The sequence below is a fragment of the Lithobates pipiens genome, unplaced genomic scaffold (genome assembly GCF_037356315.1).
Source record: "Lithobates pipiens isolate NorthernLeopardFrog02 unplaced genomic scaffold, aLitPip1_a1.2 Scaffold_16, whole genome shotgun sequence".
Taxonomy (NCBI): Eukaryota; Metazoa; Chordata; class Amphibia; order Anura; family Ranidae; genus Lithobates; species Lithobates pipiens.
This window is the reverse complement of record NW_027507748.1, coordinates 56148197-56200652: the sequence shown is the minus strand read 5'-3', so window position 1 is coordinate 56200652 and position 52456 is coordinate 56148197. Positions and strand designations below refer to the sequence as shown.

Genomic DNA, 52456 nt, shown 5'->3' with positions numbered 1-52456 from the left:
TAGAAAACTATTTGAATGTGAATTTCTTCCGAAATTTTGTTTAGTTATTTCGGATTCATTTAAATTCGTTACTTTTGTAATTCGGATACATCCGAATAATATAAAATGTCCAAATTTTCAATTCGTAACAAAACAAACCACACATATCTAAATGTGTGTGTGCATGACCAATCTATTATATGGACAGTGGGACAACATATACAGTATAGCAATGTTAGCAAGCAGTTAATTTTAAAGATGGTGTTATTTTATTGGTCCTAAAAATTAAGTAAATGTGTGCTGGGGTATTGATAAAACATGAAAATTCAAACCTATAACTAATTCTGTGTAATTTGTCTGGGGGAAAAAATGGCCAGTACAGCAGGTAACTAACAGGTGAGTCCTAAACACTTGCACACTATCAAATATATGCTTTCAACCTGGCCAGATCAAGCTACCATCCAGTATCTCTAGGGAAGCAAATGGCATCTATGAATGAGTTTTCTTGTGCCCATTGGCCTAAATAGGAGCACTAGCACAACCACGAACCAGGTATTGTAGCTGAATATTGCACCCAAGGACTAGACGATACTAGCTTAGGTGCAAACTGGAACTGACTTTATTGTAAATTCATACAGAATATATACCATGCAAGATCAGGTAAGAGCTTGATCACATTATCCTAGACAAAAAGCACATCTAAGAAACGTCAAACAAACATACACACTATGCTAATTAACAACAAGCCTTGATTAGTCAGAGGGTACCCAGACAAACCAGCAACAAGCCCACAGCCTTGGATACACACAGTATATACACCTTATCATTAACATCCCACAATGGTTCAATAAGGAGGTAAGGTAGATACAAGATTAATCCCATCATGTAGGAACCACTGGGAGGATTAGCCCACAGACAAACAATAGGGGACTCAGTTAACCTAAATTAAAAATGTGAATTCACACCTATGAGGTACACAATGAGGCAAAGACACTTAACATCTTAAACAGATTATAGCAGGAGACCCAAGCATAAGGTTGTATTGAACTGTTTATATTAATATCTCTGAGTTTAGGTTTAGGCTAGTTGCTAGAGATTACTGTACAGCAATACAGCTCACTGATTGGTTGCTAGAGGTTACTGCACATTATAACTGCTCACCGTTTGGTTCCTAGAGTTTACTGCTATCCTTACTGCTCAATGATTGGTTGCAAGAGGTTAATGCACATCATTACTGATTGGTTGATAAAAGTTATAGCACATCATCTCCTCACTGCCTGCACACTATGGACTGAAGAGGCGAGGGACCCATCAATAGACAGAAAACTCCTAGGAATCCTGGGATCAGTGGCAATACTGGGGGGGGGGGTGAGTGATGGACAATTCTGGGGGGTTGGTGGGATCACTCGTAGTGGTGGGGGGATGTAATTAGTTAGGAGGCAGTACACCATGGCAAATTCTGAATCATGGAGCGCAAAGCTGGAAATCTTTAGCAAGTATATAGTGGGGGATTCTACCAATGTTAGGGGGAATTTGCACTGACTACCATGTAACAGGGGATTTTACGCCACCCACTAATAGAAAAGAGTGATTTCTACACTGACACCAATGTAATTAGAGCATTTACACCAACCACCAGTGTAAGGGGGAATATACACTGACCTCCATGTAAGAGGGGAATTTGCACTGACAACCATTGTCGTGGAGATTTGTACTGACCACCAATGTAAGGTGATACTTCTACACCGACCACCAATGTAAAGGAGGATTTACACTGACCACCAGCGTAAGGGCAATTCTGCACTTACCACCAATGGGAAATGTACACTGATCACCAATGTTATGAAGAATTTACACTGTCAACCAATGTAATGGGGGATTTTACAGCTAATAAAGGGGGATTTACACGCACTACCAATTTAAAAGGGGCTTCAACATGGACCACCAATGTAAGGGAGGATTTGAAACTGAGCACAAATGCAAGTTTGGATTTTTTTTTAACAATTTCCAATGTAAAGAGGTGTTTCTACACTGGCCACCAATGTAATGGATATTTACATTGACCACCAATGTGATGGGGATTTACACTGACCACTAATGTAATGGGAGCATTCACAGTAACTACCACTGTAAAGAGGGATTTAAACTGACCACCAATGTAAGGGGTACCTTCACACTGGTCACCAGTGGGAATGAAAGGATTGTACGCCAAGCCCCAATGTAATGAGAAGATTTAGGCCGCGTACACATGCGCGGACTGTTGGCCCAACTTTGTCCGCTGAACAGTGTTTGGGCGGACAGTCCGCTCGTGTGTGGGGCTTCAGCGGACAGTTTCAGCGGACAGTTGGACGGACAAGGTCTTACGGAAATTCCGAAAAACTGTCCGCTGAAACAAGGTTTCAGCGGACTGTTCGCTCGTGTGTAGGCTTGTTCGGCCAACTAAGTCTCGCGCATGCTCAGAAAGGATTTTCATGCCGAAAGCTATAATGCAGTGTATAGGACGTCGTATTTTTCGTCCCGTCGTACGTGCCGTTCACGTCATCGCGCACGGTTTCAGCAAACTGTTCGTCCGTCGTGTGTGGCCATGTCCGTCCATGCTAAGTTTGAGCGGACTGTTTGCCGAAACTGTTGGACGGACAAAGTTGGGCGAACAGTCCGCGCGTGTGTACGCGGCCTTACACTTACCACCAATGTACCTGAGACATTTAGCCTGCATTCACATTTGTGTGTGTCAGGAATACATGCAAAATCACTTTCCTGACACCACAGAAACTTGCTGCCCTTTAGCAGATACACAGAAGTGCCTCAGCTAAGATGTGCTTATTCACATGCACCAAAATTCAGGGAGTTGTTGCACCATGTTGTTTTGAAGAAGTGTTCCACCTCCAATTTGCTTACCTTTGCATAACAGGCTGATGTTGGGCTTAATGACAATAGTTGTAGGCAGTACTTTCAAGCATGCTCCTTTACCTCCCCAGTGGGCAGCATTCACCAGAAGTGATGGTAGATATGACCTCAGGGGGACATAATATACATATGAATGCCACCTCTATTTACTTGTAAACAGTCACGGACTGCGGCATTGATATATTAATGCCTCCACTATTTACATATCAATGTAGGTTATTTACATGTAAACAAAGGGCCTGCAGGTGAGTCATCTGTACGTGGCAAAAGGGCAGATCTGGGCAGCAGCAACAGAACTTTTTTTTTTTAAACTTTATTTCTTTATTAAGATATTTATTTTGTTTACAAAATACATCAAAATTAAACATCCCCTCAGCCCCCCCCCCCCCCCCATCACCTTATCAGATAAGAATATAACAAAAAAAAAAAGAATCATTCATATCTTGGGTGGCCTAAGAGGGGATTGGTATCATGGGGGCCATCCTAGCTGATGTTCCATGTAATCTAGATTCCTACTCTATCACACTTCCCTCTCATCCCCATTCTCACACACTTCCACCCTCTTCATTTGCCCTCTTACTTTAATTCCTATTGGGTCACTTTTTCATCGTTAAAATATTTTTCCACACTATTATTATTCACATATCAATCCCTCTGGCTTCCCACCAAGGTTTCCACATCTTGTCATTTCTATAACCCTTTCATGACTAAGCCTATTTTTGGCATTTGGTGTTTACAAGTTAAAATCCATATTTTTCCTAGAAAATTACTTGGAACCCCCAAACATTATATATATATTTTTTTAGCAGAGACTCTAGAGAATAAAACGGCGATTGTTGCAATATTTTATGTCACGCGGTATTTGCGCAGCGGTGTTTTAAACGCAACTTTTTGGGAAAAGGGACACTTGCATGAATTAAAAAAAAAAAAAAAACAGTAAAATTAGCCAAATTTTTTTGCATAATGTGAAAGATAATGTTACGCCAAGTAAATAGATACCAAACATGTCACACTTTAATTGCACGCACTTGTGGATTGACGACAAAGTACGGTACCTAAAAATCTCAATAGGCGATGCTTTAAATTTTTTTTACGGTTACCAGGTTAGCGTTACAAGAGGAGGTGTGCTAGTGCTAGAATTATTGCTCTCGCTCTGACGATCGCGGCGATACCTCACATGTGTGATTTGAACACCGTTTACATACGCGGGCGCGACTTCCGCATGCGTTTTCTTTGCTTCACGAGCTTGCGGGGACGGCGGGAGCTTTAAAAAAAAAAATTATTTTTTATTTTATTTATTTTAAAATGACTAAATTGTTTTAAAAAAAAAAAATGTTGTCACTTTTATTGCTATCACAAGGAATGTAAACATCCCTTGTGACAGTAATAGGTGGTGACAGGTACTCTTTATGGAGGGATCGGGGGTCTAAAATAGCCTCCACCCCTCCTTTACACTTCAATGTATTCAGATCGCCGAAAACGGCGATTCTGAATACCGTATATTTTTTTAAAACCGGCGCCATTGGCAGCCGAGTAAACGGGAAGTGACGTCATGACGTCGCTTCCGTGTTTACTATAAGGAGACTGGAACGAAGCCGATTACGGCTTCGTTCCAGTTCCTCCCCAGCAGCCGGAGGCAGCGGACATGCAATCGGTGCTCCCGATCGAGCGGGAGTACCGGTAACAGGACGTCCCCTCCCGCTCCTCTGGCATAACAGCCGAGCGGCTCTTAGCCGCATCGGTTGTTATGGCTGGATAGCCAATCACCCGCTGAATAAAACGGTACCGGGATGATGCCTGCAGGTGCGGGCATCATCCCGGTATACCCCCCGGAAGCCGAGTACGCACATCTGCATACGCTCGGCGGGAAGGGGTTAAATTCCCTTGTTTTATATATAACGCTTTCTCTTTAAGAATTACCAAATTCATGCTATTTATCCATTCTCTACCGGACGGAGGCGACACAGACAACCATCCTAGGGCAATCAGTTTCCTTGCCTGAAATAGGCATCTCAGAACCGCCGTCTGGCTGCTTCCTGGGTTTCCAACTCCCTCAACTAATCCCAGGAGACAATACTTCGCCTCCAACCTGGTGGAGGTTCCAAACACCCGATCAATGGTTCCTGTCACCTTCCGTCCAGTAGCGGATCAACTTCGGGCATCTCCAAAACATGTGAATTATGTCTCCCTCCATGTCCCCGCACCAGGAGCAGCTTGCGTCCGGCCGTCGGCCAAATTGAAAAAGTTTACGAGGAGTATAATAAGTTCTGTATAATAAGATGAGATGTGACATCCTATGGGAGGGAGAGAGTGATACCAACGGAGCCAGTTCAAGAATTCTATTCCATTGTATTTCGGAGATATCTCCCACATCTTTTTCCCACTTCCTCTTGTACATAGGGATCTCTATCCCTCCCATTCTCCCCTTTGTTTATATGTGGGTATATTTTCGAAATTAAACCTTTCCCTGTCTCTGCATTAATTATTTTTTGAAGAACTGGGATTTCTCTCCATTCTAAGGTCCACCCTCTAAAATGCTCCTCCAGTGCGTGCCTGACCTGCAAATACTTATAGAAGGATTTATTTGGTAGAGCAAAATAATCTCTCAGATCCTGAAAGGTTTTCAGGGCACCATCTTGGTATAGCTCAGCGATAAATTTTATTCCACATCTCTCCTATTCTCTTACTGTCCCCATCTTCTGCAGTTCTCCCAATTTTCTATTCTTCCATAAGGGAGTATGCTCATTAAATCCTCTGTATTTTAATATGGCCTTCGCTGTTTCCCACACTCTCGTCATTAACCACTTGCAGACCGGACCAATTTGCTGGTCAAAGACCAGACCCCTTTTTGCGATTCGGCACTGCGTCGCTTTAACTGACAATTGCGCGGTCGTGCGACGTGGCTCCCAAACAAAATTGACGTCCTTTTTTTCCCACAGATAAAGCTTTCTTTTGGTGGTATTTGATCACCCCTGCGGTTTTTATTTTTTGCGCTATAACCAAAAATAGAGCGACAATTTTGAAAAAAACACATTATTTTTTACTTTTTGTTATAATAAATATCCCCCAAAAATATATAAAAAAACATTTTTTCCCTCAGTTTAGGCCGATACGTATTCTTCTACATATTTTTGGTAAAAAAATCGCAATAAGCGATTATTGATTGGTTTGCGCAATAGTTATAGCGTTTACAAAATAGGGATAGTTTTATAGCATTTTTATTAATCATTTTTTATTATTATTTTTTTTTACTAGTAATGGCGGCGATCAGCGATTTTTATTTTGACTGCGACATTGTGGGGGACCCATCGGACATTTTTGACACATTTTTGGGACCATTGTCATTTATACAGTAATCACTGCTATATAAATGCAGTGATTCCTGTGTAAATGACACTGGCAGTGAAAGGGTTAACCAGTGGGTGGCAGTGTAGGGGTTAAGTGTTCCTAGGGGGGTGTTACTAACTGTGGTCCCGCGACCGGACTCACGGGGGTCCCGACCAGCGCGGGAGCGCGCCGGCGGCGGCGGTGCGCTCCCGATGGCAGGGCGGCATTGAATATTGGACGTACCTCTACACCAATATGCCTGCCCGTGCCGTTCTGTCGACGTACATCGTCGTGCGCTGGTCGGGAAGTGGTTAAACTCAAAGTAGGGAGTCCTAATGGAAAGGATCCTGCCTCCAGAGCTTCCACTATTGAGCCATGTGGTGTGTTTTGTAGGAGCATTTTTCTCCCTGCCTCTCCCCCTTCTAAATTACACCCCCCCCCCATATACTGGAGTTGTGACGCGAGGAAGTAGCTAAAGGGGTGTGAGAGTGCTACTCCTCCTTCCTGTTTTTGTAAATGCAAAGTACTCAATCGAATTCTTGCCGACCCACTCTTCCAAATAGGTTCCCTGAACACCATGTCTATCTTTTGAAACCACATTTTATATAACCAAATTGGGGAATTATGCAATACATAGAGAAGCTGCGGCATCCATATAATTTTAATTAAATTACAGCGACCTGCCACAGATAATGACAGGCGTTTCCACACTTTTGTCTTCCTCCTAAATTTATTCAGTAACGGGATTATATTATCTGCTGCGTACTTTTGTGGGTCTCTGGATACGTTTATTCCTACGTATTTAAATCTACTTACTACTTGGATCTGGGTCACCTCCTCAGGCAAGGGGCTTCCCAGAAGATCTACTGGAAGAAGGCTAGATTTTTCCCATTTGATTGTGAAAAAAAAAAAAAAGATTTTTCCCAATTTATCTTAAGTCCGGAAATTTGGCCAAATTTGTTAATAATGTCCATAGCTTTCTGAAGGGAATCCTGTGTATCGCCAAGGAATAACACAAGGTCATCCGCGTATAATGCTACTTTTTCTTCCAAGTCTCCCCTTCTAAAACCCTTCACCTGAGCAGAAGACCGCAGGGCAATGGCCAGAGGTTCAATTGCAATGCCAAAGAGGAGGGGTGACAATGGCAACAGAACTGTACACTGAGATAGAACGGGACTAAAACTTCAAGGGATAAGGGAATTTAAACTGGAATAGTTGGTAAGAATGAGGCAGCTGCTTTGGGCCCCACAATAATGATGCCCTGCTTTAAAAATGTTCCTGGGAGCAGGCTACATCAACTAAGTGAATGAGGACTGAATTTTGGTATGTTTTGAGAGGAAGGCCATTGTGGTCTAAGAGAAAGAAACCTGGGTCTTTAGGATGGACCTGGAGCAAATTTAGGGTGGACTAAAATAGGTAGGCATAATGGGAGATCCCATATTTATTAACCAGTTGCAGACCGCCCACCATAGATATACTGTGCTAGGGTGGCCACTCTGCACCAGATCACGTACCTAGTACATGATCTGTGCTCCTAGGTTGGGGGCGCACATGCACCCTCTGACCCGGTGTTGCTGTGATTCGTTCCAGCACTGATCAGTTTTCATTGGCCTGCACCTGCTGATCGGTTGAGGAACCACAGATCAGCATGTGTCTGTGTTCATAAAACACAGACATAGGAAATGATGCGTCTCTCCTGGAGCCCTTTTTGATTCCAGCATGAGAGAAGATAACATTGCACGGTGAGTAAAAGCAGCACACAGTTACACAAGCACTTAGACAGGCACATTTAACCCCCTGATCGACCCCCCCCTCCTAGCATTAGCATCAATCCCAGATAGCATCAGTTTGCCCGCCACCAATTTCCTAATAAAGTTTACCCCCTGATCGTCCCCCAGTTAACCTTTTCACTGACCTGCCACAGTATCATTAGTATAGTGTACAGATCATTTTCCTGATCATTGTATTAGTGTCACGGGTGACGTCAGATAGCGTCAGCGTCAATCCCAGATTTCTGGCCACCTTGCTTTCAGTTTCTCTCCAGCAAGCGTGCCAGATATGGGGTCAAAATGTATAAGCTCTGTGAGAGGGCAACAGCTATTCATGTAGTTTTCAGGTTTGTGAGGGAAAAGATAGTCACATGGAGCCCGCGACTGCCCAGACTACATAGGAAACAGGAGCAAGATTGGGACTTGGTGTCACCCTTTTTCCATAAGGGGTACCACTTGTACATGGACAATTTTTATACAGGCGTGCCACTTTTTAGACACCTTTCTGAATTTGGATCTGGCACGTGGCACCGTGCAATCTAATCGCCAGTGCTTCCCCCAATTGCTTGTAAATACTTGACTTAGAGGGGGGAGAGAGGCTACTTGAGAAATAATGAATTGCTTGCAGTAAAGTGGAAGGACAAACGGGATGTTTTTGTCCTGTCTTCCATTCACGCAGCTACGACAGTCCAAATTGCAACGGCTACTGGTGTTGTTGTGAAGCCCCGCTCTGTCTACGACTACAACCTTAACATGGGAGGGGTGGACTTGTACTATACAAAATGTCAGGAAAACGTGGATCCTTCCTAAGATTTCGGGAAGAGATCATCACAGACCTTTTGTATCCAGAAGGTTCTGTGGCCCAATTTCCCAATCCAGATGCAGTGAGCCGGCTGCATGATAGGCTATTTCTATATTTCCTCCCTGGTACCCCTACACAAAGGGCACCCCAAAAAAGATTTTGTGTCTGTAGTAGACGTGAGACACCTGTCATTTTTGTCTCTGCTGTCCTGGCCAACCTGGTCTCTGCCTCAAGGACTGTTTCTGTCGCTACCACACACTAGTGGAGTATTTAGTATAGGGTACAGAACGGCAGAGTCTAGGGCAGTGTTTCTCCACTCCAATCCTCAAGGTGCACCAACAGGTCATGCTTTTAGGATTTTCGTTATTTTGCACAGGTGATTTGATCAGTTTCACTGCCTTAGTAATTACCACAGCCATTTCATCTGACGGAAATCCTGAAAACATGACCTATTGGGGCCCCTTGAGGACTGGAGTTGAGAAACACTGGTCTAGGGTACATATTCACTAAGGGTTTCAAAATATGTTAGATAGTCAGGAAACTGGCTATAGCATTTTGAGAGACCCTATCCTGGAAAGTTTTTAAAGTTTTTTTACAGTAACAGGAAAGTTAAAAAAAAGTATTAAAAAAACATAAAAAAATTAAAAAATAAGCCAAAAATAGTTGTCGTTTTATTGAGTTAAAGTGGTTGTAAAGGCAGAAGTTTTTTTTTATCGTGATGCTTTAAGATAAAAAGCCTTCTGCTTGCAGCAGCCCCCCTCACTCATACTTACCTGAGCCCTTCAGGATGCAGCGATGTTGCACAAGAGACTCGGCTGTACAGGACTCTCTCTCCTCATTGGCTGAGACACACAGCGGCGCCATTGGCTCCCACTGCTGTCAATCAAACTCAGTGAGCCAATGAGAAGAGAGGGGGTGGGACCTATCTGCATCTCCACGTCTGAATGAATTCACGGAGCTGAGGGAGGGGGGTCTATACTTAGTCAGGGGAGTCTATACTGAGGGAGAAGGGGTCTGTATTTAGTGGGGGGGAAGTCTGTACTGGGGGAGGGGAGTCTATACTTGGTGGAGGGGGGTCTTTACTGAGGGGGTATATACTTAGTGGAGAGGGGGGTCCGTACTGAGGGAGGGGGTCTTTAGTTAGTGAGGGGGTCTGTACTGAGGGAGGGGGTCTATAGTTAGTGAGGGGGACAATCCCTCCGTGTGTAGCCTCCGGCATACTTTTTTGACCCGAAAATACGGCGGACTTAGAAAGTAGTTTTGCACTCAAATCTTCCCGCCGGACTGGAATTTCGGCGGACAATCTGGCCGTGTGTGTGCCAGTCCGCCGTACTTTTGAAATGAACGGACTTTTCCCGCTCGGAGAAAAGTCTGCTCATTTCGAGCAGGTCTCCAGGTAGGCGGGGCCCGTGAAGGAGACGTTGCTGGCCCCTCCACCTGGTATGGACTTAAAGGGGAACCCCAACGCCGAAAAAAATCGGCATGGGGGTCCCCCCCAGGTCCACATCAGACCCTTGTCCGAGCACGCTACCTGGCCGGCCAGGAAAGGGGGGATGGAGTGGGCGGAGGATCCGACAAGGCAACATCTGAAGAGAATAAGAGAAGAATAGAAGAACAGAAGAACAGAAGGCGGCGGCGGCGACAGAAGACCGGGCCACCGCCTGTAAAAGAGCTATAAGAAGGCGCGGTGGCCCGGCAGAAGAACCGAAGAGGGGGAGAAGACCCCCGAAGTCGGAAGAAGGGTGGCGGCGAGGAAGAAAGCGAGAAGACCCCCCAAAGACGGAAGACCCCCGGAGCTGTTCAATAAACTATTTTTACCCTGTGTTGTGTTTCTTTTGTACTTTTTTCACAGGTGAATGGGTAGGGGTACATTGTACCCCATACTCATTCAAATAGGGTGGGGGGCCGGTATCCGGGGGCCCCCTTATTAAAGGGGGCTCCCGGATTCCGATAAGCCCCTCGCTCGCAGACCCCGACAACCAACGGCCAGGGTTGTTGGGAAGAGGCCCTTGTCCTCATCAACATGGGGACAAGGTGCTTTGGGGTGGGGGGGCCTGGTACGGCTCAGAAGGGGGGGCTCATCGTTCCCCCCTTTCCTGGCCGGCCGGGTAGCGTGCTCGGACAAGGGTCTGATGTGGACCTGGGGGGGCCCCACGCCGATTTCTTTCGGCATTGGGGTTCCCCTTTAAGTCCATACCAGGTGGCGGGCCAGCGACGTCTCCTTTGCGGCACCACCTACCTGGAGACGCTCTCAAAATGAGCGGACTTTCCTCCGCGTGTGTGGGCGAGTCCGTTCATTTCAAAAGTAGGGCGGATAGTACGGCGGACTTAGTACGCCGTATTAGTCCACTGAAAAAGTGCCGTGTGTGCGCAAGTAGCCCGTTCGGAAAGTCAGACGGACAGTCTGGCGGGAAGTCCGCCAGACTAAGTCTGTCGGATAGTTGGCTACGTGTGTACGTGGCATTACACACACACAAATACCTGTATAGGACCCTTTTAAAAGTAGCAGTACAGTACTTCTCACGGCTGGGTATTGCACCATAGAGAGAGGCAGAGAGCACAGCACACACTCCCCTTGCCTTTGGTTTCACTTTGCTGAGAGTATTAAAGAGAAAGTAAACCCTGATGGGTTTTACTTCCTCTTTTGCTCCCTGTATAGCCTGCAAATGAAAAGCATAATGGGCTAGTATGCATCGCATACTAGCCCATTATGTGCCACTTACCTGCAAAAGAATCCAGCGATGTCCCCTGTGTAAGCAGCGACCATCTTCTGGCCCCTGCTCCTTCCGGGCCACGGACTCCAGCTCTGTGATTCACCAGAGTTGCGTGACATCACTCCCGCGCATGTGCACGGGAGCCTGCAATTAACGGCACAGGCTAGGGAAGAAACGTCACTTCGTTTAGTTTCTTCCCCGCACATGCGCCGTTGGAATTTTCGGCGGACTACACAGCGCACGTTTAGGAGATATTTCCACTACCTATAGGTAAGCCTTATTCTAGGCTTACCTATAGGTAGAAGTCCAAAAAGTGGGTTTACAAGCACTTTAAACAGTTGGATGAGCTCCATCACTGTTGAAGTAGTTTGGCTGGTAACAGGTAATTTTTGTCCATCATTGATGTACGCTGATGAGGTGGCACTGATGGGGGCAGTGATGGGCACTGATGGGTTACACTGATAGGCAGCTCTTCTAGGTGGCACTGATTGGCACCACTGGTGGGCATTGATAGGTGGCATAAATTAGACATAATTGCCTTTTCCTTTTCGGGACCGATGCCCCTTTAAGATGAGCCGGTGATGGGCTTTTTTTTCTCCTCCGTTGTCAGCGTGAGGAGAAAAAAAAAAACGATCACCGAACTTTTGTTGTGATCATGTGATCGGCTGTCATTGGCTGACAGCTGATCACATGGTAAGGGGCCGGGACCAGCCCCTTACTCGGATTGGTGATCACCGAGTCTCATTGACTCATTGTAGGGCACACGCAGGGAGCGCGCACAGGGGAATTCAGATCCGCGCTGTAGCCGTCAGTCTGTGCTTAAGGTTAAGAAAGAAAAGAGGGAGAAAGTGCACTGAACTGCATCAAAAACGCACTGGACCACATTAAAAACATGTCAAAAACGCGCAAACAGAAAAGTATCTGGAACGCATCCGGACTGCATTTCTATGGTGTGAACTGGCCCTACACAATGCTGGTGTTGTCCCCCCGGGAGTCATATAGGATTCTGAAGCCCATCAATGTGAACACCAAGGCTTGTACCCACTTGCAGCAGGCACTGCCACTCTGCTGAAAAGTTATCCATTCTCAGGTCACTTTTTAGAGTCATTGGACATCCAATGAGGAGGTGGTAACACCAGGGCCGTCTTTAATATTGATTGGACCCCGGGCCAAAATTTTCTTGGGGCCCCCCCCCCATGCAATTTCACTCTCCACCTGCTCGGAGACATACAATAAATAGAAGCAAGACTTAATATCAGTTTACTGTATCAGATCAGGCAGCAATTGTGATTGTTTGCCAGCTGTTACAGCATATCATTACTGCTTACTGACTGGTTGCTAGAGGTTACAGCACACATTACGGCTCACTGATTAGTTGCTAGAGGTTACAGCAAATTATTTCTGCTTGTTAGTTGCTAGAGAATACTGTACAGTAATACTGCTCACTGATTGGTTGCTAGAGGTTACAGCACATCATCTTCTCATTGCAGGGAAGCATGATATACATATGAATGCCGCCTTTATTTACATATCAATGCCGCTGGCCACATCTATTTGCTTAGTAATGCCGCCTCTATTTACATATGAATGCCAGTTATTTACATGTAAACACAGGATCTGCAGGCGAGTCATCTGTACACAACAGGGCAGAGCTGGGCAGCATTAGTAGCAGCACTTCACACTGAAATATCGGGACACAGAACAGGACTAAAACTTCAAGGGACAAGGGAATTTAAACTGGGATAGTTGGCAAGTATGAGGCAGCTGCTTTGGGCCCAACAACAATGACAGGGCCCAGGGCAGCTGCCCCTTTTGCCCTGTCTTAAAGACGGCTCTGGGTAACACACCTCTTCACTGCGTGTTTTAAACCCCCCAAATGCTGATCCCTGCAGACAATAGTATGGTTCGCTTTGAACTCCAGCTCATTTCCATAGATATTCCATGTGCTCTCATCTTATTTTCTACACATGCAATACATAAAGAGAGGGATGGAAATAAGGTGGAGTTCAAAGTAAATTTCTTCAATTAAAGTACAGCTAAGGGCAAACCGTTTAGTTTTGGATAGGGTGGAGAGGAATTAGACCCCCTGTCAGGTTTTTTTTTTTTGCTGTCTGAGCCCCCTTTGGGGAGATTCCCTCTCTATATTTGTCCTTTTTACTATTCATTTCAAATGTTGGGTTGTGACCAAAACAGGAATAGAGAGGAAATCTTCCAATGGGGACACTAGTTCTGGTAACACTCAGGGATTTCCTTACTTTGGAGAGGTTTTCTCTCACTTCCTGTTTTGGATATGGAACAGGAAGTGAAGGGAAGTCTCCTCAATGGGACACAGATGGGGGAAACAAACTGACGAGGTTTAAAGTGGTGTTGCACAGAAAAAAAATCATTAAAATTCCTAAAAAAAAAAAAAAAAAAAATTTAGCATTTTTTTATTAAACTCACCTCTAAATGCCTGTTGCTAGGGGGTCCCTTGTAGTCTGCCTCCTTCAGTGCCTTGGCTGGTGACATCGCTTCCCCTCTGCACAGGAAGGGCTCAGCTCTGCCTCCTCCCTCCTGTCATCTGGGACACATGACAGGTCCCAGATGACTGTGCGGCCAATCGCAGCGAGCGGCCTCGCTCACGCATGCGCAGTGGGTGTTCTGGCAGATAGTGTCCTGCCATCATATAGCGTCCGACCCGCAGTATGGGGCAGAAGAAGCTTCGGAAAATTTCCGAAGCCGAACGGCGCCTGCGCCTTTAGTGGAGGTGGTAGCCCCACCATCCAAGCGGACATAGGGTTGTGAAAATTAGATTTTTTTGCTATAAAATTACATAGAACCCCCAAGCATTATATATGTCTTTTTAGCAAAGACCCCAGAGAATACAATGGCGGCCGTTGCAACTTTTTATCTCGCACGGTATTTGCGCATCAATTTTTCGAACACTTTTTTTTCAGAAAAAAAACAGTTTCATGCTTTAAAAAAAATAAAACAGTAAAGTTAGCCCAATTATTTTGCAAAATGTGAAAGATGAAGATACGCCAAGTAAATATATACCCAATGTGTCACGCTTCAAAATTGCATCTGCTCGTGGAATGGCGTCAAACTGTGGTACTTAAAAATCCCCATAGGAGACGCTTTAACATTTTTTACTGGTTACATGTTTTAAGTTACAGAGGAGTTCTAGGGCTAGAATTATTGCTCTCGTGCTACGTTTGCGGCGATACCTCACATGTGTGGTTTGAACACCGTTTTCATATGTTGGCGGGACTTACGTATGCGTTCGCTTCTGCATACGAGCTCACGGGGACAGGGGCGCTTAAAAAATTTTTTATTATTATTATTGTTAATTTTACTTTCTAGTTTGACACTTAAAAAAAATATATAAAATGTGGTCACTTTTATTCCTATTACAAGGAATGTAAACATCCCTTGCAATAGGAATATGGCATGATCGGACCTATTTACAGTGAGATATGGGGTCAATAAGAGCCCACATCTCACCTCTAGGCTGGGAAGCCTAAAATAAAAAAAAATTTAAAAAACGATCACGGCTTCCCAGCCGAGGCAGCACCATTTTTTTTTAATGCAGAGGCCGTGCGTGACGTCATAGCATCGCGCACGGCCTCCAAACGATCATAGAGACTCCGGCGACCATGTGGTCCGCCGGAAATCTCTATGATCACCATCCGGGGCTGACGGATCCGGTGTCCGACTCATCGATGGAAGCAGAAGGAAGGTCAGTACTGGAGGGGGATCTATACTGAGGGAGGGGGCCTATACTTAGTCAGGGGGGTCTATACTGAGGAAGAAGGGGGTCTGTATTTAGTGGGGGGGGAGTCTGTACTGAGGGAGGGGAGTCTATACTTGGTGGAGGGGGGTCTTTACTGAGGGGGTATATACTTAGTGGAGAAGGGGGTCTGTACTGAGGAAGGGGGGTCTATAGTTAGTGGGGGGGTCTGTTCTGAGGGAGGGGGCCTATAGTTAGTGGAGGGGGGTCCGTACTGAGGATGGGGGCTTATAAAGGGGGCAGGACTGAGGGAGGGGGTCTATAGTTAGTAGGGGGGTCCGTACTGAGTGAGGGAAGTCTATACTGAGGGAGGGGAGTCTATACTGATGACTGATTACAATGTAATAATAGAAATACATTTCAAGCATCATATTGGGATGATATAAGTGCTAAAACCAGCCATTCACCCGACAAATGAATCGCCGCCAAAATCCCGCGGAAAACCCTTGTCCCTGAATAGCAGTTTGGAAATGTGGTCACCCTACATGCAGTGCTCTCAAACTAGAAAAACAGGACACCGGAACACTCTGGACAGTGGTACACTCGAAAAACTGGACACTGGTGGGCACACAGCAACAAACAACACACTGCAGTAGTGGCACAGTTCAGCACGCGTGACCACATGGGGGTTCCTTGCAGCAGGGATTTAGTGGTGCTAAACAAATGCAGTGGACAGTAATTTAGTAGCTTAAGGCAATTTTACATAGTTCAGACAGCAGCAAGTCAAAGATTTTTCAGTTCTTCTAAAAATCTGAAATCTGATTGATAGTTCTGGATAACTAATCAGAATGATTTTACTAGGGGTATATGTAATGACAACTCTAGTTTAACATTTACTATGTTGTCACTAATTATGAATTAAGCAAACATCTACATTCTGCAGGGTGGCCATGACTGTGCAATCTCTTATACTAAAGCTTTACTAGAAAATCTGCAACATCATTACTCATAGACAAAACTGCTGTCTGCTAAAAAGCAGCAAGACAAGTTTACATACAATATGCAACTCAATGCGGATGGTGTTAGAGTCGAGTCGGGGTGGACGGGTAGTTTGGCAGCGGGTTTTCTCGGGCAAATGACTGGTTTTAGCACTTCAATCACCCGACACCATGCTTGATATGGTGTCAAGATGATTGAATGACATTATTTCTGTAGTACATTGTAATATACAGTAGTTCAACTTACCATAATGCAGAATCATTGGGAGCCCTGAGCTTGTCACTTGCCACCATCCTCTGCCACCAGATGCAGCTTGCCATTTGCCACCAGATGTAGCATGTCACTTGCTACCTTCTCCTGCCACCACATGTAGCATGCCACTTGCCACTGTCACCTGCCACCAGATGCAGCATGCCACTTGCAACTATCGCATGCCACCAGATGCAGCGTGTCACTTTCCACTATTGCCTTCCACCAGATGCAGCATGCCACTTGCCACCCGTAGCCTGCCACCAGATGCAGTGTGCCACTTGCCACCCGTGGCCTACCACCAGATGCAGTGTGCCACTTGCCACCCATAGCTTGTCACCAGGTGCAGTGTACCACTTACCACCCATAGCCGGCACCAGATGCTCAAATAGAGGCCTGGCTGTGTGTGAGAGGCCAGGTGCATGCACCTCCTTCCAGCTTCCCCTCCAATCCCTGCTTAAGGAGCCTTCTATCTGCCCTTGTTTGCAGCAGTGGCAGAGCAGGCCAGCTTCGCGCTGCCTTTTCTTAACACGGTCCGACGCACCGGAGGTGAACGCCCCTCCCACCGCTAGCTTCCTCACAGAGACTTGATGTCCCCCTTTGGCCACCAAAAGGCTCCAGGCAGCCACCATGACACCACCCGATTTGCCTCCTCCCAGTGGCAGTGCGGCACGGTCGCGGGCCCCTAATGTAACCTTAAAAACAAAAATGTTATATATTACACCTTGAAAGCCCTTAGATGTGGAAGCTGCATTCGTTTTCATCTTTCAGCCTTATTTCCTTATTACCCTGGTAATCCTGAAAATAACACAATTCCTGGTATAGGGTGACATCCAGGTCTGGATTTATCACTAGGGCAGCATGGCTCCTACTTAGCCAACCTGGCCACTTAAAATATATGCTATCCGCTGCTCAAATGTACCTCTAGGCAAAACCTTTTTTTTCCATTTTGCATAGAGTTATAACCCCTGTCAGATCTGTTTTCCAACATCTCTGTCCCATTGCAGAGATTTCCCTTCACTCCCTGTCCCATAGCCAAACAGGAAGTAAGAAGCATTCCTTGCAAATTAAGGGAGTTCTTTGGGGACCACAGGGTCTGCAGACCTAGTGTCCCCATTGGAAGATTTCTCCTCTATTACTTTTCTGGGGGTAACCCAAAATTTGGGGGTTTCTTTTACTTTCACTTTCAATGATAATGGTAAACACGCCTCGCCTCTGAAACATGTTGTCCTAGCAGCTGCATGAAGCATACGAGAGGAGTCAGCCATATCACTGTGCATCCCCTCCCCCAGCCACGAGTGACGTCACACAGCGCTGGCTGGTCCGCGCGAGTTTCCTGAGCGGTGTGTGATACTAGGCAGTAGGCGGCTTGTGCTTGCTGTTACCCTTTACCACGCAGCAAGTCTCAGTGAGCCAATTGATCCTTACAGGCCAGGAGAGGAGGTCACTATGGAGTTGTCAATGCTGTTTAACATCGGATGTCAGTGAGTGCCACCCTCGTTTTTTACACATTGAACTTTACAATTAAACGATAACACACTAGAGCTGGCGTGTGCTCTCTCAGGTTCTATATATTTTCATATGTCCGATGGAGCCTACATACAGTCGGAATTTCCAACAAAAAGCTCACATCGAACATTTGTTGTTGGAAACTCCGATCGTGCGTACGAGGCATAAGAATTGGTAAGCCTGCAGGTTACCTGACTGAGTTAACCTCTTTATTCCCTGCTAGGCAGAACACTTTATTTATTTTGACCCAAGCTCAAGCCATCCTAGGAAAGAGTGTGCTCAAGTTTAACTTATCTACTTAAAGGAGAACACACCTTACATTCTTCCTCCTTCTTTTATTGTTAAAGGGACTCTTGCTTTGACTCAATACTCTTTAAGTGAATCTTTTCCTATCCAACTGTTTCATCACCTATTAAAGAGAACTCTGCAAATCACATTACTGCCAATAAGGATTATTCTAGTTCTTCACATGTAAAAGGTAAACTAAACCACAGGGGATGACTGTGGACTGAACTGCGTTCTCCCACAGGAGGTGTGTGTTGAATAAAATATATATATATATTTTTTTAAAACAGTGTGAATAAATTGTCATGCACAAAAAACAAAAAAAAACAACAATGTCATATAAAAAACTAAAATCAGACATAGCCCAAAGTGGCTAAAGGAGTCTGGGGGGGAAAAGTATCCTCCAAACATCTTAAAAGGACTGCAATCTTCACCATGTGCCAAATTAAGGGCCCCTAGATAGCCGGCAGAAGATCCCAATACATAGTTTAGTTGTGGGTAGTAGATTTGTCAAACTTCCTAGAGCTTAGACTTTTCTGAATGAGGGCCTACAATTGAGCTAGCCTTGTGTTTCTATTTACTCCTCTTTTGCTCACTTAAGGGAACATTTCAGTCTTTAGTCCTGCAGGATGGGTGGGTGTATCTTTAAAGGGGTACTGTACTGCGTTGTTTCTCTGCTGGACTACCTCACTTGTCTTTAGCTGTTTCTTTGCCTGCCATTCTGTTCACTGATCTTAATACAACCCAATCATTTATTTTATACATGTTTGTATTTTTCCTTGTATGACAGCCAGGAAGCTTCCTGGCCAAGATATTTTGGTGATGTCAGGAGTGGTGTTCCACTCAGAGCCCAGTGATGAACAGAGGACCTAAATTTAGTCCATGTTTCACTCACAGAAAGTCGCTCACCCAGTTCTCTTCTTCTGCTTTACTCCTGCTTCCTCCTCACTCGCCCGGCATGCCCCGCATGCCCCGCATGGGGATGTCTGGGTCTTTCCCAGAGTCAGCAGTTACATGCTGACTCCGCTGCACTCCAGGTGTCCGGCCTGAACCTCCTGAAGCACTCGACTTCTTTCTTTGCTCTCCTGGGCCCCAGGCCCTCTGTCCACGTTCAGGCCCCCAAGCCCTTCCCCCCTTAGAAGGATGTGACCCCCATTTATATAGGAGACCTCCTTTCAACCACACAAGTTAATGATTGGTCAGGACTCCCACATAAACTTCCTGCCACTCAGGTTTCAGCCCATCCTCTCCTGCTGGTACAATTCACCGTCAGTCAGAGGAGGTATCTCTGAGCCCAAGTGTAGGTGGCCACACCGCCTACTATTCCAAGCCCCCGTACACACGGTCGGACATTCCAACAACAAAATCCATCAAATTTTTCCAGACGGATTTTGTCCGAAACTGGTGTTGCATACACACGGCCAGACAAAGTTGTCAGAAAATCCGATCCTTCGGAACGTGATGACATTCGTTCGCTACGATGGGACTACGTTGCGGTTAGTAGCCAACTTTGGTCTCGTTATTTGACCTGAGCATGCGTGGCACTGTCCGATTGGAATTCTCTTGTCGGAAAAATTGAGGTCCTGCTCTCAAATTTTTTCCATCGGAAATTCCGACAGAAAATGTCCGATAGGGCCCACACACGATCGGATTTTCCGACAATATGATCCAAACGGACCTTTTCCGTCGGAATTTCCGACCGTGTGTACGGGGGCTTACACTTCCACCCCGGAATCAAAACATCCAGGCCTGGTAAATAGACCGCAGGCCTCGCTAAATTAACCTATACTAGATCCTACACCACCAATTCTACAATATCATACCTACCCTTAAGTATATATATATATATATTTTTTTTTTAACTTTAACCTTTTTGTTATGCACAGATCTATTATGGGTTTGTTTTTTTCACCATTTATGTAATGCACATTGTTTATAAATGTTTAATATGAATTAATATTTTTTTTTTTTACAAATATAACCTTGTGTTGATCACTACAAAGATATTGGTTTTGCACACCTTCTAGATTACCCATAGTTAGAAGGGCAAATAATGTTTTCCTTTGGTCCATTTATTTCAGAAAATGTATTTTATAATCAAAAGAAAAAATATTTCTGTACTTTGCAACAGTATACTATTTCAGCACTAGATGGCAGAAACTGTGTTGCCATAAAGCAGCATGTATGTAGTGCTTGGTTTCATTGGCAGACTATGATCCTCCTTATCTATATGCCTGGGGTGGAGCCTTCATTATAAATGCCAGTTGCAGTTGACACTGTGCTATTCATTTGCTTTATCCTTCACAGTAACAGGCAGCATGTCTAGTGTGCGGGTGGCATTGGTCACAGGAGGCAATAAAGGAATAGGCCTGGCTATAGTCAGAGCACTGTGTAAGCAGTTCAAGGGAGATGTCTATCTGACAGCCAGGAACACTCAGCTGGGAGAAGAAGCTGTTCAGGCTTTGAAGAAGGAAGGATTGTCCCCACTATTCCACCAGCTGGACATCAATGATCTGAACAGCATCCGATCCCTGCGGGACTTCCTGAAGGAAAAGTATGGGGGGCTGGATGTGCTGATCAATAATGCTGGCATTGCATTCAAAGGTGAGTTCTGAAATTTGGAGAATGGAATAGGTGTGTTGTGAGTTTCTGATTCTTCTAGATAACATTTATTTAAACTGCAGAGAGTCATTAAGTTAAAGAATTGATTGCCTGGGTTCATAAATTTCACAATCCTCTGCAGATCAGACATTACATTGCACATTGTAAGGAGAATCGAAAATGTTCTGCCTAAATTATGAGATTTGCCCAATACCTTATTTAATTGGCGTATGTCTAAACATGTCTAGACATGTGGTATTGTCCACAGGGTCAACTTTCAATGCACTTGTAGAGAACAAAAATTTAATAAGTTCCACTCCACATGGGAAGGTTGGTTCCGCCATTCCAATGTCCGTGTATCAATTTGATGAAAAAATGGTTTATGAATGGGCTTTTGAAAATGGCACCTTCTGTACCTTGGTCACTCAGTTTGTTGCTTTTATTTCTTTTCCAGGTAATGTATATCCTTAGTGCCCTTACTACTGTATAGAAGTCAATACAAGTCGCCTGAAGTCGCCCCAAAAATAGTACAGGAATCTTTTTCTAAGTCGGAGCGACTTGAGTCGCTCCTATTAGAACGGTTCCATACAACAGAACGGAGCGCGACTTGTCAGGCAGCTAAGTCGCCTGACAAGTCGCGGTAGTGTGAACGGTCACTTAACTACCATGTCAAGTTTCTATGACAATACGTACATGTACTTTCTTTAAACTTACATAACTTCATCATACCTTTTACAGCCTTTCCCTCCCTTTAGTAATCTGGGTAACAATTTGCATAAACTGTAATACCTCAAACATAACGATTATGTCTAAGGATTTTGCAATTATTGTTTAACAACCCTACAAAACACCAGTTCAGGATACTGTATATCTTTACAGATATATACCCGATAATGTACTTTTGTATGATATGATACCAATAACAACACTTACTCAATTAAAAAAAATAATGAATTTGCAGAACTAAACTATACCCAATAGATAATAGTGCATTCAATCACGTTCAATACCATCAAAAGACACTAATGTGTCAAATTTGCTGATTACCAAGAATTTACTGTATGAAGTTACATTCCACAGTCAATGTGCAAAGTGCAGTAGTAAATACAAGGTAGTCCATGCCAAGCAGTTTACAGTTAAATAGCCACTCCTTCGAGATCTGTGCAATCGTGATTTCCTCAAACACCTTTTTTTTACTTCAGATCTTCTTATAATGTGACAACCTTATGCCGCGTACACACGATCAGAATTCTGGCCAGAAAAAGACAGATGAGAGCTTTTCATCGGAAAATGCGACCGTGTGTATGCTCCATCGGAATTTAGCTGTCCAAATTTCCGCCAGCCAAAAATTTGATAGTATTTTCTTAATTTTCCCGATGGAAAAACTTTCTATCGGAAATTCCGATCTTGTGTATGTAATTCCAATACTCCAAAAATCAAGCATGCTCAGATTCAACTACGAGACAGAAGCTATTGGCTACTGGCTATTGAACTTCCTTTTTCTACTTCGGTCGTATGTGTTGTACGTCACCACGTTATAAACGATCGTAATTTGGTGTGATCGTGTGTAGGCAAGACAGCTTGAGCGGAGTTCTGGCGGGAAAACCATCAGAGCTTTTTCCGACGAGAATTCCGATCGTGTGTACGCGGCATTAGTGTACTACCTCCACTTCTCCCCTTAGTGGACAGACTATCACCTTGGGTGGTTGTTCTATCTTACTTATATACGTTGTATATTTTCTGTGTTGTGTTGAACTGCATTAAAGTTTACCTTTGGAACATGTTACATGTTACACCCATTTTTAGGGAGGAACATGTAACAGGGGAAATGCACATTAGAAGTTATCTTTATTTTTGTATGTATAAGGTACCAGCATGCAACACAGTAACTTCACAGATGACATTTCTTTTAAGACATCTCGCAGTCTCCACCAAAGTCAAACAAGCACACAGATATACTACAGAACCAGTTTTGTCAGATGCCATTAATGATACATACAGGGTCTCACAAAAGTCAATACACCCCTCACATTTTTGTAAATATTTTATTATATCTTTTCAAGTGACAACTGAAGAAATTACACTTTGCTACAATGTAAAGTAGTGAGTGTACAGCTTGTATAACAGTGTAAATTTGCTGTCCCCTCAAAATAACTCAACACACAGCCATTAATATCTAAATTGCTGGCAACAAAAGTGAGTACACCCCTAAGTGAAAATGTCCAAATTGGGCCCAAAGTATCAATATTTTGTGCAACCACCATCATTTTCCAGCACTGCCTTAACCCTCCTGGGCATGGAGTTCACCAGAGCTTCACAGGTTGCCATGGGAGTCCTCTTCCACTCCTCCTTGATGACATCACAGAGCTCATACGTCTATTTCCCAAAGACAACTTCTGGATATGACGCTGAACATGTGCACTCAACTTCTTTGGTCGACCATGGCGAAGCCTGTTTTGAGTGGAACCTAACATGTTAAACCGCTGTACGGTTTTGGCCACTGTGCTGCAGCTCAGTTTCAGGGTCCTGGCAATCTTCTTATAGTCAGGCCATCTTTGTGTAGAGCAATAATTTTTTTTTTCAGATCCTCAGAGAGTTCTTTGCCATGAGGTGCCATGTTGAACTTCCAGTGACCAGTATGAGAGAGTGAGAGCGATAACACCAAATTTAACACACCTGCTCCCCATTCACACCTGAGACCTTGTAACACTAACGAGTCACATGACACCGGGGAGGGAAAATGGCTAATTGGGCCCAATTCGGACATTTTCACTTGGGGCGTACTCACTTCTGCCACAAGCGCTTTGGACATTAATGGCTCTGTGTTGAGTTATTTTGAGGGGGCAGCAAATTTACACTGTTATACTAGATGTACACTCACTACTTTACATTGTAGACAAGTGTAATTTCTTCAGTGTTGTCACATGAAAAGGTATAATAAAATATTTACAGAAATGTGAGGGGTGTACTCACTTCTGTGAGATATATATATATATATATATATATATATATATATATATATATATATATATATACACACACACACACACACAGGTATATACAGGTATACTGTAGTTCACTTAACTAGCAAAAGTTGGGTAAATGGATAGTGTGCAACAGTGTTGTGGGACAAGGTCATCCAGTGCCCAGGGAAAAGATGCTAAACTACATCCCCCTCATCCCTGCAATAAACCATTGCGTCCAGGGCAGCTTCCCCTCCTGCCCACCCTTTGTCCCAGCCCTGGTGTGTAAAGACATAGCAAAGTGTATAGATGTGGAGTGGACATATAGGTAGCCAACTATAAAGGAGAAAATAAGACTGAACCCAAAAGTGTCACACGGATGTTATAATGGTAAACATTTCTTATAAGTGCTTAGTACTGCTAGCTCTATTTTCTAAAACACTTCTCATTCTCAAATTTCCAGCTGCAGACACAACCCCGTTTGGCACACAAGCTGAAGTGACTCTGAAAACCAACTTCTTTGCCACAAGAGATGTTTGCCAAGAGCTATTGCCACTTATTAAACCAAATGGTAAGTTGGGGTTTATCATATATGCTGTCTCTTCAGGTTGTAGAGATGTGTAGATATGTTATCTAGCAAAGCAGTATGCAGACTCCAGGTTATGTGCAAGGTAGCCCACATATAATGTTGTTACTTCCACACCTCCCAATCTTATGCAATATATGCTGTGACACATTTTATTCTCATGTAATTATACATTTTGGGGTAGGTTTATGACAATTAGAGCTGAGAAGGCTACTAGGATGAGTAACAAAACTTTATATAACAGGTTCAATAGCAATACCACGATTATTATGCAGAATTTTTTATATTGCCAACAATTTGTGAAGTGCTTTACAAAAGAAAGGGCAACAGCGCAATTACAATACAATTCAATATTAGGGGTTTAAAATAATTCTGCTCATAAGAGCTTACAATCTAAAAGAAGAAGCAAGTGATAGAAAATGTAATAATTGTAGGTGATAAGTTTATGGAGCAATTTAGGTAGAGGCGGGATAGGCTTCCCTAAAGAAATGAGCTTTCAAGGACTGCCTAAAATCGGAAACAGTAGTGACAGTGGTTCTCAACCCTGTGCTCAAGTACCCTCAACAGGCCATGTTTTGTGAATTTCTCTTAGGCCGCGTACACACGCGCGGACTGTTTGCCCAACCTTGTTCGTCAAACAGTTTCGGCAAACAGTCCGCTCAAAATTTGCATGAGCGGACTTGCCCACACACGAGCGGACTGTTTGACGAACAAGGTTGGGCAAACAGTTCGCTCAACTTTTGAAATGAACGGACTCGCCCACGTAAGGAGGAGGCAAATCCGCCCATTTCGAGCGCGTGTACAGGTAGGCGGGGCCCGCGAAGGAGACGTTGCGGGCTCCGCCGCCTGGAATGGGCTTAAAGGGGAACCCCAACGCCGAAAAAAATCGGCGTGGGGTTTCCCCCCAAGTCCACACCAGACCCTTGTCCGAGCACGCTACTCGGCCGGCCAGGAAAGGGGGGCGAGCGAGCGCGCCCCCCCTCCTGAGCCGTACCAGGCCGCGTGCCCTCAACATGGGGGGTGCCTTGGGGAAGGGGGGGCCGCGCGGCCCCCCCACCCCAAAGCACCTTGTCCCCATGTTGATGAGGACAAGGGCCTCTTCCCGACAACCCTGGCCGTTGGTTGTCGGGGTCTGCGGGCGGGGGGCTTATCGGAATCCGGGAGCCCCCTTTAAGAAGGGGGCCCCCGGATACCGGCCCCCCACCCTATGTGAATGAGTATGGGGTACAATGTACCCCTACCCATTCACCTGTGAAATAAAGTACAAAAAAAAACACAACACATGGAAAAAGTATTTTATTGCACAGCTCCGGGGGGTCTTCCGTCTTCGGGGGTCTTCTCGCCGGACTCCTCCGCTATGTGTGTGTAGCTCTTTTACTAGCGGAGGAGTCCGGCTTTCTTCCTCCCCGCCGCCGGCCTCTTCTCCCGACTTCGGGGGTCTTGTCCCCCTCTTCGGTTCTTCTGCCGGGCCACCGCGCCTGGTCCGGTGGCCCGGTCTTCTGTCGCCGTCTTCCGTTCTTCTGTCGCCGCCTTCGGTTCTTCTGCCGGGCCACCGCGCCTTCTTGTAGCTCTTTTACAGGCGGTGGCCCGGTCTTCTGTCGCCGCTGTCGTCGTCGCCGCCGCCGCCGCCGCCGCCTTCCGTTCTTGTTCTTCTTCTTGTTCTTCTTCTTCTCCTGGAGATGTTGACTCGACGATCTCTCCGGCCGGAATGCCAGAGCCGCGCTGTGCGGTCACTTATATAGTGACAATGGGGCGGTGTCACATGGTATATGTCACATGGGTTGGTCACATGGTGACCCCGCCCCCTTACGATGTCATAGTCCCCATGTGACATCAACCCATGTGACCAACCCATGTGACATATACCATGTGACACCGCCCCATTGTCACTATATAAGTGGCAGCGGAGCGTGTCCCTGGCATTCCGGCCGGAGAGCTCGTCGAGTCAACATCTCCAGGAGAAGAAGAAGAAGAACAAGAAGAAGAACAAGAACGGAAGGCGGCGGCGACGATGACAGCGGCGACAGAAGACCGGGCCACCGCCTGTAAAAGAGCTACAAGAAGGCGCGGTGGCCCGGCAGAAGAACCGAAGGCGGCGACAGAAGAACGGAAGACGGCGACAGAAGACCGGGCCACCGGACCAGGCGCGGTGGCCCGGCAGAAGAACCGAAGAGGGGGACAAGACCCCCGAAGTCGGGAGAAGAGGCCGGCGGCGGGGAGGAAGAAAGCCGGACTCCTCCGCTAGTAAAAGAGCTACACACACATAGCGGAGGAGTCCGGCGAGAAGACCCCCGAAGACGGAAGACCCCCCGGAGCTGTGCAATAAAATACTTTTTCCATGTGTTGTGTTTTTTTTTGTACTTTATTTCACAGGTGAATGGGTAGGGGTACATTGTACCCCATACTCATTCACATAGGGTGGGGGGCCGGTATCCGGGGGCCCCCTTCTTAAAGGGGGCTCCCGGATTCCGATAAGCCCCCCGCCCACAGACCCCGACAACCAACGGCCAGGGTTGTCGGGAAGAGGCCCTTGTCCTCATCAACATGGGGACAAGGTGCTTTGGGGTGGGGGGGCCGCGCGGCCCCCCCTTCCCCAAGGCACCCCCCATGTTGAGGGCACGCGGCCTGGTACGGCTCAGGAGGGGGGGCGCGCTCGCTCGCCCCCCTTTCCTGGCCGGCCGGGTAGCGTGCTCGGACAAGGGTCTGGTGTGGACTTGGGGGGAACCCCCACGCCGATTTTTTTCGGCGTTGGGGTTCCCCTTTAAGCCCATTCCAGGCGGCGGAGCCCGCAACGTCTCCTTCGCGGGCCCCGCCTACCTGTACACGCTCTCGAAATGGGCGGACTTTCCGAGCGGGAACAGTCCGCTCATTTCGAAAGTACAGCGGACAAGCCCACACACGGGCGGACTGTTCGCTCAAACACAGTTTCAGCGGACAGTTTTTCGGAATTTCCGAAAGACTTTGTCCGTCCAACTGTCCGCTGAAACTGTCCGCTGAAAGCCCACACACGAGCGGACTGTCCGCCCAAACACTGTTCAGCGGACAAGGTTGGGCGAACAGTCCGCCCGTGTGTACGCGGCCTTAGATAAAATAGCTGTCCAAAATACCAAGCCATTGACTTTGATTCAAAGCACCCGTGTAAGATAAAGAAAAACCTGCAAACATGGTCTGTTGGGGGTACTTGAGGACAGGGTTGAGAACCACTGCATTAGGAGATAGCCAGATAGACTGGCGTAGGGAGTTCCAGAGGGTGGGAGAAGTTCTGGGAAGTCCTGGAGACAAACATGGAAGGAGGTGACAAGGGAACTAGAGAGGAGAAGGTTTTGCATGGTGCAAAGAGGATGGTCTGGGTGATATTTTGCGGGGAGGCTGGTGAAACCATGACTTGAAAAAATGAAAACCTTAACAGACACAATGTAAAAGTGTTTATTTTAAAACTGTACAAAAATAACCAAAGTAGCAGTAAAGATGAACAAATGAGATATAGCCCAGATAAGCAATGAAACTATGAACAATGACCAAAAAAAAAAAAAGAAAATACAAAAGCAAACAAGAATAAACAAACGACCTTATTTATCGGCATATAACACGAGCCGGCGTATAACACGCACCCCAAGTTTAGGAGGGAATTTTAAAGAAAAAAACTTTTAGGAGGGAAGTTTAAGGAAAAAAACTTTTACATTTTTTAAAAACATTTAAATGCCCATTAATGTAGCCTTGTCAGAGTTGTTTGCAGCCTTGCATTGCAGTCTTGTCAGTCATTTGGAGCCTTGTCAGTGTCTTTTGCAGGCTTGCCCTTTAAAAATGGTGAGGTACAGAGCGGATGTCCTGTGTATCTCGGCGACACTCGGAAGCTCTCGGCCATTCTCGGCGGCTTTCAGCTATTTTCGGCTGCACTCACCCGTTCTCGGTGGCTTTCGGCCACACTCGGATGTTCTCGGTGGCTTTCGGCTTTCGAAAGCCGCCAAGAACAGCCGAAAATAGCCGAAAGCCGGCGAACGGCAGAAAAGCTGCAGAGAAGCTGACAATCGGCGGTGGGAACGGCGTATAACACACACAGCGATTTCCCCCTGATTTTAAGGGGAAAAAAGTGCGTGCTATATGCCGATAAATACGGTATATACAAGCTATATGGGGTATAGAATAGGATGCTGGGGAGGAACTAGACTGGCAGGGCTAAGAGTTGAAAAATCTTGGTACGGTATCACAAAGAGAACCAGAGACCACATTGTCCCACAGTGGTAGGTGTTTATGCAGGTGGCTAATATCAAATGACCAAATAATGTGGGCTTTCATCTGCTGCTGGCCACTGGAACCACAAGCTATTCATCGCTGAGGCAGTGTAATCAGCAAGTTAAATAGAATAGTGAGGTTGTGACATGACTGTTATTTGTCTTGTAGGAACTGACCCAAGTTAAAAATTAACCTGATCTGGCCTTAAAGTGGTTGTAAAGGGAATAAAAAAATAAATAAATAACAAACATGTTATACTTACCTCCACTGTGCAGCTTGTTTTGCACAGAGTGGCCACGAACCTGGTCTTCTGGGGTCTCGGCTTCCCCCCGCAAGTACTTCTCAAGTTCATGTGAGCTCCCTCGCATGGTGAGAAGTACTTGCGGGCACGCTCCCGTGATACAGCTGGCGGCTATAGCAGCTCACTGTATCACCAGGCCCCGCCCCCGGCATGCCGCTCATTGGATGTGATTGACAGCAGCGCGAGCCAATGGTGAAAAAATGTTTACCTTTACAACCCCTTTAAAGTGCCCAGTGTAACAACAGTACTGATCTACAGCAATTTGTGGTTCCTCCAAGTACCTGTCTTAGTGTTCAAATCAATCTCTGTATCCTTGTGACCCTTGAGTCCTAGGCCCAAGCTAGAAACAATGAATTCTCTCCTAATTAACATAAGTCCACCACTGCTGGTTAGGTTTGCCAAATGCTGGTGATTAGAAAATGGGTGAAAATGGCGTTTGCTGCCAATATTTTTAAATAGAAGGAAACCATAAGGCTGGTATTTTTTCCCAATAAAATTGCAATCTTACTGCTGGTTTCCAACTCCACCCCATATCATTTAACTGTGAAATGCTATAACTTCTACTGCCATTTTTGGTTCTAGTATGTGACAGTTGAATAACAGGGCATAGGTCTTAGTATTGGCTGAGGTAGTGTAATTTCAACATGTATAGTTTCTGTGGGCCTAAGTTTCACGGCATCATGGAGTGCAATCTGGAAAACGAACACAAAGTACAAGAATTGTAGATGGTCTCTAAAATACTGCAGCTGGGGTTTAACTTTCTTAAATGATAACAATATAAAATCATTATCACTAGCTCTTGAAACATGCGGGATGTAGCCTAGTTCGGTCTCAATGGTTTCAAACTTGTACATTAATTTGTCCTTCTGTAGATTAAAGCTGAACTGTGGGGTTGTAAAACAATACCCTTGCAGTGGGGACCTCCCAAACTGCAAGAATTAGGTGCTTGCTATTTGTAGGGATACCAAAATATATATTACCTAACTTACTGCCTATTCTGTCCAGTTTTGGCACTGTCCTCTTCTTGCTGGTGCCCCGGACTGTTACTGCCATCACGTAGTGCAGGGATATTAACCTTGTTTGTATGCGGAGGAGGCAAGCATGCAACCATGATGAGACCGCTTTAGAGACGCAGCAGTGCTGGATGCATGGATGGAGAAAGCCTGCTGGAGCCAGGAATAAGGTAAGTATTACTCTTGATTCCCATACCCCTAGATTTAACAAGCATTTAACCCTTGCATTTGGGGTACACGTTTTTTTTTCCAGTTGGAGTTTAGCTTTAAAACTGTTTGTGTTATCTAAAAACATAGCTATAAAGTTTTCATTACCAATCAAAGACTTTTGTTCTCTTTTAGGGCGAGTTGTCAATGTTTCAAGCATGATGAGCTCTATGTCTCTTGCAAAGTGTAGTCCTGAACTGCAGGGAAAATTCCGCAGTGACACCATCACTGAGGAAGAGTTAGTGAAATTAATGGAGAAGTTTGTGGAAGATGCCAAGAAGGGAATCCACAAAGATCAAGGATGGTCAGACAGTGCTTATGGAACATCCAAAATAGGAGTGACTGTGTTATCTAGGATCCAAGCTCGACAGCTAAAGGAAACTCGGAAAGGAGAGGGCATCGTCCTGAATGCCTGCTGTCCGGGTTGGGTGAGGACTGATATGGCTGGTCCCAAGGCCCCCAAGTCTCCAGACGAAGGAGCTGAGACCCCAACTTATCTTGCCCTTCTACCACCTGATTCAACTTCACCATATGGGGAGCTGGTCAGCGAAAAGAAAATTGTAACATGGTGACAATGAACAATTCTAGAGTAATTCTCTGTAGCTGTGTGATAGGACTTATTAATAATAACTAGTTGTTGGGTTACAGTCATCATTGTTTAGAGGAGGCTAGAAGATGACATGAATATTATCACTTACATAGCCTCTACTTTGGGAGATTGTGGAACATAGTAATCTGGTGAAAATGTATTAAACCTGTTTTTTTATCTGCAATAAACATTGATCTAGTAAATATAGTTTGTGTTCTGACCATTTTATGATATAAAAAAGGCTTCAAATGCTTTTTGTACAGCTACGGTAGGAGCTGAAGAATTACTGTCTAGGTCTTCCCCACAAGCTTTGCCCCGCAGCCAGGCACACAGGCTCATTCACATGTTTCTTCAATAACCAGTCTAGAGGATGTTTTGTGTGTTTTTTTATTTTTGAAGAACTTGGTTAGGATTGAGGGTAGTGGTGGAATACTCCAATAACAAGACCTGACCTGCATGTTGTGGCCAATCACAGCGCTATCTGCTGAGAGAGACATAATTGGCCAAAGGGGGACTAAGTCCATGCCTTACACTATATAAGGCCGCTTACAGAGCGGCCGTGTGTACTGTTGTTGGCATGGACAGAGAGCTAGCTTGAGTTAGATTAAGCAGGCAGATTATTTGGTTAGTGGCAGTGTATTTGATATATACATTATCAGTGATGTAAGTAACTCAGTTAAAATAAACGGAGTTACTTAACGCAGTTACTTTAAAGGGTAATGACTAATCTAACTGATTACTCTTCCCCTCATGGTAACTCAGTCCCCATTACTTGGGTGGTGTTACCGCAATTACATCTACCGCCCGGGAGTCCCGCCAGGGGGCGCGCTGCCTGGCCGTTCATTCCGCGGTGGAGAGGGGGGCTGAGCTGAGAAGAGGCCGAGACTCAGAGAGACTGTCTGGACTGCCCCATCCCGCCCCGCCTATCCAGAGAGAGAACACTGAAAAATGAAGTCAGCTGACCAGCTGACACCAATCGAGTGAAGGGGAGGGTCTCTCTCTCTCCCCATGAGGAAAGGCATCCCTGGAGGCATTCAAGTAAGTGACTGTCTGACGATTCGAATTGCAGTGCAATCGATCCATCCCAAGCCCTCCACCACCTCTGCTTCTTACTGATCCCATCCCTACCCACCCACCATCACTTCTACAACAGAGGTGATGGGGGATACGGTAGGGATGAGATCAGTGGTGGTGGGGGATGGGATCTGTAAGAGGCAGAGGTGGTGGGAGAGGATGGCATCACCACTGCTGCCACCCCCCCAAGTACCACCACTGCCTGCCACCCCCCCCCCCAAGTACACCACCGATGCCACCCCCCAAATAAAGTACCACCGCTGCCACCCCCCAAGTACTGTACACCACCCCTGCCACCACCCCCCCCAAGTACACCACCACCACTGCCACCCCCCCAAGTACCACCGCTGCCACCCCTGTCACAGTTACTTTGATGAGTAACTGATTACTTTTCTAATGTAGTAACCGAGTTACTAATGCAATTACTTTTTGGGAGAAGTAATTTGTAACTTAACTAATTACTTTTTTAAAGTAAGATGACCAACACTGTACATTATATATATATATATATATATATATATATAATACACACATACACACACACACTCGGTCTAATATATATATATATATATATATATATATATATATATATATATATATATATATATATATACAGACACATATTATATACACATATACACATATATATAGTAGCCTATATCTACAGTGCATTCCGTAGTGTACTGTTTCTAATACACTTCAGGCGGTGTATTAATTTATAGATATATATATATATACAGTCTAGTGTCTAGTGTGCGTGTGTGTGTGTGTGTGTGTGTGTGTATATATATATATATATATATATATATATATATATATATATACATATATATACATACACTCTGCATTCAATGTTGCCTATATCTACACTTCAGGCGGTGTACACAGTATCTAATACAGTGTGTACTGTTTCTACTACACTTCTGGTGGTGTACACAGTATCTAGAATAGTGTCTACTACACTTCTGGTGGTGTACACAGTATAAAATACAGTTTTTAATACAGTGCAGGCGATCTGGTGGTTTACACAGTATACAATACAGTGCAGCCGTTGTACAGTTGCTAATACACTTCAGGCGGTGTAAACGGTATCTAATACAGTGTGTACAGTTTCTACTACACTTCTGGTGGTGTACACAGTATACAATACAGTGCAGCCATTGTACAGGTTCTAATACAGTGCAGGCGGTGTACATAGTATCTAATACAGTATGTACAGTTTCTACAACACTTCTAGTGGTGTACACAGTATATAATACAGTGCAGCCGTTGTACAGTTGCTAATACAGTGCAGGCAGTGTACACAGTATCCAATACAGTCTGTACAGTTTCTACTACACTTCTGGTGGTGTACACAGTATACAATACAGTGCAGCCGTTGTACAGTTTCTAATACAGTGCAGGTGGTGTACACAATATCTAATACAGTGTGTACAGTTTCTACTACACTTCTGGTGGCGTACACAGTATACAATACAGTGCATTTGTTGTACAGTTTCTAGTACAGTGTAGGCGGTGTACACAGTATCTAATACAGTGTAGTGTGGTGTTGCAAAACAATAAATACATCATGTCCAGAAGGCCATCAAGGAGAGGCAGATGCTCACAGGTGACTAAAAGAGGGTAAAGAGATCTACAATCAACAGTGGTGGTCATGGACACGGTGCATCCTCTGCAGGTGGCCGCAGGGCACACTTGTACTTTTTTGCTGCTGCTGGCTGTGTTATTGAGCCACAACATGTAGAAGAGTTGGTGGAGTGGATAAGGAAGCCATCCTCATCCTCTATCACCCAGGCACAGAGTAGTTTGCCTTTCCAACGCAGCTGCCAAAGCGGCCTATTCCACTGGCTCCTTGTCCACAGTCACTCCTTCCATAGCCCAAATATCATGCACGGAGGAGTCCCCAGAATTATTTGACCACAGTGTCGGTTATATGCTGCTGGAGGATGCGCAGCAATTTGAAGGCTCCGATGTTGATTCACAGGTTGAGGAAGGGAGTAACGTGAGCCTAGAAAAGGGAGTGCCACAGAAGGACAAGAAACTGGCAGTCGTGTTTCCCCAGCTGCAGCATACTCCAAGTTTGCTCCAGTGATGGGGAGGGAGGGGATGATGAGGTCACTGACTGTACTTGGGTGCCTGAGAGAAGAGAGGAGGAAAGTGAGGAGGAGGCACAACTCCAACGAGGCCACCTTATTGCATCACACTGCAGAGCTCCACAGGTGTAGGGCGCTGCGGACTCCCCATTTTAAAAGGTTCCTTGGTGTGGGCCTTTTTCGACACGTGTGCAGCAGATTGCACCATTGCTGTTTGCAACCTATGTCTGAAGCGGATCAGGCGTGGCCAGATCAGCAGCCGCTTGGGCACCACATGCTTGACCAAATATATGAGGACCTGCCATGCAGTCCGTTGGCAACAGCACTTGAAAGACCCACATCAAAGAAAAAGGTGGACTTCTCCTTGCTCCTCATCTGGGATCTCCAACCCTACTATACCTCCAGTCCTCTCAAAAACCTGCACTGAGAGGAACAAAGGTATAGCAATAGGTGTCCCAAGTACTTGCAGCTAATCTAGCAGTACACCACCAATTGATTTTAGCAGGCAAATTTCCCTACCCCAGTTGCTGAACCGTAAAAAGAAATTCGGGCCCAGCCATCCACATACTCAGCGTCTAAATGCTAGCTTGGCCAAATTGCTAGCACTGCAACTGCTGCCTTTTCAGCTGGTAGACTGCCCCCTTTCGTGAATTTGTGGAATGTGCTATACCTCCGTGGCAAGTTCAAAAACGCCATTGCCAGTGCTCTGTAAGTGTTCAAGGGGCTACATAGGCAGTCAGGCTAAAAGATGCCATGCAGTGCTTGAGTTGGTCTGCCTAGGGGACAGGAGCCACACTGGGGCAGAGATTCTGTCAGCTCTGTAGGGGCAGGCTCAGAGATGGTTGACGCCATGCCAGCTTCAGGCAGGAATGGTATGCAACAATGACACAAACCTTCTCTTCGCCCTCCGACAGGGACACTTGACCCATGTTCCATGTTTGGCACACGTACTAAATTTGGTGGTGCAGCAGTTCTTGATCAGGTACCCAGGCTTACAGGATCTCCTGCGGCAGGCCAGAAAAGTCTGTGGTCATTTCTGCCAGTCATATAATGGCAGGCTGGTTGACATTCAAAGGGAATGCAACCTGCCCACCAAACACCTCATTTGTGATATGCCCACCAGGTGGAACTCAACGTTTTCAATACTACCATGGCTGCACACACAGCAGAGGGCCATCAATGAGTACCTGTGCAAGTATGGCACCAGGACAGGGTCAGGGGAGCTTGGCTACTTATCAAGGATTCATGCACTGTCCTGTCACCATTTGAGGAGGCTACAAGGATTATGAGCAGTGACAATGCATGCATCAGTGACACTGTCCCTCTAGTTTTCCTGCTGGAGCACACGCTTCGTGAACAGGGCACTTAAGACAGAACAGCGGGAAGAAGAGGAGGACTTCATTTCCTCTCGAGGCCCCCTTTATCCAGATAGCATTCCTGCAGCCCCGCCAAACACACAGGAAGAAGAGGAGGAGGAAGAGGATTGTGTCATCATGGATGTAGAGGATAACACTCAGCAGCAGTCTTCAAGGGATGGTTTTTAGTTCCCAGAAACCCAAGGAATTGTACGTGGCTGGGTGGAGGTAGTTACTGATCGTGTGATCCTTAGTGACCGAGAGGACTCAGAATCAAATGCTTCTGCAAACTTACGCTGCATGGCCTCCCTGACCATTACTGGCTGGCAACCCTTCTTGATCCACGTTACAAGGGTAAGGTTGCAGAACTCATCCTGCCTTCGCAGAGGGAGCAGAGGATGAAACATCTTCAGGAGGCCTTCAAGAAAGGTTTGTGCAACGCCTTTCCAGACCCTGGGAGGTTACTATTTCCTGGTGCTGGACGAGTTGCTGAGTGGTGGAGAGGGTGGCTGTCTGAAAATAAAAATGAATCAATCTTGGATCAGCAGCTATCAAGCACTTGATGCTGATGTAACTGATTTCATTTTCTATGGATCTGGGATCCCTTGAAGACTGCCTATGCTAACTATCCTATTCCTCCTCAACCTTGATGATGCTAGCTTCCAATAATATTTTTGGTTTAGGGCACCACCATCACCACCCAAGGCCCAATTTTTCTGCCCCTGTTTAACGGGGCATGTAAATTACCATTTTTGATATAATATTTCACAGCAGGGCCCATTCCTGTGGCCAACAAGAGTAACTGTGAGGGCTTACAGTGTTCTGGCACCACCAAAACCAAAGGCTGAATTTTTCTGCCCCTGTTTAACAGGGGCATGTAATTACAATTTTTTATATAATATTTCAATGCAGGGCCTGTTCCTGCTCCCAACAACAGTAACTGAGGGCTTATAGGGTTATGGCACCACCACCACCACCCTGGTATTTTTGGTATTTTTATCTATATTGCCGGGATCTAACAATATATTACAGCCATGAGCAGTTTTAAGTTACAATTTTTCCTTTAGAAATGTAATTTTGCTGTGGCGCTGTTATAAACGTGGGAAAGATGCTATACGGGCATACTAAGGACACCCCCCAGGCACGATATTTAAAAGAATATTTCCTTTTTGTTTCACTTTAAGCATTATTAAAATCACTGCTCCCGAAAAAAACTGCTGTTTTTAAAACTTTTTTTTGCATTGATGCATGTCCCCTGGGGCAGAACCCAGGTCCCCAAACACTTTTTTGCGCCCCATAGACTATAACGGTGTTCGCACAAATTGTTTGTCTGTTCGAATGTTCTGCTGCGAAATGAACCGGGGGTGTTCGGCTTATCCCTAGTTATGATGAAAGGTTGCTAGCACTGAACTTATTCTCTCTGGAGAAGAGACGCTTGAGAGGGAATATGATTTAAATTTACAAATACCGTGCTGGTGACCCTCCCAAAAGGGATAAAACTTTTTTGCAAAAGGGAGTTTAACAAGACACGTGGCCACTCATTAAAATTAGAAGAAAAGAGGTTTAACCATAAACTACTTAGAGGGTTTTTTACTGTAAGAGCAGCCAGGATGTGGAATTCCCTACCACAGGCGGTGGTCTCAGCGGGGAGCATCGTTAGTTTCAAAAAACTATTAGATAAGTACCTGAACGACCACAACATACAGGGATATACAATGTAATACTGACATTAAATCACATACATACAGTAGGTTGGACTTGATGGACTTGTATCTTTTTTCAACCTCGCCTACTATGTAACTATATAACCTATCAAAACACAACTAATTCTAACTTACGGTATCTAATTCCTAGCACCTATCTAGGAGAGTCCTACATATGTATAACAAAATGCACATATTTTAAGAATACAAGTGTAAATGGATTATTAGCTTTTCTTCTGTATCCATTAAAGTTAACTTTTCCTACTCCAAACTGAGTAAAGTGGCTCGTTGAATACATTTCGATATCTGCAGGTGTATTTATAAGAGAAATGGAATAGCTTTTAGTCCAGCGAAGCTGCTAGCATATTCATTCTGTGCAAATTATTATTATGCAGGTTTTAGCAGTGCTATACAATATATAGGAGAAATCAGAGGGCCCTGCTCATTACAGCTTACAATCCAAAAGGAAGGGTCAAGTGATACAAAAGATAATCACTGTGGCGGGTGAGCTGATGGAGAAAATAAAACTATAGTTGTTAGGTGGAGGCAAAGATAGGCTTCTCTAAAAACAAGGGTTTCCAGGTTTTTCCATCGAAAATGGACAGAGTAGGAGAGAATCGGACAAATTGAAGTAGGGAGTTCCAGAGGATGGGAGAGGCTCGAGAGAAGTCTTGAAGTCAAGCATGGGAGGAGGAGACAAAGTAGCTAAAGAGCAGGAGATTCTTGGGAGGAACCAAGAGAATGATTTGGTTGGTATTTTGAGACTAGGTAAGTGATGTAGCTGATGTAGAGTATTTTGAATTTAAAGCGGAGTTGCACCCAAAAAATTGAACTTCCTCTTTAAGTGCAGGTGACCCCCTGACATGCCACATTTGGCATGTCATTTTTTGGGGGGGGGGGGGGGGCGTACCCATTTTGACAGGCACCCAGCTCCCGCTTCCTCCCCTGGCTCCATGACGCCGGAAGGAAGATCGCCTCTCCCCTCTCCCTCCCTGCAATCTTATGGGACACATCACAGGTCCCAGAAGATTGCCTACCCATTCACAGCGCGCACTTTTTGTAGCTGCTGACTTTTAAATGGGTGGGACTCCACTTTAATTTAAATGGACGAATGGGGCAAAATCAGATGTTCGGGTTATTTTCTTTACAGTTTGAATGTTATTAATTCATAAAAAGAGTGGTTCAGAGAAATACCTTATTATGGCCACTGGACGGCACAGCGGACATAATGCCGGATTTATCCATGCCACTCTTTTTATGAATAAATAGTGTTGTGAATTCATGAAGAAATACATTTAATATTCGCTGGCCGAGATGAGGGATTTCAGTATTTTATTGAACTGTGACCTCTTGGAGACCTTTAAAGCAAAGTACAAGATCTCGCAGGTTTTTTTTTTTCCAAATGTTGAAAGGATTAGTTCTTGTTAAACTTTTACAAAACCTGTGTTTAAAAAAGAAACTCGCTGAAACAATGGTATCTTCTGTCACCAAATAAAAAGCTGTTTACTTATTTTGTTGGTTAGAGTGAGAAGGCCAAACTTGCATAAGTATTTATCACATGGAAATAACCCTTAACTAGAGAACCCCATTGTACGTAAGTAAAAGACTATTTGGACAATATACAACCGTGCAAATAGCTGACGCCTCATCCAAAAACATATTGAAGGACACAGCTAACCCATTTAATCATTTATTGGAAGCTCAGAGTTCATCCCAAAACATGCTGTAAGATTCATCTACCAGTATCATCTATATTTTTCTAAGCCATTCAATTTATACATAGGTCACAACTGAGATTATAAATTTAGTATCTAATGATCTAAAGAACTTTGTCATAAAGAATTATATATGAAAGTGTGAGTATAAGTAGAAGTGTTTTAGCAACAAATTAGTATTATGAGAAACATATAATCATGATTATAATTGTATAAGAATTTAACCTATGTTTAGATAAACAAATATTGATTGGATACCCAAATTATACATGGATCCATATAGATAATAATTGTATGTGATATTGTTTGTGATATATCTAACCTGTGTCCTTTCTAAACGGACTAAAGATTAACAGATATACATTGATATACATATATATCAACAATTTATGCAAGTGATTATTGAAATTTATGTTAAAGAGTATTCTACATTATGCCATAATTCTTGAACACTCGAATATATTCGTTAGAACATATAAATAACGAACACATATTACAGAATTAGAAAAATATTCACTTAAAGAAATAAAACACCCAACATAGGTGAGACACCTGGTGGTGGAAGGTGCTATTACCTTAAAATCACGAGACTCCCGGGAAAGCTAACCATTAAGTCTGTCGGCCAATGAGGGGGGAACACATACCCTCTGGGCAGAACTTAGTATAATTTTATAATCCTTTTGTTGAAGAGGATATTTAAGAAACTAGAAAGATGAGAAAAGGAGGAAGAAGGAAGGAAGCTCGGAGGAGAGCTGGGGGGAGAGAGTCAGGGGGAAGCTTAGGGACCCCCCCTGAGAAGGGACACTGGAAGACATGCATGAATACACATTTTACATTCATGAAGATCCCTGCTCCTTGGAATGTTGAAGCCACGGCAGCCATCTTAAAATTCCTGGTAACTAATACTCCACACTAATAGCCATATTGGAAATGGGTAAATATATATTTATCATCTATTTTATGTTCTCTTAAATATTGATGTTTTTGAAGATTCTATTATTGAAATACTTCTCACGAATCAATAACCGCCTTTTAGATTTTTCTCTAAATTACATTTTTCATACATTTCTTTTTGCATAGATGCCAATTTTATTGACAAACAAATGTCTAATTTATTTCACATTGTTAACCACTTACTTACCTGCAGTATAGTAACGGTTGGATGTGTGAAATACAGACATTCTGTTTAATTGTCAATTATCAAAAGGTTATTGATTCTACCGAGAAATGATAATGGTGATAATTGTGTCCAAGGTACTACTACGCCCAGTTTTAGGGTGTTCCCAGAAATTGTCAAAATGATCAAGTAATGTAATCTGTATTTTAATATTTCATGTAAATATTTGTTTTCTGTCAACCAATAAATGTAGCTATTTTGTATGATCACTCGTCTCCGTGAATAAGTTTCACATATATAGACTGTGTCATATAGACTGATTCTGTATCTTAAAAATATCTTCGTTAAAAATTACTTAGGAAATATTGTGCGGGAAAATGTCCTTAAAAGCACAACATATATAAATGGAGGCACTGCGTGAGATAACGTTGATATTTTGTATAGGATCAATCATAGTTACGGTGGTGACAAATAATATTTTGCATGAAATTATTAATTATTAATTTAAAAAAAAAAAAAATATTTTTGCCAAGAAAAATGTCTGGTCAAAGTGAATTTTATTTTGATGGGGATTATCAAGAGTCAGCCCTTAGTGGTAATATGAGTACTCAGACAAAATGGATACAAGAACAGGAAATGTTGGATATAATGTCAAAAAGTAACATGATAAATCATGCCGAAAAAAGTTTGTCTAATGAGAATGGTCTAGAAGCACTCATTGAAGACCTTATAAACCACGCCCGTCAATCAATAAAAGACGTATGGAACGTGGAAGGTCAAAGCGTTGAACTCACAGACAGCTCATCTGAGACAAAGGAAATAGAAAGGCCTGATCACATGCATTTTGAAGTAAGCACTAACCTGATGTATCTTTATAGTGAGTTTAAACGTCAATATACCCAACTAGAGAGTGATATCTTAGAATCCCAGTCCCAGTTAATAGAAGGGGAATGTGAGCTCACAAAAAAGCTAAAGGAGATTAAAGACAAGGCAGATTATTTTGATGAGGCTATAGCGACAATGGTGAAATATGAAACAGAACAGTTACAAAATGATGTAATAATGCTGGACGAATATCACCAATTAATTAAAAAGTATAAACAATCAAGAGAGAAGGAGAGGTTCTTACAGGAAACCCTAATTAAAGCAGAACAGATGCACAATAATACAATAATAATGCTGTACAAATGTTATCAATTAAATAAAGAAATAATAAACAATACAAGAGAGGAGAAGGAAAATTTTCTGCAGGAAAACGAGTCTCCTGACGAAAGTTGCCGAGTAATATGCAGTGGAAATTTAAAAGAAGAAACAAATCAGCTTAGGTCAGGACAGGAATCCCTAATTAAGCAACCAGAAGAATTAAAAGAACAAGGGAAGTGTATGCCCCAGGATAACGCTCAGATGCTTAACCCTGAAAGTATAGAGTCTGACAATACTCCAAAATCTGACTCTCAACCTAAAATTTGGGAGTTACATAATGAAAAAGAATTAGAAAAAGAAACTATATTCTACCCCAAGCCATCTGTAGAGCAAAGGGGGGTAAAAATTGAACCACCACATGAAGGTATGCCTAATCAGTTTTCTTTGGGATCAGAAAAAAATACAGGCACCCCTAAACAGGACGCCTCAGAAATAATAAAATTTTTAAAAGATGCTGTCCCGGTGTTTAAGGAAGAGGGATCCATGCACATTATTGACCACATTGAAAAATATGAAAATGCTTTATCAGTTTTAGGCCTAAATGATGACCAATCTAGGATTAATTTCTTACCGTGGGTATTTGAACCCAAACTACGTCCATTCTGCGAAGCTGTAATAAGTCTGTGGGGTACTGCCTGGCAAACAATTAAAAACATCTGTCATCTAGGATTTGTCCCACATAAAAATGTTAACGCAGCTAGAGTGGATATACACAATATCACATGTACCAGTGATCAAAGCCCCACCAAAGTTATGGCTGTGCTCAAGGGTGCTGTCCACTTAGCAGAAAAGGAGCCAAGTTATAATGAACTTGGGTTTGAACCCATGTTCTTCGAGGCCCCGCCTACCCACATAAAAGTGAATTGGGCGAAAGACTACAAAGGGGGGTGTTCACTGGAGTCTTTGGTAAAAGAGAGTAACAATTTGTACTCTATCCAACAAACTGGTGAAAACAATGGAAGGCCTGAAAGCCCTATAATGAAACTTGTGGATGAATTTTATGTATCTCCTCAATCATTACAGCCCAAAACCAAGAGAAAGAGATACGCTGATATAGTCAGAAAGATGCTACCGAGTTTCCCCAGCGGGAAACCAATGTCCCCACCCATCAGAAGGGGGGAGCAAAGACCACCCTTTAGAGGGGGAGTTAAAAGAACACCTCAGGAGTCTCATCCAAAGGATCCAGACCCAAGGTTTAGGAGAAACTATAGGGTATATCTCCAAAGGGTCAGATTTAAAACTAAGGGTAGACACCCTCACCTTTACCGGTGTAATGGACTTCGGGGGCCTACACAGGTAAATAGGGAGAAATTACAGGGTAAGACACCCCAAAATCCCCAGAACAATAGGGAACAACTAAGGCCCAGACAACTATCCCAGAATCAAGACAATGTTTCTGATGTGGATATGTCTGATAAAATTGAGCCAGTAGTCCCCAGAAAGTATAGAAACCGGGTCCCACGAACAAATTCTGATCAGCCTGTAAGCAATACGGAAACCAAAATAGACAAAATTATGGATATGTTACACGGTTTCATTGCTATACGGAACGTGAATAACACTTCTTCCAGGGACAAATCCTGTGGCCAGCCCAAGGGCCACAGAGCCTTTTAAGCGCCTATGTTAAAATAAATCAGAGGAATGCACTGAATAAAGATATAGGAAGCAGAGGTTCTAACACCATGTTTTTCCCCAGGTTACAGTAATGAGGATCCTGAAATCCCTACCGAGGGATTGTGGTTGTTAGATATTAACTATTCTCCTATTTTTCAGTGGTCACTTCATTCCTCTGACATAAACAGGTCGCTCCAAACAGCCCAATTTCAAGAAGTCCCGAAGACGGTAATTCCAGAGGAAGACCGAATCCTAAAGACATAAATATCAGGAGGCCTAAATGGTTTGATATTTTGGTAAAAGATGAGGAGTCACCCGTATAAGGTAGTTTGATTGCCTCAAATGAGTTGTATTGACACCCCAAAGGGGGAAGATTTTATCTGTTTTATTCCTCCCAAGTAGAAGGTTGACTATGATGTCAAATATTTTGATACTGACAGTAAGTGTCACATGTCAAACTGAAATGTTTTTAATTGTTATTATTCCAGAACCGCTACAATTAAGCTAAAAAAAAAATGGTTCTGAAGAACATAAGTCAGTCAGAATTGTCTGGTATCCACAGATATTAATAAATGGCCTCATGATAATGAGCCCTGGAGCTTGGTCTCCCATAGCCAATGTGTCATACATGGTCTTGATTTCCAGAGTGTTTAGTTAAAGGACTGATAACATAATGGGAAAGAGGAGGGCTCTGAGGAAGCCCAGGATACCAACTTGACACTGAGATCTCAAACACAGATCATGTTAAAAAAAAAACTTATATATCTTTTCTCATGGAATCCATTTTCATTTACAGGACTAAGATGTCCATGAGCCGGTCAACAGAACCGAGAGTCCAACATGTGTGAACATCCAGAGAAGAAACCGTATGGGGGATCCAAGGACACCACTGATGGCCAGTCTACATGGACGGAACCCACCAGGACGGCCAGGACTAAAGGTGCCCGGAATGGTCCATTTCCTGCCAATCAACAGATGACGGTCCTGAGATGCACACATCGATCATAAACCCATTTTGTTTTTCAAAGAGTTACACTCATCTGCAAGTGTCTATACCTCTTAATTATATATATCCATAATCCGGATCCATCGTCACAACTCAACTTACAAGGCCCGAGCGAAGCCATATTTCTTCAAACTGTTGCATTGGTGAAGTCTTTCAAACGACTTCCGGCATTTGAACACTTCACAAGGGGGGCTTTGTTGTGAATTCATGAAGAAATACATTTAATATTCGCTGGCCGAGATGAGGGATTTCAGTATTTTATTGAACTGTGACCTCTTGGAGACCTTTAAAGCAAAGTACAAGATCTCGCAGGTTTTTTTTTTTCCAAATGTTGAAAGGATTAGTTCTTGTTAAACTTTTACAAAACCTGTGTTTAAAAAAGAAACTCGCTGAAACAATGGTATCTTCTGTCACCAAATAAAAAGCTGTTTACTTATTTTGTTGATTAGAGTGAGAAGGCCAAACTTGCATAAGTATTTATCACATGGAAATAACCCTTAACTAGAGAACCCCATTGTACGTAAGTAAAAGACTATTTGGACAATATACAACTGTGCAAATAGCTGACGCCTCATCCAAAAACATATTGAAGGACACAGCTAACCCATTTAATCATTTATTGGAAGCTCAGAGTTCATCCCAAAACATGCTGTAAGATTCATCTACCAGTATCATCTATATTTTTCTAAGCCATTCAATTTATACATAGGTCACAACTGAGATTATAAATTTAGTATCTAATGATCTAAAGAACTTTGTCATAAAGAATTATATATGAAAGTGTGAGTATAAGTAGAAGTGTTTTAGCAACAAATTAGTATTATGAGAAACATATAATCATGATTATAATTGTATAAGAATTTAACCTATGTTTAGATAAACAAATATTGATTGGATACCCAAATTATACATGGATCCATATAGATAATAATTGTATGTGATATTGTTTGTGATATATCTAACCTGTGTCCTTTCTAAACGGACTAAAGATTAACAGATATACATTGATATACATATATATCAACAATTTATGCAAGTGATTATTGAAATTTATGTTAAAGAGTATTCTACATTATGCCATAATTCTTGAACACTCGAATATATTCGTTAGAACATATAAATAACGAACACATATTACAGAATTAGAAAAATATTCACTTAAAGAAATAAAACACCCAACATAGGTGAGACACCTGGTGGTGGAAGGTGCTATTACCTTAAAATCACGAGACTCCCGGGAAAGCTAACCATTAAGTCTGTCGGCCAATGAGGGGGGAACACATACCCTCTGGGCAGAACTTAGTATAATTTTATAATCCTTTTGTTGAAGAGGATATTTAAGAAACTAGAAAGATGAGAAAAGGAGGAAGAAGGAAGGAAGCTCGGAGGAGAGCTGGGGGGAGAGAGTCAGGGGGAAGCTTAGGGACCCCCCCTGAGAAGGGACACTGGAAGACATGCATGAATACACATTTTACATTCATGAAGATCCCTGCTCCTTGGAATGTTGAAGCCACGGCAGCCATCTTAAAATTCCTGGTAACTAATACTCCACACTAATAGCCATATTGGAAATGGGTAAATATATATTTATCATCTATTTTATGTTCTCTTAAATATTGATGTTTTTGAAGATTCTATTATTGAAATACTTCTCACGAATCAATAACCGCCTTTTAGATTTTTCTCTAAATTACATTTTTCATACATTTCTTTTTGCATAGATGCCAATTTTATTGACAAACAAATGTCTAATTTATTTCACATTGTTAACCACTTACTTACCTGCAGTATAGTAACGGTTGGATGTGTGAAATACAGACATTCTGTTTAATTGTCAATTATCAAAAGGTTATTGATTCTACCGAGAAATGATAATGGTGATAATTGTGTCCAAGGTACTACTACGCCCAGTTTTAGGGTGTTCCCAGAAATTGTCAAAATGATCAAGTAATGTAATCTGTATTTTAATATTTCATGTAAATATTTGTTTTCTGTCAACCAATAAATGTAGCTATTTTGTATGATCACTCGTCTCCGTGAATAAGTTTCACATATATAGACTGTGTCATATAGACTGATTCTGTATCTTAAAAATATCTTCGTTAAAAATTACTTAGGAAATATTGTGCGGGAAAATGTCCTTAAAAGCACAACAATAGCAATCAACCTGTAGAGGAAATTACCTGCCAATATTCAACTTTGCACCATTTGCTTAGACCAAATGCACTGTCCAGTTTTGCTGGATTAATAGCTATGCACTTTTTTTAATACACTCCTCTTTGGCGACGTTCACACTGCACCTGACTTCAAAGTCACGCATCTTTGAAGTCGGATCCCAGCATGAGTTTCGCACGTCTTGCATTCGATTTCTGTAGCAGAAGTCATTATAAGTCATACCAAAGTAGGACCAAAAGTAGGGTAGGAACCTTTTTCTAAGTCAGTTCGACTTGAGCAGAAGTCTACACTAGAATGGTTTCATTACACAGAATGGGGTCCGACTTCTGATGCGACAAATGCTCCAAAGTCGGAGCGATTGTTGCATCAGTGTGAACTGGGCTTTAGTGTCTTACACAGCTTATCAAAAGCCCAGGAGCTTTAATATAAAAATTCTGACTTGAGGAAGGAAAGTCAAAGATTGGCCCAATCCCTCCAATCTTAATATATCAAATGTTTACGTATTGCAAAAATATATATATTTTTTTCATTTTGACAGAATTTGGAATGCCCTTTTATGTTGTTTGTGTCTCTTTGGGGAGAATTTCCTTCGCTTTCTGTCCCAGAACTACAACAGGTAGTGAGAGAAAATCTCTACACCGTGAAGGCAATTCTCCTCTTATGCCACGTACACACTCCATCGGAATTTAGCTGTCCGAATTTTCGCCAGACAAAAATTGATAGCATGCCCTCAATTTTCCCAACAGAAAAACTTTCTATTGGTAATTACAATCGTGTGCAATTCTGACACACCAAAAATCACGCATGCTCAGATTCAACTACGAGGAGGAAAGCTATTGGCTACTGGCTATTGAACTTAATTTTTCTAGTCCTGTCGCACGTGTTGTACGTCACCACGTTATAAACAATCGGAATTTGAGGTGACCGTGTGTAGGCATGACAGCTTGAGCCGAATTCTGTCGGAATTCCGTTGGGAAAACCATCAGAGCTTTTTCCGATGAGAATTCCGATCGCGGCATGAGACAGTGATTATCAGAACAGGTGTCTCTATTGGAAGATTTCCCTTCATCTCTTGTTTTAGTGACATGTAAAGTTCTACACTTTCCATTTATGCTACAATAGTCATCCCCACAGCTGTAATCAATGTATTCAACCACCAAAAAGTCGGTCTCCCTCTTTGCCTGGTTCCTTCGATCTTTACTTGGGATATGTCATATATGATAGAGTGTGAGGAAAATTGGTTGAAATGAGCACCTTATAATAAACCAGCAGCTGATAAGCAGCATAAAGGTTCTTTGCCCGCTGCTCCACCTTCCCTACCTGATTATATGCAATTGTATCCCTCTATACCAGAGTTTAGTGCATTAACTGGGGGGGTTTTGATAACAGTGGCACAGGCGTCAGCCAGGAGACAAAGAGCCCCTGCACAAACCTCTGCTCCTGGACCTAGTCTGTAAAGGTGGGAGAGGGAAGGAATGTCCCTAGCCTCACCGTTTTTATGGTAGGACACCATAATGGAGGAGTTGGCAGGAGTCCCAAAGGAAGTGTGGACAGAGGACAGATTAGGTGCTGGAAACATACCCTGTACACCATACAAAGCCACACCGAAGCCATATGCAACCTCTGTTTTTTCAAAAACAATATCGCCTTAGTAAGGAGAGCTGATGTTATTTGCCCAATTATAGCTAAGTTCTTGGAACTTGGTATTATCTGTCCTATAGTGTTACTATGCAACACACACATCCAACACACAATACTATACGGTTATTGATTTAGCAAATGCATTTTTTTCTGTGCCGGTAAATGAGGAGACACAGCTACTACTGGCCTTCATGTTTGAAGGGAATCAATGCCACATGGCTATATTAATTCACCTGCAATGTACACAATGGCAATCTGGGCTTCCCTTAATGGCTGGTCACCCCCTTCTGGTTCAGTGTTGCTTCAATACTTATTATTGTGCAGCCCAACTGTGGATGTTTGTAGGCAAGATACTGTGTCTTTGTTAACCTACTTAGGCACAGAGGGTCACAAGGTCTCAAGAAAGAGAATGCAATATTGTAAGGAAACTGTATAGTATTTGGGTTTCCCTCTGAAACAAAGCACACGTACTCTAAGGGCCCTTTTGCATGGATGGCTGTTCTGCCGCTGTTAAAAGCATGTTTTTTTATTTTGAAATTCCAAGACTCCAGGCACAGCGATCACTTTCAGTTGTGCATTGCGATTAGCAGCGTTTACATGCCACTGCATTTAGCTGCAGTGGAACATTCTTGCCGTTTCTGATTTGCTTTCTGTTGTCTTTCTTTCCCCGTTGCCGCTGCTATCCGAGGGAGAAATAGTAGACTGCGATTACCAGTTATGTGCATATAGCTGTGCTAAAAAGGTCCTGGATGCAGTCAAATTTATTTTTTCTAACCGCACAAAACCCCATGTAACAAAACCTTTGCTGAATGCAGTGTGTGAATGGGGCTATAGGAAAGCATTGTGTGAGTTCAGGTGCGGTAGATAACTTCATCTATCCGCAGCTAAAAGTTGAATTCTATCCACCCATGTGAAAGGGGCCTTAGCTACTCCAAGTCATCCTGGGGTTGCCCCGCCCCTACACCAAGAAGGTTATGCTGTCCTTTCCTACCATGGTCAATTACTGTAGACAATAAATATCTGACTTCTCGTACTATGACAACATCTTACATCAATGTACAAAGGTACCCGATCTCATATAATGGAACCCAGAGCTGATACATGCTTACAAGACCTTGAAGGGAAACTTAATTTTGGTTCCCAGTCTGGGCTTACCTGATTATACAAAATGGTTTTATGTGTATGTTAGAGACAATTGTAAAACCATGATGGTAATTGTGGCCCAGGGACACAGAGAAAACATGAGAACAACTGCTTTCTTTTCCAGAGTAGTTCCTTTCCCAGTACAGGGCATGCCTGCTTGTTTAAGGGCACTGGCCGTGTATGCAATGGTCGTAGAGGCAGCAATGATGATAACGATAGGACATAACATAGTCTTACACACTGCACATCAGGTATGGCATGTGTTAAAAAGATATCTCATTGCGATTTGGTCACTGATTTACTAGAAGCTATCCATTTGCATGCTCACATGGCAGTGATTAAATGCAAAGGTTGATCATGTTGCAAGAGACAAGTCAATGGCAGATCAGATGTCTAAAGGAGCCATCCAACTGCCTTTGGCTGATACTGCTCTGCTTGATTTAATAACACTGTCCCCTCCCGAGGACACCCTCTTAAGAGGATTACAAATGACAGCCTCACAGGAGGATGTAGAATTCTCAAAAAAGAGAAAGGGTTGTCACTAGACCAAAATGAAATCATGACAAAAGGAGGAGTAGTAGGTTTACCAGAACCTAGTGCTCCACTAATAATAACTCAGTTCCATATTATTGGTCATAGAGGCAAAGCAGTAAAAATAGGATTTTTTCGTCATACTTACCTGTAAAATCCTTTTCTTTAAGTAAATCATGGGACACAGAGTTTGACTAATATTCATTACCTACCGGGTTATACTTCTTCTCCAGGTGATTGGACACTGGTAGACCAAAGGTCTTTAGACAGGAAGTGATCCCCTATATAACCCCTCCCATACAGGAAGTACTTCAGTTTTGTAGCACTGAATACTCAAAGAAAAGTATTTTACAGGTAAATATGACAAAAAAAATCCTATTTTCTTTTTCATACATCATGGGACACAGAGTTCAGCTAATATCCAATACCTACTGGGACGTCAGAGAGCAATAGTCTTGGGGGGAGGGAGACACCCTTTTAAACAATAGCTATCAGACCTTATACGGCAGCCTGCAGTACACTGCCTCCGAAAGCCGAATCCTCGGCTGCTCGAAAATCCACCTGATAAAATTTTGTGAATGTATGCACTGAACACCAGGTAGCAGCCTTACAAATCTGAGCCAAATATACCTGATGGTGAAAAGCCCAGGAGGTTCCTACAACCCTGGTAGAATGAGCTCTCACCCTAGAGAGAGGAGCCTTACGTTTCAGACCATAGGCCTGAATGACCAATTGACGGACCCAATTGGCAATGCAAGCTTTGGAAGCTGCCTGCCCCTTCTTGAGTTCCTTTGGTAAAACAAAAAAGTCTGATCCTCGGATTTCCCTGCAGATCTAGACAAATAAAACTTAACTGCCAAGACAATGTCCAAAGAATGCAGTCGTCTCTCTTCCGCCGATCAAGGCTGAGAAATTCTCCCAATCATGTATTTCCGAGGATGCCATTTTCTGGCTTCACACAAAGCAATATAAGTCTTCCAGACCTTATGATAGATCTTCCTAGTGACAGCTTTTCTAGCATTCACTAGGGTAGACACCAATGGTCCTGAGATGCCACGGCCCTTCAACACCCTGGCTTTGATAGCCATGCTGTCAAATTTAGAAACTGTAAATTGGGGTGGAATGTAGGACCTTGAGACAGTAGATCGGGGCGACGTGGAAGTGTCCATGGCCTGTCTATTGTTAGTCTCACAATCTTCGGGAACCAGAGCCTTCTGGGCCAGGCTGGTGCTACCAGAATTACTGGAACACCCTCTCTCCGAATCTTGCACAACAAATGTGGAAGGAGAGGGATTGAAGGGAAAGCATAAACCATGGAACTACCAGAGAATCTGCTCCGATTGCCGGAGGATCCCTTGTTCGGGACACGAACTGCTGTAGCTTGTTGAACCTGGATGCCAATAGGTCGACCTCTGGCCATCCCCAACACTGGCAAATTTCCTGTAACACCCCTGGGTGTAGGGACCATTCCCCCAGGCAGATCTGCTGGCGGCTGAAATAATCTGACTTCCAGTTCTCTACTCCCGGGATATGGGCTGCCGATAGAATTGGCACATGTCCCTCTGCCCAGGCTAGTATGTGGTTCACCTCCTTCAGAGCTGAACGACTCCTGGTACTGCCTTGGTGGTTTATATAGGCCACTGCAGTGGCATTGTCCGACTGAACCCTGATAGGGCAGTCCTGAAACTCCACCATCCAGGGCCATAGAGCCAGATGTACTGCCCGTAATTTCAGTACGTTGATGGGCAGGAACTGTTCTGTCCTTGGCCCTGAGCTGAGAGCCCCTGTAGTCAGTACTCTCCAAGTTACCAGGAGGAAGGATTTTCCATTTTGCAGGTTCTGATCCTGCAACCACCAGTTTAGGCTTAAGTGTGCCTGAGGAGATAAGAGCATTGTATAATCCAGGGCTTGTCCTCTTCTGTTCCAATCCAACAAGATGTCTTGTTGAATAGGCCTGGAACGGAACTGGGCATAGGGCAATGCCTCGAAGGAGGACACCATCCTCCCTAGAAGACAACCGAATGTAGGGTTGTCTGGTGCCCCTTATTTGATGCACCTGATCCTTCAGGGCACAGATCATTACGGGTGGCAAAAATACCCTTGCTTGGACCGTATCTAGGATCAGACCTAAATACTTCAGACTTTGAGCTGGTCTAAAGATTGATTTTCAGGATTAATTATCCAGCTTTCCAAATACCATACTGTGCATGTTATGCTCTGTTCTAGAGCCTGTAGTGAGTGATCTCTGAGCAGGAGGTCATCCAGATACCCGAGCAGCAAGATCCCTTGGGCCCTTAAAAGACCCAGTACTGGTGCTAGGACCTTTGTCAACACCCGTGGAACTGTGGCAAGCCAGAATGGTAGAGCCACAAACTGAAATGACGTTCTTCTACTGCAAATCACAGGAATCTCTGACGAGGCTGAAAGATAGGTACATGTAAATATGCGTCTTTTATATTGATGGAGGCTAGAAAGTCTCCCATCTGGAGTGAGGCTACTACTGAGTGGACAGACTCCATCAGAAAGGACTGGATTAGTAGATACTGGTTCAGGGATCTTAGATCCAAAATGGGCCTTGTGTCCCCATTTCGTTTTTGAACCGTAAACAGTTTTGTGTAAAACCCTGTGCCCCTTTCGGATACAGGAACCTCTACAATCACTTCTTGATGCACTAAATTTTGTAGTGCTTGAAACAATAAGTCTCTTTTTGGAGGATCCGAGGGAATGCTGGATCTTAGCAACCTCTGAGAAGGAACCACTGCAACTCCAGTTTGTAACCACGGGATATAGTTGAGGCGACCCACTCGTCCTGAACTATTGTTCTCCAAATGTCCGCAAAGTGCAGCAGCCTTCCGTCCACCAATAGAGTGGGGGAATCCCCTCAAAAGGAGGGCTTAGTGCAGGGTTTAGAAGAATTTTGGACCCAGGGCTTTTTTTGTCCCTGGCCTTGCGGCTTGACCTTGGCTCTAGCGGCCTGTGGAACTGCCTTGGCACTGAGACACTTGAGGAAGAAGTCCCTGAGGTTTTAAACGAGGGATGCCTGGTGCTTTTCTTCACATGAAGTAGTGAACCTTTCCCTCCACAAATCTTTTGGACATATTTGTGCAGATGATCACCAAATAAGCGTTCCCCATGAAAGGGAAAACCTGCCAATAACTTTATACAAGGAAGCTCAGCTGACCAGTTCTTAAGCCACAAAAGTCTGCGCATGTGTACAGATGAGAGAGCCAAATGAAAAACCTGCTGTATTGAATCCTTTAAGGCATCCACAGCACAACACAGTACTCAAGGAATATCTGTCTTATTTTAAGCCAGCTCATCCTTCTGGTTAAGCCTTTCAGGCC

General features: G+C 43.8%; 1 protein-coding gene and 1 long non-coding RNA gene across 2 annotated transcripts; both read left to right on the top strand.

Annotated features, from left to right (window-relative positions):
• The first annotated feature begins 20523 nt into the window (after positions 1–20523).
• LOC143981806 (carbonyl reductase [NADPH] 1-like) lies at positions 20524–30949 on the top strand. The gene is made up of 3 exons (XM_077479926.1): positions 20524–20853; positions 24277–24384; positions 30289–30949. The coding sequence occupies exons 1-3, from the start codon at positions 20568–20570 to the stop codon at positions 30723–30725; spliced, it is 831 nt and encodes a 276-aa protein (XP_077336052.1). The 5' UTR covers positions 20524–20567; the 3' UTR covers positions 30726–30949.
• A 1781-nt stretch (positions 30950–32730) lies between these two features.
• LOC143981804 (uncharacterized) lies at positions 32731–45646 on the top strand. The gene is made up of 2 exons (XR_013274359.1): positions 32731–39616; positions 43413–45646. It is a non-coding gene; the product is annotated as an uncharacterized LOC143981804 (long non-coding RNA).
• The last annotated feature ends 6810 nt before the right edge of the window (positions 45647–52456 follow it).

Excerpts from the sequence above, each read along its gene's own strand:
- LOC143981806 (XM_077479926.1), top strand. The coding sequence starts at position 20,568 with ATGTCTAGTGTGCGGGTGGCATTGGTCACAGGAGGCAATAAAGGAATA. Across the intron at positions 20,854-24,276 it reads TGCTGGCATTGCATTCAAAG|CTGCAGACACAACCCCGTTT; the intron begins GTGAGTTCTGAA and ends TCAAATTTCCAG. Across the intron at positions 24,385-30,288 it reads GCCACTTATTAAACCAAATG|GGCGAGTTGTCAATGTTTCA; the intron begins GTAAGTTGGGGT and ends GTTCTCTTTTAG.